Raw genomic sequence first — 72,089 nt, forward strand, 5'->3', positions numbered from 1 at the left:
CACCCAGACACAGGTTATATAGCATTGTCATTCCCAAGACATATAAACCTCAGTAGAACTGAAGTATCTAGGAAAATTACAGTGGTCTGATGAGCTCTGGATCCTTTATTAAGCCTAAATACCCACCCAGCCAACCAAAACCCAAAAGTCATGCAAAAAACAAAAACAAAACATGCAAAAAAATACTATGTGGTGTATTAGGTTCAGAGGAAAATGGTCATTCATATGCAGTCTTCAGGGATTAACATAAAAATCCTACCAGGACCAGCAAGTCATGCTGCGGCCTTTCTCACAGAATGATGTAGAAACAGGTTCATCTAAAATATGCTTCTTTTAATATTTATCATGGATAACCAGAGAACAATTGGTCAATGACTATTTCCTAAATATTTCTCACATCGGGGACCTTTAAAAAAGTCTCACCCCTGTTGTTTCTGCAAACTATTGTGTGTCTTGTCACTTGTACGTCAATCCTGCTGGGAAAACTTTCTTATAAATGTCATGTAGAGCTCAGCATTTTTCTCCTTATAACCGTGGAGTGGTAAGTACTGTAGTTCCTGGTAATTTTCTTACACACATGCAAAGATTCCGTGTCTTAAAATAGCAGCACAATGTAGTGCAGATTCCTTTTTTTCTCCTTCTGAGCACAGTGATTTGTGCTTAGATCCTCAGCTACGATACTGCTGGACAAGATTTGTGTTTCTAAAGCTTATCCACTCCAAACTTTATTTCTAGCCTCTAAAAGGCAAAATATAGGAAATGCCTTTCATCATAGGGAATGCCCACAGGGGGCATTCTTTGGCTGTTTTTCACAAAAATCAACAATCCTCAATTATCACCTTTTCAGTGAGTAGCAATTCCAAGTAAATATTTAAAACATAATTTTGATATACAAAAAGTCAGAAAATAATATCTTGAATAAAATATTAGGTGATTAGATATTTGAGAAGAATGAGAGAATATGACAACTAGTGTATATGAGATTCTAAAATGTGAAGGAAAACAGCAGGAGTATCTAAAGTCTGGTGGCATAGTGTGATATTAACACTAGGTATTTATTATGTAAAGGAGGGAATGCATAGAGCTTAAAGTATTAAACTTACTTTTCACTAAAATGTTTCCTTAAATTTCTAAATTAGCAGTGAAATTGTATTTATTCTTCCTTTTTTTTTTTTGACAGCCTGTAGGAACTTTATTTTCCTTCCACCTGTTTTCCCTTTGCTCAAGACCACTCAGTGGTGGCTCCAACCCACTCTGTGGCCTGCGCTGTGGGAACTGCTGACCAATCCTCAGCGGCTGAGCTGAACACTCCAGTCTTCAGTAGGGAACTGCTGGGTGGGCACCGAGGGCACCTGCACACCCTCAGACCAGTCAGCCACCTCTGGCTGAGCAGCAGTGAACTCAGGAGCTGGTGCAGTCCATTCGCCCTGAAATTCCTCCTTGGTCACGGCCTTCTCAGCAGCAGCCTGTTCTTCCTTCTCAATCTCCTCTGGGTCTCTGTTGAAGTAAAGGTCAGGCATAACCTCCCATGGGTGCTCACAGGAGACAGTGCCACATATGCGGAGTACTTCCTGGGCCAGCATCCACCACATCAGGCCCACTGACTGAGCTACCTTATTGTTGCACTGGATGACGATGTCCACGTAGCGCAGAGGTGAGTTTGTGTTACACAGGGCAATGGTGAGCAGATTCACGTAAGACGCCTCTGTGAGGGGCTGATGGTCAGTCCTGGGATCGGTCACCACTAGAAGCCTGGATCTGGATTTATACCACATAGTATTTTTTTGCATGTTTTGTTTTTGTTTTTTGCATGACTTTTGGGTTTTGGTTGGTTGGTTGGGTATTTAGGCTTAATAAAGGATCCAGAGCTCATCAGACCACTGTAATTTTCCTAGATACTTCAGTTCTACTGAGGTTTAGATGTCTTGGGAATGGCAATGCTATATAACCTGTATCTGGGTGAGTTCAGGATCGGTCCCTGAAGGCTGCCTGGATCTGGTTAGTGAAGATCCCTTGGGTGAAACGGCCAGCGATCGGAGTGGCTCCAGTGGCAGCAGCAAATTTCAACACTGCTCGCTGCCCGGGGTTCCTGGAGATGACGCTGACATCAGCAGGGTTCTCAACGGCAACAATAGCCCGAGCTGCAAGCAACAGCTTCTCCCAGGTCCTCTTCCGATTGATGATGTAGATGCCATCGCTTTTCCTTTTGTAGATGTACTGCTCCATCTGAAAGTTGAGGTTGGTGCCACATAAGTGGGTGCCTGCATTCTTATTTAGATTCTCTAGGATCACGAATTACAGGCTCAAAGACCTTTAATTATGACTAGAATCCACTTATGAGTGAGTACATACCATATTCCTCTTTTTGGGTCTGGGTTACCTCACTCAGTAAAGCGTTTTCTATTTCCATCCATTTGCATGCAAAATTCAAGATGTCATTGTTTTTTACCGCTGAGTAAAACTCTAATGTGTATATGTTCCACACCTTTTTTAACCATTCTTTTATTGAGGGGCACCTAGGTTGTTTCCAGGTTCTGGTTATTACAAATAGTGCTGCTATGAACACAGGACTTAACTCCCTAGGTCCAAATGAGAAGCAGAAGGAGGGAAAACATGAACAAGGAAGTCAGGATCAGAGGGAACCTTCATCCGCCGATGGATGGAGATTGAGACAGAGACCCACATTGGAGCACTGGACTGAGCCCCCAAGGTCCAAATGAGGAGCAGAAGGAGGGAGAACATGAACAAGAAAGTCAGGACCGCGAGGGGTGCGTTCAGGCCACAAGGGAACTGATCTAATGAGAGCTCACCAAGGCCAGCTGGACAGGGACTGAACGAGCATGTGATCAAACCGGATTCTCTGAATGTGGCTGACATGGGGTTGTCTAAGAAGCCATTGATAATGGCACTGGGACTTGTTTCATCTGCATGTACTGCCTTTTTGGGATCCTAGTCTGTTTGGATGCTCACCTTCCTAGACCTGGAGGGAGGGGGGAGGAACTTGAACTTCCCACAGGACAGGAAACCCTGACTGCTCTTAGGACTGGAGAGGGAGGAGTAGAGGGAGCGGGGGAGTGGGAGGGTATTGGGAGGAGGGGAGAAAGTGGAAATTTTTATAAATTAATAAAAAAAAACAGGAAAAAAAATAAGTGGGTGCCTTCAGCGAGGAGTTTGAGTACATCCTCCTCCTTCATCTGCAGGACATCAAGGGCTCTGGACATTGTGTAAGTTTCCCTTTTAAGTTACGTCGGGAACCAAGAACAACGCCATATGGACCTGTTCCGGGGCAGCGTGGAAAGCTATTCTTCCTTATTTTGTGCAAATAAAATAAACACATTGTTTCAGAAAGATATATGCACTCCTATATACAGTATTTATCTATAGTCTCTTGTTTTTCTGAAAAAAATTTATTTCCTTGTGCACACTTAGATAATAATTAATATTATAACAGTTTTATTCTGCTATGGTTCAATGTAATTATATTCCAACAAATTTATTATGAACTTTTATATTTTTAGTTCATGTTCATTTTCAGTGTCAAACACATGGACTAGTGAATTTGCTAACGTATTTGTTCAAGTGAGTATGTGGAGCTTCTCTGTGTTCAATTGCCTATTGCTTTCAAATGTTATTTAATATCCCATCATACTTTCTCTCTGGTAAATTAAATATCTGTTATTTTTGCTACTAATTGTAATTATTGCTCTATGAATATCCTGTAGTTTACGGTGCCTTCAAATAATGGCCAAGATGGATAGCTGCTGTCTTCACATTTATTTACAGAGAAAATTAGGGTCTTTGTTTTATTTCAACTGTTGTAGTTAATACATGTGTTAATGTGGTTAATGTGGTTAAGACTCTGGTCCTGAACTGGCCAACCCTGTAATTGTCAGATGGATGACTACCTTAACTGTCATCATAGAACTTTTATCCAGTAAATGATGGAAACAGATGTAGAAACCCACAGCTAAGCACTGGGCCTGTGGTGTGGGAAGTCCTTTTGTGTATGCGTTATTTTTATTTTTAATAAATAAAAAATCTGCTTTGGCCTATGAAAGCAGAATAGAGCTAGGTGGGAAAGCTAAACTGAATGCTGGAAGAAATTAGGATTAGGCAGAGTCAAAGAGATGCCTTGTAGCTACCAGAGTAGAAAAACGCAAGCCACGAGCCAGAACTTTGCTGGTAGTCTCTTATTAAAATAAAAAATAATAGGAATGGATTAATTTAAGCTGTAAGAGCTAGCTAGTAATACGCTTAAGGTATTTGGCAAAACAGTATTCCAAATAATATAGTTTCCGAGTGACTATTTCGGGTATGGGCAGCTGGATACAAATGAGCAGCCTCTATAACACTCCTCAAGTCCAGCTGAAGCAAGGGAGGAGCAATAATATGAACAAAGTGATCAGGACCGTGATGGAAAAACCCACAGACATGAGATAGTGGGAGTTCATTGACTGGACGACAGCTGGGACCTAATTAGGTCCTCTGAATCCTGGTGACGGTATGGCTTGGGAAGTTTGTGGGCCCACTGGCAGTGGCCTGAAGATTCATCCCTAGTGTATGAACTTGCTTTTTGGAGCCCATTCCCTGTCGAGGGATACCTTACTCAGCCTAGATACAGGGGGAAGGGACTAGTTTTTCTTTAAGTTGATGTGACAGACTTTGCTGACTCCCATGGGAAGATTACACTCTCTGAGAAGTGGATTGGGGGTGGAATGTTATAAGGCATGGGGAGTGGGAGGATGGGAGGGAAGGAGAACTGGGACTGGTATGGAAGATAAAATATTATTTAAAAAAACTCTCTGGTACTCTTTTTTATATGTACAGTGAAGATACTTAATATTTACATGTTACAGGATTATTTCTGGTGAGAGAAGAAATGCAATAAAAAGGAAATCTAATCTCTCAGACTGTCAGATTCTTTCTTTTTCAATTGCTACTAATCATAAGAGAAAAATTATTTTCATATCATACCTGGCACCAGTTTAGGTGTTTTCTATAGGGTATTCCTCTCTGTCTATCTCTCTGTGTATTTATCCATCCATTTATCAGAGAAAATTGGAGATATATGTATACAAATGCAAGAAGTTTAAATATTCTTGATCAAAATCAGACATCTTAAATATGAAACTTCGCCTTGGAACCCAAATGACTGAATTAGTGTGATAACCACAAGGAATAATATATTGACATGTAGCATTCTTTATTTCTCAGTTTTAGAAAAATGTGCTGAATTGATATAATTATATAGAAGTCTGGCTCTATTTGTTTGTTGTATGAACAAGGATCATATCGTTTATCTTCCTGTTTTATGTATTAACATATAATTGAATGTTTTTTAACTGTTATGAATATATATGTTGTAACAAAGATGAAAATAGTGCAGAAAATACTGTGTCCTTATTCTAGTATTGTTCTGAAAAAGATATATGCTGAGTAGAATTCACCATTACCTTGATTGCAAAAATTGCAATGATAACCATCACTAAAGATGTCTTGACTTAACATTTCCATTGTAGCTTCAGATACTTATGAGTTCTCTAGTTCATGGGAAAATTATAAAGAACTGGCCTAAGCTGCTTATATTATGTTAATGAAGGGTCTTGTCTAAAGACAAGATTTGGATAACTCTCTCTTGAATTTGCTTAGTCTTCACGCCATAAATGATGGGATTGACTGTGGGTGGTACAACCACATAGAGGTTAGCAAGGAGAATGTGCACATGCAGTGGTATACTGTGACCACCAAAACGGTGAGCAAGGAAAGAGAAAAAAGCTGGTGTATAGAACAAGAGAATTACACAGACATGGGAACCACATGTACCCAGAGCCTTGAGTCGGGCATCCTGAGAAGGAATTCTAAAGACAGCACGAAGGATAAGGACATATGAGACAATGATAAGTACCACATCTAGGCATATGGAAAACAGAGCCACAACAATCCCATAGTAAATATTGACCTTGATGCTGTCACAGGCCAACCTGGCAATGCCCATGTGTTCACAGTAGGAGTGTTGAATGATGTTCCTCCCACAGTAGGTGAGCCGATAAACAAGGAAGATCAGGGGGAAGCAGATGAAGAAGCTTCTAGTCACAGATGCAATGCCCATTCTGTTGATGACAGATGAGGTTAGGATGTTGGTGTATCTTAGTGGATAGCAGATAGCCACATAACGGTCAAAGGCCATGGCGAGCAATATACCAGACTCTGTCACAAAGATGAAGTGAAGAAAAAACATCTGGGACACACAGCTAGCAAAAGAAATGCCCCCAGCCTGAAACCAGAAGATTGCTAATACCTTTGGAACAGTTACTGTGGACAGGAAGACATCTGCCAGGGCCAACATTGAAAGGAAAAAGTACATGGGTTCGTGAAGACTACGCTCAGTGGAGATCAGCAATATTAGCAATATATTGCCTGCAACAGCTACTATGTACATTGAACAGATGGGGATGGAGAGCCAAATGTGTGCATCTTCGAGTCCTGGGATCCCAATCATGGTGTACCAGATGTCTCTGAGATTGGTGTAATTTAAAGACATTGAAGATGTCATCCTTTACTCTGCTGTTTAATACTGGAGAGAGTGATGGAAAAAAATCATGAACCACGGTTAGTTTTTTGCTTAATTTATTGAGAAAGTAATTTAGAAATTGCCTGAGAAAGAATTATCAAAAAAGAAAAATAAAAAAATGGAAATGATTTTAAAATCATTCATAGCAGATAATAAAACAGGAACATTTTATGACCAAAGAAATAAACTGAAATTTTATAACATTTGTATTACTGGCAATGGTGAAATCTGCAATATTTGTAGAAAATTTACACATACTTAACATGGATTCTAGAAACTGTTCTCAACACTTTATGAAAATGAAAGTCTCTGAAAGGCTTTTATCTGATTGATGATTTCTAGTGATTCATCATTATTCTCTTTTCTGTAGTTTTGGAAAGTAGTCAGGCACTACTATCTGGTCATTGGGAAGATGAGCTTGAGACTGGTGCCTTAGATCATTTGGCTATTCTGATATAATAAGTCATGTCCTTTTGGATATTAAGACTACTTAGTCAATGACAGCCAACCTCCACATTTTAATAGGAAACATTTCATCAAGGAGTTGCTCTTTCTTTTCTTTAGCAATTTGTGTGGAATGAAAGAAAACCAAGACTGTAGGTACACTCACTGCGTGCAATGCTGCATTAGCATAGCGTTGTGATGTGATTTTACTACTATAGATTTGTTTCTCATGGTTGCAATCTGCATGTCTTTCTGGTAAACACCCGCTAATCCTATTCTAGCAGTTCCCCTTGTTTTCCTCTCTTGCAAATGTCGTACTTGTACCACATGTCCCTCATATCCCGTTTTTAAATCTTTTTTGTGCATTCCCGTATGAGATTTTATTTTTCTTAATGTTATAATATTTCCTTTCTATTTGTATTATTATCACCATCATCTATCAATGTCTTCAGTGTTGTTGTGTTGAATTGGAGTTGAATTAAAACTATCAAAGCCACCGTGAGTAACATGTGAAAGAATTAATGAGGCACAAGCTATCTTATGTCGATAAGTACTGGCAATGTGAGGTTTTAAAGAATAGAAAGTTACCAAGCACAAAACTTGAAGAGCATCATCTTTCAAGCATAGAAAAGTAGAACTGGACAGAATCCCATGATCTTGGGAAATTTCCCTTTTCTTGGCTTGGACCAAAGAAATGAGTTATTTGTGATTTTGCAGAAACAATGGTGAGCAGACACTTAAAGAATTAAAATTATATTATGGTAAGTGAAATCAAAGAAAGTGGTTTTCTGTGTCTATTGAGACAAAATAAAATCCAGAAAGCAAAAGACCATATAGAAGATTTAAAAAACTTCATATTAGATCTAGATCTTTTAATAAAACAAAAGCAAATATCAACTTCAAATAGGTTTGAAAATAATATGGATTCAAAAATATATAAAATCGATTTTAAAAAGAGTTTTAGAGTACAAAATATATATTAATAAATCTTTATCTATTAGTAGTGAAAGATGTAGAATACGTGATACAGAAGTTTGTCTTTTCTGGGTAGTGTCTTCCTTTAGACCCAAGACTGCCTTGGAGTCACTTTCCAAATGCTGAGATTATGGTGTTTGCAAGAGTACACAGTCTGAGAAGGATTTTTAAAAAATATAACTGAGGACCTTTCAACAGATTATATAGGTTCATCTAAATGTCAGCAGTTTTCCTGCTTCAATGATTGCTCCCTTCAGGATGCAGGAACAGTCCAGTGTAGTGATAATAGCTCTCAGAACAGAAAACGACAGCTCTCCTACAGTTAAAGTGCATGCCAGGTGTGCTAGCAAATCACTCTGCAAGATGGTGCAATACACGTGAGATAGCAGACTTGCTTAGAGCACACTTTGTTCCTGTTCACGTGATACAAGTTAGGTACATTATTCTTTGTCTCAATACTTACAATCTGTTCTTTCTATGATCCACAGTTAAGATTCTGAGGTCATACTGTCATGTCTTGTGTTCACCCTAGTAATTTATATTTGACGTATTATATTTTTATTAATCTGTATTCATATGTATCTCAGAGAGAAAAAGACATTTTGATAATAGAGAATGTCTCAGACAACCCTTAATTAAAAGAAGCAGAGATGGCGTGATACTCACAGTGCTTAATTTCGGCTTAATTCCTTACCTCAGTCATTAGCCATGACTTAAATATCACTAATAAACTACAAATTACATCTTATCACTTTTCTCTGTAATAATTAATGCTTACCCTGATCATGAAAATGATTCACAACAGGATTTGGGACTATGTTCATCTTCAACCAGGCAAGAGAAGGCAAAAGTAAATAACTGTTAGGAAACCTGTGGTATTCTCTGCAGTCTATTGTATATGAATTTGTTACTTAAAATGAGTAAAGTTCATTTTTTACTTCTAATTACATCAATTATATGACGTATATTTCTAATTACATCAATTCTAAGCTCTTTATTTCTGTTTTACATATTACATTGCTTTTAAACTCTCATAAAATCTCTACCCTATCTCCAAATATTGCATTACCAGAAGATTTTTTAAATCAAATACAATGTATCATGATAAATTTTTGCAATCACAGCTCTTGTTTTCCTTGACCACTACACCAAGGCTCCTTAGTGTTTTTTTTTTTTCATTTCTGCCATAACAAAGTGAGGCAAACTCCTGTTGGACTTCATTTCTAAGGCGGATTGTAAATTTGAAAGTTGAAAGGAAAAAGGAAATTATAACATTGTCAGGTATCATTCCTCATTTGTAGGGTACCTTCTAGCAATACACCTTGTTTTCCTCTCTTGCAAACGTCATACTTGTACCACATGTCCCTCATATCTCGTTTGTAAATCTCTTTTGTGCATTCTCGTATGTGTTTTTATTTTACTGTTGATTTGAAATTTTTTCTTAATGTTAAAATATTTCCTTGCTATTAGTATTATTATCACCATCATTAATCAATGTGTCTTCAGTATTGTTGTGTTGAATTGGAGTTGAATTAAAACTATTAAAGCCACCGAGAGTAACATGTGAAAGAATTAATGAGGCACAAGTAATCTTATGTCAACAAGTACTGATAATGTGAGGTTTTAAAGAACACACAGTTACCAAACAAGAGACTTGAAGAGCATCATCACTCAAGTATAGGAAAGCAGAACTGGACAGAATCAAAGGATCTTGGGAAATTTCCTTTTTCTTGGCTTGGATTAGAGAAATGAGTTATTTGTGATTTTGCAGGAACAATGGTGAACAGACACTTATAGAATTAAAATTATATTATGGCAAGTGAAATCAAAGAAAGTGGCTTTCTATATCTATTGAGAAAAAACAAAATCCAGAAAGCAAAGGACCATATAGAAGATTTTAAGAAACTTCATAGTAGATCTAGATCTTTTAATAAAACAAAAGCAAATATTAGCTTCAAAGATGTCTGAATATTTTATGGCCTCAAAAAGAGATAAAATCGATTTTAAAAAGTGTTGTAGAGTAAAAATATATATTAATAAATCTTTATCTATTAGTACTGAAAGATCTAGAATATACGATACAGAAGTTTGTCTTTTCTGAGGTAGTATCTTCCTTTAGACTCATTTTTTACTTTTAATTACATCAATTATATGATGTATATTTCTAATTACATCACTTCTAAGCTCTTTATTTCTGTTTTATGTATTACTTTGCTTTTAAACTCTCATAAAATCTCTTCCCTATCTTTAAACATTGCATTGCCATTGGATTTTTTTAATCAAGTACAATGTACCATGAGAAATTTTTGCAATCACAACTCTTACTTTCCTTGCCCACTACACCAAGGCTCCTTATGTGTTTTTCTTTCATTTCTGCCATAACCAAGTGAAGCAAACTCCTGCTTCACTTCATTTCTAAGGTGGACTTAAATAAGAAAGCTGAAAGGAAAAAGAAACCTACAACATTGTCAGGTATCCTTCCTCATTTGTAGGTTACCTTCCAGGGACTGAGTACTAATGAATGGAAGATTGATAGGTAACATTATGCTTGCTTTCTGTATGTTTATCTCCATATTGGAAACGGCACATCATTCATATTCTGAGCTAATTCTCCCTCATCAAAGTTATTCATTTAGAATGATATAAAACACTTTTCAAGGAAACTTGGGTTGGATCAAAGAGTATTGATTCAATCTGTTCAACTACAACTATTGATAGCTCATATTATTTCAATAACTGAAGATAGACTTCATTCCCCAACCTTGGGTCAACTAAAACAACAGGCATGATATGGCAGACCCATAGCCTCTCCCATCTGAATTAGGATGCACTCAGTCTGAAACAAGTAATCAGAAGATATCTTCTGAAGGCAGCAGCCATCAACTCTCAAGTATGGAGAAGAGTTTGTTGTTACCTCCTCTAAGCTGCAGCTCTGGTCTCCCAGATGTTCTGTGTGATAGGTTTTCTCTCCTTAGTCCAGGGGCTGGTCATACAGCTTTTACAATCCCAAGAGATTCAAGACTCAGTGGAGTTGAGGAATACAAGAAAGGATATACAGTCCCGCGAGTACTTTAATTAAAGCAAAATAGTCAAGCAAATGAACAAACTGACTGAAAACTAAAGACACATTGAGTGTATAAATAGAGTGAGAAGAGCATTATTCTGAGACAACATGAACAGACTAACAAAAACTCTATCAAAGGCAGCAACCCACACTATAGCAGCTTTAAATGGAAATACAAAGAAAGACCAGAATTTGTTGCAGCAGCAACTTATAAGATGTTTGAGTTTTGTGAGAATGTGCTTATTTTATTGTGTTATAAATCTACAGTGTACTAATTTTCAGCCTCCTGAAAAAAATTAATTACCCACTGAGGTGGAAATATTATATAATTTATCATCATCTGTCTCCTTTTTTGTGTAAGAACTAATCTGAGAGTTGATTGCCTAAAGGCAAGTGCTGTGCTTTCAATCACACAAATATTCACCATCCAGGAATTTTAATGATTCTTTCTTGTGTTAAATCTGAGTCAACTATTTCTATATACATGCCTAACTAATGTTTTTCCTGTTCATAATTTAGTTTAAGAACAGATATGTAGGAAAAGACCCTGCACTATCCATCTGAATGCCCTTAGCACATCTTAGTTTAAAATATATTCCTATATATCAGCTATTTAAACCCATAAAATAGCCAGTGTTATTATTTTTCTGCAAAGTAGGTAATGTTATTAGAAATTCATGGCTCATATTTCACCTGTTCAAATAGCAAGTAAGCAAATTGAAATCTATGCACATCACTTTGTGGAATAGTATTTGTGCAAGGCAACGTTGGATTCAATTATTATTTAGAGTGATGAATAAAATAGAAATTACTTCTTTAGTTGTAACATGAGGGCCATTATGTAACATGAGAAGGCCTGCTTGTTGGGGGTTTTCTGTCCCACCCGGCCCCCCAGCTATTTAGTCTCAGAGAAAAATCACAACCAGATCTCTTTAAGTTAAAATGCTGATTGACCCATTAGGTCAGGCTTCCCACTGGCTAACTCTCATATCTTGATTAACCCATTTTTCTGATCTATGTTAGCCATGTGGCTCAGTACCTTTTTTAGTGGGGCAGCTCACATCCTGCTGCTTAATTGATCTGGGCAGGAGTGGGAGGAATCAACTTCCTCCTCCCCAGAATTCTCCTGCTCTTCTTGCATCATTTCCACTTTCTGTCTGGTTTCCCTACCTATACCTCCTGCCTGGCCAATCAGCGTTTATTTAAAACATGATTGACAGAATACAGACAATTCTTCCACACCATTTAGTATAGTAATAAAGCCAGTTATCTGACATTTAAAAAGTTCAGTATATTGTTTTCTATATGCAATACCTAATCATATATTATCACATGGATTATGATTGATGAGTTTTGCTAATGATAGATGATGAAGACAACAGGATATCATGCATGAACCAGAATCACAAATAAAAGTATATATTTCAGTATTATTTATCCTTAGGATTGTATAATGCCAATGGATATTTTTCCATATACCAAGATCAAATAGAGATGCCTGAAATATGCTTGAATTCTTTTCTTCATGGAAAATGGAATAGGGTGAGATTATTGGAAAGTTATACTAAGTTTACTTAGGTATAGAGAAATCTTAGAATCTCGATGTTCTCATTTTTTTTAATCTGCAAATTGAAGACCTCCTTTTGTCTGCATTTGAGATACATACAGTAAGGATAAAGTATAAAACACAACAGTGTGTAACCCAGGGTATGACTCAGGTTCTCACAATGATTTTTCCTAAATCTGAAAATCCAAGAAGAATATTTAATAAAAACGTCAGCATGATGGTCTTCTGCAGTAAACAAGATACTAAAAAAAACATGATTAAAAATATCATGGAGAATTTTCTTTATGATAATAGATATGCTACTCTGTAGTAGAACAGTGTAGGTTTGGTTTCTTAGGAAATGGCATATGATATTTACGGTAAAGCAGAGTTCAATGTCTGCAGGAGAGAAATGCCAAGATAAAGGTGAAGGATTTTAGCCATGATATAACAGCTGCATAGATGACATTGTTCTTTAGTAATGTCTTAATGCAATCCCACATAATAAATAAAAATTCAAAGATCCAAGGTTAAAAGAAAGTCAATGACAGTATCTTATATATTATGATTGGTCAAAAACCATAACACTGAAATTCAGTGTTGACTTTGTTTCATGATGCATGGAATAAAAATGTAGTCTGAAGTATTTTTTCTTCATCCAGACATTCATTAAATGAAATATTTAGGTGAAAAGCAAGGACTGAATAGAACAGTCTTTAATATGTTCATAGAAAAGTAGCAGAAAATTATGAACAACATTCTACACTGAGAAATTTGATTTAGCTTGAAAAGAGAGCTTATTTATGTAACCTGACAACTCATACTTCTTGTCTGGATGGACAAGGATAAACTCAATCTTCAGGAATTCTTAATTCTGCAAAGGAATAACATTTCAACATTGTTATTTAACTTCAACTCAAAATTTCCATGACTAATTTTGTCATAAACTTAGGTGTTGATCATTTTGCTTGAAGTTGCTGTTGTGCTCTTAGTGTACCCAGTTATCCTCAGAGCACTGCACAGAGCATGGTGAGTTTACTGTGTGTTGTGCCCAGGAAGGCTCAGAGGACGATTCTAAGTGTCACATGAAGGGATAGACCATACAACGATGACATTAAGAAACATCTCCAACTAAGGAAGGAAACAAACTACAGGATATGGCAATGGTGCTTGAGATACTTTGCCCATGTTATGAGAGTTAATGACAACAGATTCCACAAAGATAGCACTGCTTGAAGAATTACACGGGATAAGATGAAGAGGAAGGCAAAAGGAACACTGGGTAGACATCATAAAGGAAGACTGTGGAACCTTGGGTATGACAATAACACAAGCATCTAGGACTTCCCTGGCTAGGAACAATTGGAGAACTGCAATAAATGGACTACCTATGTATGCTTAAGCATTACTGGGTGGGGAATTGGTGGTGATGATGATAATGGTGATTATGATGATGGTGATGATGATGATGATGATGGTGTAGAGGGCACCCTCTTGATTCTTCTCAGCTCTGATTACAGAATTCTGAGCTCAGTCTTAACCACTGAAATGTTGCCAACTTGTAATTTTTACTTACTCCTTAGATTTCTTATTTTTATTCTGATGTTGACATAAAAACAACTAGGTTTTTGCCAGGCAGTGGTGGTACATTCCTTTAATTCCAGCACTTATGAGGCAGAGGCAGGCAGAACTCTGTGAGTTCAAGGCCAGCCTGATCTACAAGAGTTAGTTCCAGGACATCCAGAATGTTAAACAGAGAAACCCTGTCTTGAAAAAAACCAAAAATAAATAAATAAATAAATAATAACCACAAACCAAAAAAGCCAAACCCCCTTCAAACAAACAAACAAACAAAAACCATAATTGGCCTGTAAGATATTTCATTTATGTCTTTTAACGTTTATTATGTATAATCAGAGAATAACTAATTAAATTACTTCCCATAAGAGCATCATTATTTTCTATAAAGTTTATTGCATCTCCTGTGAATTATAAAATGTTTCAATTTGGCTGAGAAAAAAATAAGTTATTCAGGTCATGTTGAGCTCTTTTTTTTTTCTTCTCATATGGTGACGACTTGGTGTCATGGCCCTCTTGTCATTTGCTCATACACATACCAGAACTAGCATCCTGAGAACTGGGGTAATACACAGATTCCTCTTTTGGAACAGTCCATTTCCTCCATTCTTACATCCTCCATGTTTAGGTATTTTTAAATTCTCTGCAATGATAGTGATGACTATAGAACTTTTATTCTCTCTAGTTTTTATCAATCCCAAGGAATTTCTTAGTAGATGTTAGCTTTATTGACACACTTCAGTAGGCACACAGCATTTGATTTGTAAAGTTAGGGAAATGTTTTGAAAGTATATTTCCTGAATTTTGAAAAATATACATTGTGATTTAATAATTCTATAGCTATGTATATAGTTTCCTCCCCCATTGGTAACAGTTACCTGGTGATAGACATTGGCAAACAGCCATTACCATATCTTTCACTTTTCATTTTTCTGCAAAATGAAAGTCTTTCTTTTTTCCTTCCTTCCTTCCTTCCTTCCTTCCTTCCTTCCTTCCTTCCTTCCTTCCTTCCTTTCTTCCTTCCTTCCTCCTTCCCTTCCTCCCTCCCTCCCTCCCTTCCTTTCTTTCTTTCTTTTTTTCTTTCTTTCTTTTTTTCTTGGTTTACAGCGCCTTCAATAATGGCCAAGTTGGCTGCTTTCTTCACATTTATTCACAGAGAATATTAGGAACGTTGTTCTGTTTCAACTGTTGTAATTAATACATGTGTTAATGTGGTTAAGATCACTCTCTGGTGCTGAACTGGCCAACCCTGTAATTGCCAGATGGATGACTACCTTAACTGTCATCAATGAACTTTTATCCAGTAAATGATGGAAACTGATGCAGAGACCCACAGCTAAGCACTGGCCTGTGGTGTGGAAAGAACTTCTGTGTATGTGTTGCTTTTATTGGTTAATAGGTAAAGAATTTGCTTTGGCCTGTGATAGGGCAGAATAGAGCTAGGTGGGAAAACTAAACTGAATGCTGGAAGAAAGTAGGCAGAGCCAAGATATGCCTTGTAGCTACCAGAGGAGAAAGACATGGTCCACTAGCCAGAACCTTGCTCTTAGGCCAGAAGTCTCTTGTTAAAATAATAAACAAACAAACAAATAAATAAATAAATAAATAAATAAATGAAATGGGTTAATTTAAGATATAAAAGCTAGCTGTTATAAAACGCTTAAGCTATTTGGCAAAACAGTTTTGCAAATAATATAGTTTCTGAGTGATTATTTCGGGTCTGGGCAGCTGGAAACAAATGAGCAGCCTCTACAATACTCCTCAAGTCCAGTTGAAGCAAGGGAGGAGAAATAATATGAGCAAAGGGATCAAGACCATGAAGGAGAAACCCACAGACATGAGATAGTGGGAGTTCATTGACTAGACGACAGCTGGGAAACCAGCACAGGACCTAATTAGATTCTCTGAACGGGGGTGACAGTTGTATGGCTTGGCTGTTTGTGGGGCCACTGGTAGGGGTTGAAGATTTATCCCTAGTGTATGAACTGGCTTTTTGGAGCCCATTCCCTGTTTAGGGCTTCCTTACTCAGCCTAGAGACAGGGGGTTGAAATTTGTTCTTTCCTTAAGTTGATATGACAGACATTTTGACTCCCCAGAGGAGCACTTACCCTCTCTGAGAAATGGATTGGGGATGGAATAGGTAGAAGGTGTGGGGAGTGGGAGGATTGGAGGAAAGGAGAACTGGGATTGGTATGTAAAATGAAGGATTGTTTAAAATATCTATCTGGTAGTCTTTTTATATGTACAGTGAAGATAACATTTACATGCTACAGGATTATTTTCTGTGAGAGAAGAAGTGCAATAAAAAGGAATCAAGTCTCTCAGATTGTCAAATATATACTCTTTAATTGCTAGTAATAAATAATAGACAAAATTATTATTTTAATATCATACCTGGCACTAGTTTAGGAGTTTCCTGTAGGTCATTCCTCTCTTTCCATCTCTCTGTCTATCTCTCTGTCTGTCTATCTATCCATCTATCAATGAAAATTGGAGATATATGTATACAAATGCAAGAAGTTTAAATATTCTTGGCCAAAATCAAACATCTTAAATATGAAACTTGAACTTGAAATCCAAATGACTGAGTTAGTGTGATAACCGCAAGGAATAATGTCTTGACATGTAGCACTCTTTATTTCTCAGTTTTAGAAAATGAATGGATTTGACAAAATTATATAGGATTCTGGCTTGATTTGTTTGGTGTATGAAATAGAGCCATATTGTTCATTTTCCTGTTTTATGTGTTAACAAATATTGAATTTTTTAAACTGTTATGAATATGTATGTTGTAACAAAGATGAAAATAGTGCAGAAAATAATGTGTCCTTCTCCTAGTATTGTTCTGAACAAGATATATGTTGAGTAGAAATCACTCTTACCTAGATTGCAAAAATTGCAATGATAACCATCACTAATGATGTCTTGACTTAACATTTCTATTGTAGCTTCAGATACTCTTGAGTTCTATAGTTCATGGAAAATTATAAAGAACTGGCCTAGGCTGCTTAGATTAAATCAACGAAATGTCTTGCCCAAAGACAAGACTTGGATAACTCTCTCTTGAATTTGCTTAGTCTTCACGCCATAAATGATGGGATTGACTGTGGGTGGTACAACCACATAGAGGTTAGCAAGGAGAATGTGCACATGCAGTGGTATACTATGACCACCAAAACGGTGAGCAAAGAAAGAGAAAAAAGCTGGTGTATAGAACAAGAGAATTACACAGACATGGGAACCACATGTACCCAGAGCCTTGAGTCGGGCATCCCGAGAAGGAATTCTAAACACAGCACAGAGTATAAGAGCATATGAGACAATGATAAGTACCACGTCTAGGCAGGTGGAAAATAGAGCTACTATTACCCCATAGTAAATATTGACCTTGATGCTGTCACAGGCCAACCTGGCAATGCCCATGTGTTCACAGTAGGAGTGTTGAATGATGTTCCTTCCACAGTAGGTGAGCCGATAAACAAGGAAGATCAGGGGGAAGCAGATGAAGAAGCTTCGAGTCACAGATGCAATGCCCATTTTTATGATGATAGATGGTGTTAGAATATTGGTGTATCTTAGTGGGTAACAGATGGCCACATAACGGTCAAAGGCCATAGCCAGCAGTATGGCAGACTCTGCCACAAAGATGAAGTGGAGGAAAAACATCTGAGACACACAACTGGCAAAAGAAATGCCTCCAGCTTGGAACCAAAAGATTGCTAACATTTTCGGTGTTGTGACTGTGGACAGAAAGATATCAGCCAGGGCCAACATGGAGAGGAAAAAGTACATGGGTTCATGTAGGCTCCGTTCAGTGAAGATCAGAAATAATAGCAGTACATTGCCTGCAATGGCCACTATATACATTGAACAGATGGGGATGGAGATCCATATGTGTGCATCTTCTAGTCCTGGGATCCCAATCATGGTATACCAGATGTCTCTGAGACTGGTGTGATTTAAAGTGGTTGAAAATGTTTTCATGTTTATTTTATCCACTAATTGTGGACCTGTCAAAGCACAACAGCAACAACAACAGAAAAAAACAAAAGTAAAACAAAAAGAAAGAATCATGGTGTTTTTTAAATTAAATTAAATGTTAACACTCACCATTGGCTAAGTTTATTTTCTTATGAAAATGTTAATCTCTTGCAATTTATATGTAATGAGATGTACAGATTTCCTTAGCAGGAGAGTAACCAATGCTTTATAAAGCTTTGCTAACTGGAACTCTAACAATGTTAATACAGTGGCAAATTTGGCTTGAAATTGAGACCACACCATAAAATGCTTTCATTTTGCTTCCTTTCCTTCAGACCTGTGAAACTCTGACAGTCTTTGCCTAGCATCATTGATTTCCCCTATTGTCACTTATGATGTTCAAACACAATTCTCTTCTTCAAGTTCTAGAGATGCAGTTTTCAGAAATCTGCTTCCTTTGGGGAGCTCATAGCTATTGAATAAATGTTAGCCATTGCCTACGTACTATTTTAATTCAAAACGTTTAGTAAAGAATTGTCTTTTTCCTTATGTAAGCCATTTATTTAACAAACCAAGGATATAAGAACATGGGAAATCCTTGTTTTGAAGAATGATAAATCAGTTTTGTGTTTTGATGCTGGATCTGTGCTTTTCTTGGCATGAATGCAGTGCGCAAAGCTCCAGCTTAACCCGGCATCTGACATTTTGTCTTCTCTGGACCACATTGTGACCTACAAAGTTCATGCTTAAAGTACTGTGCTATCAAGTTATAATAAAATCACACACAAAACACTCTCACAGTGTTTTAAGTAAATGTACGAGTGCCAACTGGACCACAGTCACAGCTGTGCATGGCTATCTGCAGCTTAGGACCATGTTTTAGGCACACCTATAACCAGCACAGCGCTGCCTGAGCACTTACGTTACACTAATAGAAGTCAGGATATATCCTCCTTCACACACCGCTTACCTTCTCTCTCTCCTCACCTGTCTTGACTCTTGTTCACACATATGTCTCTGTTTCTGTTTATATTTCAGGCTTCTTCTTTTCTTTATTTATTTTATAAACAAATTTCAATGATAATGGAGAAAAGGGCTCATTGAAAATAAATAAATTGTTGAATTGTAAACAAATCAAGGAATCAAAATAAAAATCTTAAATTCATTCTAGTATGGTACTATGTTAAAGAGATGATAAGATATAGATCATAAATATATTGAATTAGAATTATTTTATTACTTTCAGAGAACTCAAAGCATGGACAAATAACCATCTCTCAAAATAGGTCAAGATAGAAAAACTTGGAGACATTCAATGTGTCATTAACATAATAGTATGTTTATAAAAATACAGTAAAGATTCTTGAAAATATTGTCATTAAATCTGTTTATCAGTGACACTTCTGAGTTACAAAGCAAAAGCTTGTCTTTGGGAAGAAGAAAGTCAAATCAAAAGCTCAGATAATAAATACATATAACTGCACACATTTCAAGCCGTCTAGCAAACACATCTAACTAAGCAAAATGAGACATAGGACTGGACACATAGATTGTAACTTTAAGCTTCAGATAGATGGCAGAGTGTATGGCTTTTGATTTAAACCTCAATGCTGAGAATAATTTATTAAACCTTGATGAAATGCAATATATGTATTTATATATTATGATACAATATAAATATTTTATCATTTCAAAGTTATGTTTTCAAAGGGACTATGTTATTCTTTTTGCTCTTTTTCAAGTACGTACTGATGTATTTATATGTCAAAATAAAAAGTTTACACTTTATTTCATCAATTCAGTCTTAGATATAATAATAGTAATGAGCTTATTTTCATCATTATAGTATAACAAATTTTTGTTGAGTAAAGTATTATCCCAACTGAAGGAAAGGAAGATAGAATTTCTGTTATTGCTTCCCATTAGCAATTAGGGGTTGCTCAAGAGATAAAACATAAACAGAACTATGGCATTGCTATCAACACTGCTTTGGTAATTGTGTGTGTACACAAATGCATAAAATAGAGATTTCTTTGCAATAGATTAAAAAAGTGTGATGAATAAAGCTCAGAAGTTATTTTGACACAAGTTGGAAAAATGCAATGATGTCATTAATTAACATAGAAGGAAATCAAGAATTTAAAGGAGTAATTTGTAAAGTAAGTTGTGCTTTTAAAAGAATTGTTAGGTTTCTCTAATTTTGTTGATAAACAAAAGTATCTTTTCATTTTATACACTGTCACCTGCATGAGTATACTGAAACCTTTTAAGGTCATATAAGTTAATCAGCTGCCTATATAAATTGTTTTTTAATGGATATTTATGGTGTTCACATTATTTGCACAGCACATGAATTACACTGTGAAGAATACTAAGAAAGGTTAAGTAGGATCTTGGACTTCAGAGTCTGACTGCACTGTTGTTCCAGCCTTAAAGTCTCATCTGTATATATGAGTGTATCGAAGTGAGGTGGGACAATGGTTATGTTGTCACATTGGCATAGGATTAAATGAGGCTGACTGTTGAGGGAGAAAGAACAGCATCACTCACACAGTTGCTCAATTAGTAACTATTTCTATAACTGATTCATGTATTGTACCAGATAGAGAAATTAGAAACCAACCCATATGCCAGATTTCATCCTGTCATTTTTTATCAGAAGCAAGATCATTTGTGTTTTTGAAGGCTCGGAAATCACCCTAGGACTATTCTTGACGAATTCCTCTATCCTATACAAACAAAGGACATAAAGCAGATTGGAGGAAATACAAACAGGAAACATCCAGTTAAATGACTCTTAAAAAACTTGCAAGCAATATATATGTATATACAAAGAATGCTTATATGTGTATAGTTACTATTTTTCTTATTGAAATTTTATTTTTTCACACAGTATATAATAATTATGGTTTTCCCTCTTGCTACAATCCTCCTCATTTCTCTAGAGCTCTCCCGCCAGTTCAATCCATCCCATTTATGTCTCATTAGAAAACCATTTTTTAGGGAATATAATATAATAAGAAGTAATATAGTGTCTGTCTCTCAAATTGTATTTCTGTTTGTACATAATAGGCAAGTATTTTGTATGCCTACAAAAAGTCAGTGAATCAATCTGGAAGTGTATCAAATGTGTATTGTATACTAGAAAGACAACTGAATGTCTTTGAGTGTCTCTTCCCATTCAACCATGATCTTGAACGAGACATGCCTTATTCTGACCTCTATGCCTATAACAACTGAAGTATAACCAGCTTATATATCATCCTATTTAAAAACATTTGAAATCCGATTTTTGGAACTCTAAGACCAAAAGTACCAAAAACTCAGCTCCTGTCCTTAACATAACCCATCATTGGCTATTTACATAGCAACAACCCCCCCTTCCCCAACTGCCTCTACTTCTGGCCTTCTTGAGGTAGTTATGTTATCTTCCTATTGATGCTATTAAGTTCTCATAGCTCTTCTTGCAGAGCTATTGGAAAACTTTTCCACCATTATACTCTTATTATTGTTAGACATATAACTATCCATTGTGCTGGGTAAAATTTGGTGTTGAGAATAAGACTTGAAATAAAAACCTTAGATCATCACCAGTGTTTATTGAAATTACAAAGAGTTAGTAAATGTCGTGTCTGGAGACATTGCAAGGAGCTAGAGAAGTTGAGTACATCACAGCATAAAGTCACTGTGGTTGGTGGCTGTCAAGGGAACAGTCACTCAAAGAAAAATTCAGTCACTGAAAATCAAATAACATTAGTAAGCTTTCTTTTGAAAGAGAGGATTGACCTGGATTGGTTTTCCTTCCTTGGAAGAAATTCGTAAAAGTGCTAAGGTCCCTGTGCAGTTTGTTGCTCATATATTTGTTAAACTCATGTTAATTTTTGTTCTTATTTGAGTTATTTTTCCTTTTCATTCCTAACTACATCACACCCAAATGCTTTAATTCTGAATTACGTGCTATTTCTTCTTTTCTACTGTGTTCAGAAATTTGCCTAGTGTGGAACTCAATACACAGTGTCACATCAAGCGTGTCAAGAGAATCTAAACAAAGCAGGAAATGAAACTTACCACGAGATACTCCAGCAAATCCAACTCTTTGTTTTGAGAATCATATGTCCTCACCTACCCTACTAATGCTTCATTCGTTACTGTGTTCCTTCATTTCTGGTTTGAATAACATGAGACAAACTTTTGATGCCTGTAATATTTGAAAACACCTCTGAGTCAGAATCTTAAACCATAGCATGGATTTTTCTTCATTTGTAGGAAACCTAACTTTTAATTGACTACATTGTAGTGAAAAAAATACCCTGTTATTTTCTGGCTTATTCCTACTTTAGGAAAAATAAAAACTCATGATCCACATTCTGGAGAAATTTTCCATAGTGGTAATTGCCTATCAAGAGATATAATTTATTTGTCAATGAGCTCTTGTAAGACTTGTAAAACTGAAACAATAATTCCCTGTTGTTTCAGGTGTTCAGTTACAGAAAACCTGCTTCCATCCTCAACTTTAAAATAGCTAAAGCCATGGTTTGAACAAGTGCCTTACCTGGGACAAGAATAGCTGGGAAGTTGTCATCATCCCTTTCCGAGGAATCAGGACTATCTTATAATCTCACACTTCACACTAGAGGACGCGGTCTGCAGAGAGCACTATGAATTCTCTGATTTCTAATAACAGCTGTTGTTGCCTCCTCTGCTACAGCTGCAGACTCCATGGTGGTCAGCAAGGTGGGTTGTGCCCCACTAGTTACGTCCTGCTGCTCATACAGAGACTGGTGTAAGTTCCTCAATCCTGAGAGACATAGGACTCCATAGAATTGAGGGATCCCAGAAGATGTCTGTGATCTTCTGAGGCCCAGGTCCTTAGGTAAGAAAACCCAAACCAAAGCAAAGCAACACATAACCTAAAGATCCATTATATTAAATAATCAAACTCAGAAAGATCATCTCTCTGAGACAGTTCTGAGAGTTTAATGAAACCCATTATAACGCACAACATACACTATAACTGTTTTGGCAGAAATAATTTAAAAAATGAATGCTGTAAGAATGTGGTTGTCAGGTACTTGAGCCTAAATTTTACTCCATCCATGTACTTCTTAGGGATTTATAAATAATTCATTGAAATTTTGTTCTAAATTTTTAAAATTGTTTTTAACTTTTTACATATGTGTATGTGTATCTGTGTGAGTATATACAACATATCTGTAAGATTCCAGTGAGCCCCCAAAAGAATGTTGGATGCCTTAGGACTTGAGCTAAAAATGATTGTGAGAAATTGGATGCAAGTGCTTGGAATTGGACTTGAGGTCCCAAGAAGAACAGGGATTCCTCTTTGCCACTGGTCAGTTTTACCAGCCATTGCCTTAGGACTTGATTTCTTTTGAATGTTAGCTCAGAATCTATGGAAAAGAAGTGAAGCACAATTTAGTACTGTTTGTTTTCTTTGTGTCTTAAAACTAGCTTCTTTTTTAACTTTATTTTATTTATTTGATGTCTCTTTTACATCATATATCTTGATCCCATTCATTTCTCTGTCCCTTTGTACCTATCATCCTTTCCCTGCCCCCTTCCCCCCAAAAAAGGATAAACAACATTTAAGAGTGAGAAAAGGGAAAAAATCAAAAGTCTTGTCATGGAAGCTGCAATAAGATACAGTGAGTAAACCAGTCAACCCCTTTGTCTCTATATCTTTTTCTTTACTTCCAGGTGTTCATTATAGAGTCCTTGGTCTGGGTTGAGGCCTCTGGTTTCCATACCATTGCTGCTGGGACCTCACTGATACTCTTCTTGGATATCCTGTTGTTGCCCTGTGTTGTGGAGATCCTCAAGCTTTGTGACTGTGGGTCAGGCCCCTTCACATGTCCTAGTGAATCATGGATGGGGTGAATATTAGGCAGGTCAAGTCATAACCCTGGTTCAGGGCATGGGCAACTGCAGGGTTGGTCTGCCTGTCAGTTCTCCCCTGTCCTCATCATCAGGGTGATCTCTCCAGCATCGCCCTGGCTAATTCAGCCTTGCAGCAATGAGTGAGAGGTGGGGCCAGTTCTCCTGCTTTCACACCCTCAGAATCAACTCTTCCCCACCTACACCACCAGGGCCAGCTTCATTGTGTTACCCAGGTGAGGCACAGGGGCTACTCTCCTGAGTGCTTCAACAGGTGAGGGGCAGGAGCAACCCTCCTTCTCTTATGACCCCAGGGCCAGCTCCTTCACCTGTCTCATGTGTTTATTTGTTGGGGCTTTGGGGAGGACATCTCTTCTCTGCCCAATCCACCACATGCTAGAGTAATAGGGACAGATCTCATTTGCTCATAACATCTGGCCTGGGTGACCCTCACCTTTGAACATGTATGAGGTGCAGGGCCCATTTCCTGAGTGTGGCAGCTGGTAAGGGAGAGGATCAAGTCTCTCCCTGTTGCAGGTGGCAAGGGGTAAGGGAGGGCATCCTCTGACCCTCCCCACATTGTCATTTGACAAATGAATAGTGGGGACAACTCACCTACTCTTACAACTTTGGGGATGGCTCCCTCACCTGTGCCAACAGGTTTGGCTCCATTGTGTTGCCCAGGCAGTGGGCGGGGTCTGTTCTCCAGAGCGTTGTAGCTGTCGGGATCAGGGAAAGCTCTCCAGTTCTGATGAGCACAGGGCCAATTCTCCCATCTGCCTCAGGTGTTGATGACAGGAGTGGGGGTGGGGAGGCAGGAGGTCAACTCTCTCCCATCTATGTCACCACAAGACAGATGAATGATGTGGACAATTCTCCCATGTTCATAACTTTGGGGCAGACTTATCCATATCCCCACTAACAGGGTTGGCTCTATTATGCTGTCCTGGCAAGGTACAGGCCTGCTATCCCGAGTGTTACAGCTAGCAAGGGTCAGGGACAGCTCTCCTATCTGCCCAGGCATTGATAGGCAGGGAGAGGAAGGAGGAGAGTGTCACTTTTCCCTGCCCATGCCTCCTCAAGACAGATGAGTAATGGAGACAGCTCACCCTTATTCACTACTTCAGGACTGGCTCATGCACAGCTCCACCAACAGGGCTGCCTCTTCTGTGCTGCCCTGGCTAGGAGCAGGGCCTGCTCTCCCAAGTGCTGCAGCTGGTGGCAGTCAGGGATAGCTCTCCTACCCTTTTGACCACAGGGCCAGCTCTCTCGCCTACCTCAGCATTATGGCGAGCAGGAAATCTCTAGTCCATGCTGCAATATGAGAGGTGGGGCTAGGTCTCCGGCACTCACTATTTGGGGCTGGCTCATCCACACTTTCACCAACTGGGTTGGTTTTATTAGGTTAGGTTCAGGGCCTGCTTTCCAGAATGTTACAGTTGGTAGGGTCAGGGACAGCTCTCCTATTTCTATGACCACAGGGACAGCTCTCCCACCTGCTTCTGGAGTGGATGGGCAGGGGGCAGCCTCTCTTCTCCACCCTTTGTTGCCTAAGATAGATGGGTAACAGAGATAGTTCTCCCACGCTCACAATCTCAGGACTGGCTCTCCCGTACCTGTGCCAGTGGGGTTGGCTGCCCTGGTGAAGTATAGGGCCTACTCTTCTAAGTGTTGTAGCTGAAGGGGGTCATGGTTAGCTCCCTTGCTCTTGTGACTACAAAGCTAGCACTCTCACCTGCCTCAGGCATTATGGGGAGGCAACTCTTCCCTGCCCATGCCACCATAGGACAGATGTAAAATGGGAAGAGCTCTCCCATGCTCATGACTTCAGGCTGACTTATCCACACCTCTACTCAAACGGTGCAGGACCTTTCTTATGAACACAGGCCAGCTCTCCCACCTGCCCCAAGTTCCTGTCCTCAAGGTTGGCTAACCTGTGCTCTCAAACAGAACCTTCTTGGCTGTGCTGCCTAGACAAAGTATAGGGATTACTTTCCTGTGTGTTGTGCTGGTCAAGGGATCAGCTTCCTCACCATATCAGCCCACTCCCTTCCTCTCTTCTCTTCAGACATGCCTCTGTCCACAGAACTTGAAACATTCTATTCTCTCTCTCTCTCTCTCTCTCTCTCTCTCTCTCTCTCTGCCTTTCTTTCTGTCTCTGTCTCTCTTTCTCTCTCTCTTTCTCCTATACCATATTATCCCATACCTTTGCTCACTCTAATAGTACCCATCTGGCTGCTGTCATAAGGTACAAGGCAGCTTGTGTTTTCTCTTTGGAGCCCAAGGCAGACATTCCCAGACCCACATGTGGGTTTCCTTGTCTACTCGGGTCACCATGACCCTGGTCTGTGCCATGATTCCTTGGTGTACGATGTCCTTCTGATTGTGTGTTACTTTCATTGGTTAATTAATAAAGAAACTTCCTTGGCCTAGTTGATAGGGTGGAACTTAGGTAGGTGGAGAAGACAGAACTGAATGCTGGGAGCTAAAAAGCAGAGTCAGAGAGAAGCCATGAATCCTCTGCCTGAGATGGATGCTGGTTAGAATTTCTGGTAAGCCTCTGCCACATAGCGATACACAGATTAACGGAGATGGGTTAAATTAATATGTAAGAGTTATCCAATAAGAAGTTAGAGGTAATGACTAAACAGTGTTTTAATTAATACAGTTTCTGAATGGTTATTTCGGGTATAAGCTAGCCGGACAGCCAGGACAAACAAGTGACCCTCTCCCTTGCAACAATTAGTGCCAACATGATGGATTAAATCCAATTAAAAACATTTAAGAGCTTAATTTTAAACACAAAAATACAGCTTAACACAGATTTTTGCTGTTTGCTTGCTCCTTTGAGAGAGATTTTTCTTATTCAGCCATAGCAGGAAAAAAGCTGCACAGATTTAAGGTTTTAAAACGCTGCTTCCTGGGCCATTTTGCCAGTGCGAATTCCAGCTATGAAGCATTTCAATGGCATTTGTAGGGTGTTTGTGTGTCCTCTGGGGTCAAGAGGAAAGTAGCTGAGACCATGTCCGTAGCTCGGCTCTTCCTGCTTTGGGCAGACAGCAGGATCAGGTCTACTAGGCTTGGGCAGGCGAGAGAGCGTGGTGGATTCCCGCCACCAGACAGAGAGATGTTTTTAGGCTGCGCAGTGCTCTGCTTGGCTGTAATTCAAATAAAAAGGGTTTATGTGCTGCACGCTCATTCTTGGGATTGGACTGCTGACTGCAGCTCCTTACTGGCTGTCCCAGAGCTACCACTGATGGTGCTTTCACCGTTTTAAAATTGGAGAGAGGCAGAGAGAGCCAAGTGCCCAATTGCCTGGCGCCTCCTGGTTGGTGCATTTAGCTGAGTTCTGCCCATCCTGGCCATATGGCGTGATGTTGAGGCAAAACCAGTTTCTTGTGTATGTTAGTCAAATATTTTTCTACAGAACAGTTTCACCTACAGAGACTGTTAATACTGTCATATATAAGATGAGACATATATGTAGAAAAATTACTTTAAAATCAATTCTCATATCTATAGCACTTACCAGTTATAACACACTTTCATATACCATTATTTAAGTCCATATATATCCTTTTTAGTATTATTTTTCTATTGGTTAATTGCTGACATCAGAGCTCAAACATGAGCAAAATAATTCATCAGTACAAATGATTCTTCCCTAACTTTAAAGTAAATGTGGAACTGTGTGCCAAATAACATTGTTTGGACAAGGTGACACAGTTGACAGTAAAAAAAAATTGAGAATAACAAATATGATTGGAAATTGTCCTTTAATACAATAATAGAACCACACTAAAGTATTAATGTGTCAGGTGTGTCATTTCATGTTTATGAAATACTATTAAATTGTATAGGGTTAAATAGATTAGTATTATCAATAGGTTTTCCTTATGCTAAAAGGACAAGACTCAATAGTCACTGAAACAGGCAACTGAAATACAAGCAGAGATTAAAAGTAAGGATGATGATTTGACAGGGAAGAGATAATGATGCCTGAATATGTGCAAGCTTATCCACAGATTCTTACAGTTGGTGATAATACGGAGCAGTGGCTGAGATTTTTAATTAAAATTGCCAGTCTTTTAAAGAACATGAAAGCTGTAAGCAACTAAGATAGATTGACTTCTTTTAAGAATAGATCCATCTTATATAATTGCAACATAATACAAAGGAAAATGAACCAAGATTTTTTCACTAGACCCTATTTGCTCCTAAAATGTAAATTTATATTTTGTAAACTGGCTATTTGCCTGATGCCACAAATTATTTGATATTAAAATCAACTTCACATTTTCAGAAAACATATTCAGTGCAATAACTTCATTAATACATGTTTTCCAAATGCAAGTTTCAGATTTCTACAAAATTATGGCAGCAGATGTTTTGAAAATGAACAAATAAATGTTTAGTTTTTATACCTTGAATACATTGAAACAGTGTACAAAAATTGGTAGTATCTTCTTGTGGGAGGAGTTTTGTTTGTGCTCATGAACTGACAAGTACTTTCAACACAAAGTCCATACAACTGGCTTGGTTTCCACACTGCACAAGTGAAGCTTTTGCTTTGATCTTCTGCCTCCTTTCCTTGTAAATGTGAAGGTTAAGGAAGAAGATTCTCTGGACAGTGGTGAGTATCAGTGATGGATTAGCTAGTTCATTTTTAACAGCCACATCAGCATCAATTAAAAGAATTTGTTGTTTTCTTTATTTTTGACAGATGATTGTCTCATAATTCTTTTAAAGTTTATTAGGTAAGAAGATAAATGAAACCCCTTTATTTTTGTGCAAATATAAAGTATTCCATCCATTCACTACTCTTTGTTCAAGTGTATGTTTTAATTTAAAATTTTTAATTGAAAATAGATTCCTATACAACCCCACTACAATCTGCCTTCCTCTTTCCTCCAAATCCACTCCCCATCTCTATCCCTTCAGAAAAGAGCAGGCCTCCCAGATACTACAGCCAAACACAACAAAATAAGATATGACAAGACAAGGTAAAAGCCCTCAAATTGAGGCTGCACAAGCCAACCTAACAGGAAGAACAGAGACCTAGCTGTATGCAAAAGAGTCAGAGATATGTCTGCTCCCATGGTTCAGAATCCCACAATACCACCAAGCTAACGACAATAACATATATGCAGAAGTCCTTGTGCTACAGACCCATCCAGGCCCCATGCTTGCCACTTCAGTAGCTCTATGCCCCTGTGAGCCTTTTTTAGTTGATTTGGTGGGCCATGTTCTCCTTGTGTCCTCCACTCCCTCTGATTTCTACAATCTTTCTACCCCCTCTTAAATGATGATCATGGATTTCTGAGAGAAGGTACTCAATGGACATACTCAGTTTAGATTGTCTCTCTTTCCGTATAATGCCTGTTTCCCACTACTGCCAGAGAAAGTCTTTCTGATGATTACTGCACAAGGCACTTATCTATATCAACTTTTTTTCCACAGTTTTTTTGATTTTCCCCTAGGACTTTGGGCTATCCAGTCTCTGGTATCTGACAATCTAGGCAGTATTAGACCTGGGTTCCATCTGGTGGCGTAGGTCTCAAATTAAGCCAGACTTTGGCTACTCTTCACAAGTTCTGCACCTCTATTGCCCCAACACATCTGGCAGACAGAACAGATTGTCAGTAGAAGGTTTTGTGACTGAGTTGTACTTATTATAACCTTTTATATTCATAGTTTATTGTTATTAGGAAGTAAAGAATACAACTTTGAAAAAAGAATAAAAACCTAGAACCATAAGAGATGTACATCTATATACCAATATTTTGGAGTTAGTTGCATAGATAGATAGATAGATAGATAGACAGATAGATAGATAGATATGAATTGGTGGAAAAGACAGGTAATATTTTAATGGGAAGAATAAAAAGAGAAAAACAACACTTATAATGAGACCATTAGCTCAGTTTAAATGGATATAAATCTACAAAAAATATCACAATGTTGTGAAAGAATAGGTACTGATGAATATAGGGATTGTAACCTCTATTTTCTCAGAAAGAAAATGAAAAGTTACATTGAAAGATTATTCAAAGTAAGATTAGACACCAAAATATCACTTGTGAGAAATTCATCAACTATAATGTAAAGCTTGTGGCATGTTAGCAATAGACAAGAGTTTCTTCACTGATTATGTGACAGATTGGAAAGACTCTGAGATACTGAGAAAAGTTAGAAAGGCCTCAGTTCCAAGTAATTTATTACGTGTCATCTCATGTGTGCCATGCTGAAGACACGCTCCCATGGGAATATTTTGATAGCCTCCCTCTGGAACCTTCTGTCTGTTTCTTCATGTATTGTAGTAAATAACTCTCTTGCCAAGTAGCTCTCCCTAGTAGAGGTTTTGAGCATGTCCTTAAGAATTCATATATACTCTACCCATCCCTAGGTGGGTAAGCCGGAAAGAGAAGAGAAAGATGCATTGTTAATCAGAGAGCTCGGTTTTATGGCATGATGATCCCACGGTGTGTTTATTGGTACAGTAGAAATGAAGCCTTTTCTTCAGGATTTTCCTAACTGAAGTTTTGTTCCATTTTAGAATGAAACTTGGAATCCTTAGTGAAAGAGAGGAAATAGAGCTTTGCAATGGTGTAAACAGAGACAACTAATAGAAGAACTGAGAAAAACATCGCAGTAGTTAATGGTTCAATTGATGAGATGTCATAAAAGAGAAATGGCAGATTAAGTTCTTGATTGGGAACTTGAAAGAAATCTAGAGGAAGGAGATGTTACAAAAGGTTTTGAGGAAGGCTGGAAGTGAGTAATAACAATTGGAAAGTTGTAACAACTTCTGAATCTTCAAGTAGAAACTGAAGAATAATGTTTTGGCTAGTATGGGAAATTCATCATAAAGAAACATGGAAACCAGGGCACATCAACCAGGAAGTCAGACGCTGAGTAAGTCTACAGCTCTAAAATGTTACCTTTCAGATGACAACCACCTACTCCTTATTTTAGTTTTCTGGAACTTTCTCTTCAGTTTTAATGCCCCCTACCAGCTTATAATTCCCCCAAAACATTTTACACACTAGAACTTAAAAAAGGTTTTGTGTTACTGGTGAATTTATGTCTCTGCTGGGTACAATAGGAATGTACACATTTTCAATTTATGTATTTATTTAAGCAGTATTCATTATGCCACTTGTATGCATAAACAAAACATAGCTGTCTTCAAAAACTATGAGGAATTTAGAATCTCAACATTAATGACACTAAAAGTCTATCAGGGAAGAAAAATTTTTCTAGGTAACATTGAGAAGAAGACATTAAATCAATTGTGCTAGTGGTAGCTTTAGGGGCAACACTTGACATTTGGTGGGAATTTAATGGCCAGAGCAATTCTCATGATCCAAAATATCTATAAATATTCTACTAATATTCTATGCAGTAGAAGGCTGCATGGAAACTAAGCATTAATGAATTGATTTAATTACTGTCAGTGGAGCTAAAACACAGTTTATGAGCACATAATCAATGGCCGTCAAAACATCTACTGTAAGAATGAGTAAGCTGTGTCTAGTAGATTAAAGCATCCAAGACTCCAAGATAACTAAACTAATCAGATCAGTTGAAATGAATGAAACAGATGAAACAGACTAGGATATAGATTAAGAATTTGGTGAGTTTTACACAAAACATTGCAAGGGTGTAGATGGTGATCTTAGCGTCTAGTGACTGAGATCTGGTCAGGGCTAAGCATAGAAAAGAAAGGGAAATATAGATAGTGAATTCCAACATGTTTAGGAAGAAAATTAAAACAAACAGAGAGACTAACAGTACACGTTTGGATAGGAGCCTGGAGGTATGGAGTTATATGCATTTGTATTGATGGAAAATAGCAGTGTTGTGTGGTTTGTAAGAAAGTACCTTGTTTTAGTGTGGTGAGACTCGGTGACATGAATGGCTGAGCATGATTGATTTGTCATGGGATTGGATGTTCTTGTACAGTATGCACTATGCCTTTAAAAATACTTATTTCAATTAATCTGGCATTTTAAGTAAACTAATGAGAATGTTGCATTAAGATAATCTTGTTCTTAGTGTCTTAGGTCCTCAGAGAGCCTTATTCTTTGGGGCTATATGTTCCTTGTAGCTGTATCATAAGAACAGACAGGCTTTATAAACCTCATTACCCATAAAAATGGTAAGGGTGCCATCAGATGCAGGTCAATGTAGCAGAGGTCAACATACAGTAGATACATATCATTATTCCTGATGAACCTCTCTTCAAAGACATAGTTTCACTTTTAAAAAATAACATCTGTGATGTTTTTATATTTACATATATGAAAAACATTCAGAATTCTGATCTTGCTAAGGGAAAATGCAATTTCTTGTCCTAGTCTTTGTGTATTTGTTTTTGCATCTGTCTATCTCTGTCTCTCTGCCTCTGCCACTCAGTGCCCCTCTCTCTCTGTCTCTCTCTGTGATGCAAGAATGTAATGAGTCTCTATGTGTGTACATGTGTGCCTACTTTTGGAGACAGTTGATGTTTAGTTTCTTATTTACTCTCACCTCTTTATTCCCACTGAACCTAGAAAACTATTAGTCACTAAACTGATTGGTCAATGAGATTTGCCAGGGGTCTATCTTCATCTTAGCACTTGGCATTCCCACACTCTGTATATCCCGCTTTCTTTTCAAGGTTGATGGGATACACACACACACACACACACACACACACACACACACACACGTATATATACATATATCTCATATATATCTCCCATATATCCCATATCTATACATATATATACAGTATATATATACACACACTCTCACAGAAAACACTTCACTGGCCAAGCCATCTCCCAGTTATCCACGTCTCTTTCCTATGATCTTTACCCTGAGAAAGAATACCTTATTTCTTTCTATTTCAATTATTCTTGGGTCAATGAAATATATAAGCATTTGAGCTATATAAATATTTACATATATAAAAATATTTAATCATTTTTATTTTTAGTATCATTTTATAAAAAGCACTTATGTAAATTCACTTCTTTTCTATCCTGTTTCTACATCTTTAAAATTAAAGATATAAAATAACCCCTTTTCCTTCAATGGTGCTTATTTGAAATGTTTACCAAATATTTAATAAAGTATTATTATTTGTTCACTAATACATTATTTGTATTTTGGCAAATAGATATTTTCATTTCTTCTAAGAAACTATTTGTTGGTGTCTAATCCTGTTCTATCCCTGGCTGAGGAAGCTAACAGTCACTGTTTTAGTTATTTTATCACTTCTTATTTTGATCAACATCCTCTTCTGAAAGAATAGGCCTATCATTCTAGAAGAAAATATCAAATGTCATAGAAGGTCACTGGAAGAATGAGAGTCAGTAAATGAAATTGGTCAATGACCAATATATTATGATAGTTATTAAATTAACCCTGCATTTTATTTATTCAGAAGAAATATCAGAAAAAGTGTTCATGTTACTATAGACTGGAGTGTTGCCAAGTAGGATGCTGATATGTGGGAAGGTAAAAGAATTATTTTGAGAGCTCTGATAAGTTTAGTGTAAATGAAGTAGACAGAAACATAAATACATAACATCAAATTGTGATTTTGAGACTTCTTTGATATTACTGTTGAGAGACACAATAAATTATGCCCTTAATTTTCATTTATACTTAATCATTGTCATTAGATTGAGTGTGCTAAGTTAAGGGAATCATATTACTTCCTACATGTAATAGCAGTTATCATTTTTCCAAGCTGCAGACAGTTCTTTAAATAGGTTTGGAAACCTGGCTTTCTTCATATAAATATGTCAGAACTAGTGTTGACTCAAAAGAACAATATGAATTATGTCTTATCTTAAAATCTCCCAATTTTGTCTTTACAGTAAAAACCTTTGGAAGCTGACATAGGCTGGATTAGGGATATCATCATGGAGAATACAAACAGTAGCTGGTTCCAACCCACTACCCTTCTTCTTACAGGCATCCCTGGACTAGAAGATGTGCAGATATGGTTCTCTATCCCCCTATGTGTCATGTACCTAATTGCCCTTCTTGGAAACTGCACCATCCTCTTTGTTATCAAAGCCACCTCCATCCTGCATGAGCCTCAGTACATCTTCCTATCTATGCTGGCAGCTACAGACATGTGTCTGTCTGTATCAACTCTGCCTACAGTATTGAACGTCTTCCTCCTGGATCACAGAGAAATTGAGTTCCACTCTTGCTTGACACAGATGTTCTTCATTCATACCTTCTCTTCCATGGAGTCAGTCATCCTACTGGCCATGGCTTTTGACCGTTTCTTTGCTATTCGTAATCCATTACACTATACTGTGGTTTTAACAACCCCTCGGATTATCAGAATGGGACTTGCAGCTGTTGTTAGGGGTGTGATGTTAATGATACCCTTGCCCATTCTGCTCAAAAGGTTGCCATTTTGTAAGGGTGTCATCCTATCCCATTGCTACTGCTACCATCCTGATATCATGAAGCTGGCCTGCGGTCCTGTCAGGGTCAATATCATCTATGGATTGTCTCTAGTCAATCTGTTCCTTTGCAGCTGATTCTGTATTAATTGTCATCTCTTATGTCTTGATTTTAAAAACAGTGTTGGGTATTGCCTCGGGTGACGGTCAACTAAAGGCGCTCAACACCTGTGTCTCCCACATCTTCACCGTCTTTATATTTTATGTGCCACTCATTGTCCTGGCCTTAATTCACAGGTTTGGTACCTTTACATCCCCACTGCTCCATGTCACCATGGCCAATCTCTTCCTCTTCTTGACTCCTGTTCTGAATCCCTTGGTATACAGCTTAAAAACCAAGCAGATAAGAAATGCAGTGTGTAAAGTATTCAAAAACAGAAGAAACTTGCTCAAATAGTCACACATGGCCGTAGAGAAAGAGACGCCCCACTTCTCTGCCCTGTCATCTGTCTGCTTCTCAGGAACATGCTTTTATTTCAAGGTATAATATTGTAAGAACTGAGATGTTATTGACTTCCAAGAAGAGGGTGGTAATTTGACTAACATTGAAAAAGAAATATTGATCTACTACTTTGTGAAATGAGAGTAAATGTTGAGATTCAGTATGGGATATGTACACATTTTGTTTAGTTACTTCTTTCAAAGAAACACATGGATATACAAAATTTGAAGGAGTATGAAAACTAAGTAAATGCTATTCATTGTTTGAAAACAAAAGCAAGCTTAGCTAATGTAATGGGAGAAGTGTCAGTTTTTGATTTTTAATGTATTTTTTAAACTTAATATAAAACATTGCAAATAAAATTGTTCTTCTAAATTTGAGTTATCATTGTAAAGAATGAAAGACAGCAGCACATTCGGAGATGTGGGAGTAGGACAGAATATTATACTTGGAGGAAGTAGAGTATAATAATAGAAGTTATTCTGGGGAAGCATGACAAGGGTCAGTAAAAGAGTGGACCCCGAATGTACATCAGCTTTGCTTTGTATGCTGAATCTACTAAGATTGCTATTCCAAGCCATTGTAGTACTTTGCTCCAGATGGACAATGCTCTCATTCTGATAGCACTCTTGCAACATAGTTATTCTGATGATATTTTAAGAAATAACTCCATGTACATAACTTGAAATTATCCAGTGGCTATTGTTAGAGTTTTGTATTTAACATCTCATATAGATGGTTTTTTTTGTAAATATTCTTCTCCTTTTTATTTTCTCTCACACACCATGCTCATGATCAGAGAATATAAGGAAAACCCAACCAAACTAGTTTCTCCAATACTTAGAGCATCATTTAATGAGGCATTAAAATTCTGATATCTGATATATGTTTCCCAATAAAAAGTGGGTACTTTTCCAGTGAACATTAGTTGAGTGTCCTTTGATTTAATTAAATTCTGATATTATCTACTGAGAGAGCATCAGGCACAAATAGTTAAGAGCTAAATCTTATATGACTATTCCTATTTAGGGGCCACTGGGCAAACAATGAAATTCTAATCATTGGAATTTTGATTGAACTCTTGGCAGTTACAGAAGTCTAACTACCATTAGTTCAATCTTAAATAGCAATTAGGTACTTTATTAAGGAAAAAACTTATACTACCAGTCGTAAATAGAAGCAGGCAAAAAAAATGTCTTGAATTCTAGTACTGTTCTGAGAACCTAAGATTATTTGGCAAGATTAGAGTAGAAATCACATACACAGTAGTTTAAACTTGTCCAAACAAACAGGCATTGTGTTACTAATTTGGAAATAAAGATTTGGCACAATCAGGTTTGTTTAAAAACACTTTTAAGAACACTGTAAATGTCAGTTTAAACTCCAAGTAAGGTTAGATATTTGGAATTCAACTCCATATTACATAAAAAGAAGCATCTAGAATGCTTAAATTAGTGGAGTTGATGTTGAGATGTAGAAAAGTGAAAGCATTTAAGATAAATTCAGGAGATATGAGTGAATGAAATCAATGAAGAAGAAATTTAAGAGATATGAAGAGATCACTCTGGAAACATAAAAATAGAGTCACTGTATACAGAGGGAATTTGGGGATTTGAGAGGAAGATGCATTTGAAGAAGTTCATGAATTTCACTTTGGTTTTCATGGATTTGAAGACTATAGTTACAAATAATATATTCATGGGTGAACACCCATCTGAAGATCAGAAGCAAGCCTCTCAAAATGATTATACAGGTGTTCTGTAACTATGAAGTATATCAAAGATACAAAACTGGTTAGCAATGGTGTGATCTACAGAAAAGCAGAACATTTTTTTTTTCTTCTAAAGGATGTAAGTGAGAGTGTGTTTTGGGAAATAGAAACAAAATATTTTTCTAATTGACTGCTATGACCTACACACTCCAGAGGAGGGGAATTCAAAAAGGTCTAGGAAATGCATGTGAACCTTTGTTGTCATGGAGATAGTACAAGAAAAAAGGGAGATATTTTAGCAAATACACGAGGAAAGAGAACAAAGCAGATAGCAAAATAATAGGATCGAATATTTAATGGTTTTGATTTTTAAAGTTCTTTAATTATAACTCATTTTGCAACTATAAAAATAAAGTGATCTTATCCATGGATAGATGCTAACATAAAATATCCATCAAAGAAACATTCTTTTTTTACTGGTTAGTTTATGAAGTCTATAAAATCACACCCTACAAAATATAGGAGAAAATATATTTTTGAGTATTTAAATACAACATACTTATTCATAAAAGCTATATCTCACTTTTGTATCTATATACACATTTTGGATGTAAAAATACAACAAAATAAACAGCATGTTATCTGTGAAATTGAGAACTGTACATTCCTTCACTGAAACTATCTACATTAACTTTTCAAATTGGTCATCTTATCTGAATCTTCCAAGACTTTCTTAGTGCAGAACGTATCTGCTTGGTCTTCAGGCTATATACAATTGGGTTAAGCATCGGGGGCATAAAGAGGTAGATATTTCCCAGGACTGCATGTGCTATTGGAGAACTCTTGTGACTGATTCGATGCATTACTGTTATTGCCAGCAAAGGGCCATAGTAAATAAAGACAATAAATATATGAGACAAACACGTGTTGAGTGCCTTCATCTGACCTTCTCTGGAAGCAATCCCCATGACTGCATGGAATATCAGAGCATAAGAAATGGCTATGAGCAGAAAGTCTACCCCAAAGGAAAATATAACCAGAACAAGTCCATAGAAAATATTGATTTTGACTTGGCCACAAGCTAGTTTCATGACATTTGGGTGGATACAATAGGAATAAGACAACATCTGCCCCTTGCAAAATGGGAGCCTCTTGAGCAGAATAGGTAAGGGAGTCATAAGTGCTACACCCCTCAGAAAGGCTGCCAGTCCCATCTTGGTGACTCGTGAGTTGGTAAGTATTGTGGTGTATTGCAAGGGGTGACTGATGGCCACAAAGCGGTCAAAAGCCATAGCCAACAGGATTCCTGAGCCCATGGAGGAGGATGTATGGATGAAAAACAACTGAGCAAGGCAACTATCAAATGCAATTTCATAGAGGTCAAAGATAAAGACTTTTAACACTGAGAAAAGTGTGGAAACAGACAAGACAATGTCAGCTCCGGCCAACATAGACAAAAAATGGTACTGGGGCTCCTGCAGACTCCGTTCTGTCCTCACTAAGTAAATTACAGTACAGTTTCCTGCCATTGTGGTTACATACATCAGGCTTAGAAGTGGTCCTAGCCACAGACGGGCACCCACCAGCCCTCTGAGACCAGTTAGAATGAAGAGAGAAGGTTGAAATGTGGTATTGAATTCAGACATGGGATACTGTGAGAATCACTGTGCAAAGAGTTTCTTCGACATGGAAACCTAGAAAAAAAGCAAAAGTTAGACATCAAATTCAGGAATTTGAATTAGGAAGTTGGTATAACTTAACAGTTATACCAAGAAACAAATGTTCTCCTGAAGACTACCTTGAAGATAGACAATCCTTTTTATTACTAATCTCCATGTAGAAACGAGCCAGTTAAGACGGCAATGAAAATGAATAGTACATTTGCTGTTCAGCCCATTCCCAAACCAGCTAGAGCCAAGACCTTAGGATGAGAACGATGAGACAGCAAACACAAGTAGAAGCACTTTTTAAAAGAATTGCTTCAAAGTCTGAACAGGTAACAAACTAGCATGGGCTGGAGTAATGGCTCAGTGGGCAAGAGCAGTTGCTGTGCTCACATAAGGACCTCATCACAAATACCCAGATCCATGCAAAAAGCAAAGCACAGTGACAGGCTTCAGTAACCTCAGCATGTTGGCAGAGAGAAGGCAGGTAAGTGGGACTTACTGGCTACAGGGCATCTTCAGGTTCTGAGAGAGACCTTGTCTCAAAGGAATTTGGTGGAGAGTATGAAGCAGGATAGATAATACCATCCTCAATATTCTCTATGTGTATACTTGTGTATAGTGCATGAACATGTATGTTCATGGCTACACATACAATAGAAAAAAAAACAGAAAAAGTTACCCTGGATAGCAGAGTACCCAGTACTTCTATTCTCTGTCTCTATCTCTTTGTCTCTGTCTCTGTCTCTGTCTCTCTCTCTCTCTCACACACACACACATACACACAATCATACACACAGGTGTGTGTGTGTGTGTGAACACATATTTGTGTTTTGAGATACAATCATTTTTCCAATTTATTCAACCAATGCTGAAATGTAACTCTGTTGACTATTTCATTTTTGACCTATTGTTTGACTCTTCTCTTTAATGAATTAATCAAGTTCTTTTTACACAGCTTAAGTTATTTACATTCTAAAATATAGACAAAAATTACTTCATCATAGACCTGAATTCACATTCCAAAAGCATGTTGTGAGTATTCATTAAATTTTATATAAATATATTTAAATGCATCAGAATATATACACCTATAATAATTAATACAGTAATTTAATTATTTTAGGGTACATATGTACTATTTTTGTTTATTTTGAATTTTTATTTGGTTATGTTTTTGTTTTTTTGCTTTTTTGAAACATGTTTCTCTGTGCAACAGACACAGCTGTCCTGGAACTAGTTCTTGTAGACCAGGCTGGCTTTGAATTCACAGAGATCTGTTTGCCTCTGCCTTCTGAGTGCTGGGCTTAAAGGCATGTACCACCACCGCCCAGAAATTTTGATTTTTATATAAAAATATATGTCGTTTAATTGATCTTGACCTTCTACTCTTTTAATTAAATAATAAATGAACAGAACTTAAGAAAGAAAGAAACAGCACTGAATCAACTAAGCAGTGCACTTATAGGCTCACAGAGACTGAAGCAGCAAGCACTGAGCTTGTATGGGTCCACACCAGGTATATGCCATGGTTGTAAGCTTGGTGTTTTGTGGAACTCCTAACAGTGGGAGTAGGAGTGCCTCTGACTCTTTTGTATGCTCCTGGGGCTCTTCTTCCTGCTGGGTTGCCTTGGCCAGTATCAGTGTGAGGGCTGTTGCCTTGTCTTTATTGTATTTTGCTTTGTCATGCTTGGTTGTTCTTGGAGACCTGTTCTTTTTTAAAGAGAGACAGAGGGGAGTGAATCTAGAAGAGAGAAGAGACAGGGACAGGGGTATAGTTAGGGGATGGGGAGATAGAGAGTTAGGGGTTGGAACTGGAAGAGTAGGAGGGGAAACTGAGGTTAGAAGGTATTGTCTGAGAACAAAAGCTATTATCAATTAAAAAAGACATCTGGGAAGAAGGAGAAAAGGTGAAGAAATTTAGGAATAATCCAGGAAATTTTAATAAGAAAAAATAATTTTATGATGTTATTTTAAAAGCTGCCCAGTTTTAACTAGGTAACAGTTTTACTTCTCAAAAGTATTGACCTGGATAAATAAAATCTATAACTTCAAATAAAAATATTAAATATATTTTAAAATAATAGTATAGAAGATAAAATTTCAAGAAAACCATCTATATGAAAATTTTTGTCTCCGTTTTAATCTCTTCTTTAACTACAGATAAATGTTGATTTTCCCTTCACATTTTCAGTAGATGAAAATCAATTAAACATACACTAAAATGTCAAAAAAAAGTGTCCATTCATTCAAAGAGTAAATTTTACTCTTTTCTACAACAAAGGAGAAGTAGGTAAGAGATAAAAGCAACTGTCCAATACCCATGGCAAAATTTCCATTAACATATAAGCTTTTTGTTTCACAGAACCACAGAGTTCCCAAGTTCAGTCAGGAATACACAAAACTGTGGAGAACAAGAAGAGAAAATGGAGTCAGAGTTGAAGTACTTAAAATTCTGTCCCTTAAAGATGACTCCAACTGGAGTGGCTTTCATTTCTTCCTTCCTGTGTGTCCTCTTCTGTCTACTTACCTAGACCCATTTAGAATGGAAAGAGGGAGGCTTATGTCTCTTCTTCAGGGATATTAAAGGAACTATGTAGGAGAGATGTCATAAAAACGGCAGTCTAAAACCAACTTCCCTAAAGGTCACTTTCTAATTGACTGCTGTCCTTTAAAATCCATTGATTCATTAATTCAGTAGTTAATTACATATTTCATGAACAAACCCTTCAGAGGCACTTTTCTATGGTTTTTGGTTTTAGGGTACACCTATAAAATATTTTTTGTTTGCAATGTAAGTCATATTAATTTTAAAACTTGCCATTACATATAACTGTATAATCATATGAACAATTTTTTTAGAAAAATTACAATTATTTATGTGGGAGGCAGAAGAAGGTACACTTGACAGAGCATGGGTGGAAGTTAGAAGACAACTTTTTGGAACTGTTTTCTCCCACTCATTAGATCCCAGGATCAAACAGCTTGTGAGACAGGCTTCTGTAGTTACTGAGCTAACTTGACAGTCCATTATTTGTTAAATTCCACATCTCTATGAATACCAAAATTTTATGGTAAATAGTATTTGCATATTCCACTGTGTTGGGTATTTTAATAGCTTTCTCATGTTCCCACAAATCTTTTCACATCATATCAACATTTTTAAAGGTGAACCAAACAACCTATTCTCAACCATATCATAAAAGATTTCAAAATCTTTGAAGAAAAAATTAAACTTAAGAAAAATTTAAACACTATATTACCATTTACATGTGATTATTGTCTTAAAGTATACTAAGAGCTGAGGGTGTGAGTACAAGTGTGTAATTGATAATGAAAACAGGAGTCATAAGAGTTATAAGGCACATACACAGAGAATAGAAATCCAAACAACCAAAGGCCAAAAGGCTGATCTCCGGTGTATGTGGGAGAGAATATCTGAAAGGTATCTCAACTGAGCGGGAGAGAGAGGCTCAGAGGAGGAGAGAGTGCTGAAATGGTAATGGCGATGAAAGACACTCTTTTCAAAGACAATATTATAACAAACTTTTCAGTTACCAAAGATTTTAAAGTAAAGTCAGTGATGTGACCTCATTTTCATTTTTACAAATCCATTCTTCGTGGTCTTTAGAAAATCACCCAGAAGGGAGAAAATAGATGAAAAGACATACATTTTAAGCTTATTTTAATCTCCCAAGGAAGAACCAGGAATAGAGTATTTTTTCTTACATGACTACAAGTGAAAGATCTCAACCTGTATTTTGATTAGTTTCAGTGTGACTTTTTTAAATCCTTGGTACAGCATCAAATTCTCATAATGTGTCTAAAAATTTTGTCCAGTAATGTGTAAGTCATTTCCTGTAAGAGCATATAAATTTTGCTCAGAATAGATTAAGACCAATATAGCAATGCTATGCCTTAATGTAAAAGAGCTCTTCAGTGTAAAGGGAAAAATTCTTACCATTATAGTTATATTACATTTTCTTATTGCCTATTCTCCATCCATATCCTAGCTAGAATTCCAAGCACTCCAATATTTAGGTTTACCTCAGTGATTATGGCTGAAGTTGTTGAGTGAGTCTGGTACTGCAGTTCTGTCTGAACGGACAATGCAGCATTTATTGCTTTGTCTGATGTTCCCAAAGGTATTATATGGCAACCTTTCTTTTCCTAGCTTTCTCTTTCTTTCTCTTTCCACTTACCATTTCATTCATTAATGAAATATGCTTATGATCTCACACACACACACACACACACACACACACACAGCTACTTTTTCTGTCGGTTTTCAGAATAAATGGTGATATATGATAAGAGTCAGTTAAGAGTGTTCAACAGGATCATCAAATAAAAAAACTAATTATTTTCTGATACTACTGAATTAATATAAGGCAAACATTTATATCAAAAGACTGTAATTTTATTAGTAATGATAGTAAAAAAAAACAGTCAAGGTTAAAATAGATATTGTTTCCAGAGATGAGTAATAAAAATAATTTTTAATCATTAATTGGGGATCAAAACAGACTATCAATTATTTGCTAGATATTATAATGTATCTGTAGTTCATGAGAAAGGCAAGGAATCTGGGGAGAAAACTATAAGCTTAGAAAAATCCTCAAGTATGTGATTTTTCTAATGTGGCTTTTCAGTTGAAATTGAGATAGTGGCATAAGTCTACTCAGGTAGATCATTGGAGCAGTTCAATTGGTTAATGTACAAACAGAGATATGTAGCTTCCTTTCTGAAGAGTGATATCAAGACAACTGGATGCAGAAAGGCAAGATATCTTAGGTGATGAAGATACTTCCTTCAGAGTCTGAAGGTGCGGTTTCTACTACTGAGACCCAAATGCTGAAAGGAAAAAAACAAGTTCTGCATGTTATTCTCTGACCTCCACATACACAGAATAAATAAATAATCAAATAAACTTAATAATTTTCAAAATACAACAGAATGGTCAAACCTTATCTTTGCACCAAATCTTGCTGATAAAACACAATATTCTTGCAGAAAAAAAAGAATGTTAATTTAACACCAAGAGATAACTCCCAAGTCGTAATTGTGGATATTAAAAATAACAAAACTTTTATTTTATTTTATAAAATATTATAAATATTTGGAGTAGTTTTGTTTTTGATAAAGATAGTTAATAAAATGAAGATAATCATGCACTAAAAAATTTCTTGAAATTATATAAATTATATCAATAATGAAAACATGAGTGGGACATTTTCAATAAAAATAACAACTGGCAAAATTTCTTTAGCTATTATTATTTTATTTTAATGAATTTTCTTCCTTTTTATTAATTACATTAGTTCCATGACAATTTTATACTTTCCAATAGAATGAAGCCCCAAATATCGAATAAAATTCTTTTTCCTATTTTCTTTTTCAAATTTCTTATCAAGAACTACATCTAAAAACACCAATCACCTCACATTTTGAACTATATTAGAACTGTTCTATATGTAGAACTATATGTAGAAGTGCTCATTTGTCTTGTTTTGCAGGGCTACTGGTGATCTATCCAGTGGTATGGGAAGTCCTTCTATATATGTGTTGCTTTTATTGGTTAATGAATAAGGAAGCTGTCTTGGACCTGGCAGGGCAGAATAGAGGTAGATGGGAAAACTAAATTGAATGCTGGGAGGAAGAAGTTGGAGTTAGGAGACACTATGAAGCTGCCAGAGAGGAAAGATGTGAATTGCCATCTGGAAACTTGCTGGTAGACCACAAGTCTCGTGGCAAAATCTAAAATAATAGAAATGGGTTACCAAAGATATAAAAGCCAGCTAACAAGATGCTTAAGTGATTGGCCAAAGAGTGATTTAAATAATATAGTGTCTTTGTGATTATTTTCAGGAGTCTGTGCAGCCAGGAAGTGAACAAGTGGCCTTCCAACAACAATCCAGTGCCTTGGGCATCCTCAGTAAGATCTATACCCACAAGGGATTCCTAGCCTATTATTAATGGTTAAGAAGTTTGGAACCCAAATCCTCATACTGGATCACTTTGTCCAGCCTTAATACATGGGAGGTGTTTAGTCTTACTGCAACTTTATATGCCATGCTTTCTTTATATCCATGGGAGGCTTGTCCTTTTCCAAACAGAAATGAAAGAGGAGTGGATTGGTAGTGGTGGGGCACAGAGGTGAGGTGGAGGAGGGACTGAGAAGAGAGGAAGGAGAGAAAATTGTAGTTGGGATGTAAAATAAATTAGTTAAAAATATGAAGTATGAAGTTTCTCAACCTTGCTTATTATTATAGAGTAGACTAATTCCAAGAGTTTCTTTGAAAAGAGTCAATATGGATTCAATATATTTAAATGAACTTTTGTGACATTAATACACATCGCTAGTATTGAAGAGATTTTCATTTTTATTATTGATTTTTATTGAGCTTTACATTTTTCTCTGCTTCCCTCCCTGCCTCTCCCCTCCCTTCTTCAACCCTCCCCCAAGGTTTCCACGCTCCCAATTTACTCAGGAGATTTTGTCTTTTTCTACTTCCCATGTAGATTAGATCTATGTAAGTCTCTCTTAGTGTCCTCATTGTTGTCTAAGTTCTCTGGGATTGTGGTTTGTAGGCTGGTTTTCTTTGGTTTATATTTAAAAACCACCTATTAATGAGTATGTGTGATAATTGTCTTTCTGTATCTGGGTTACCTCACTCAAAATTATATTTTCTAGCTTCATCCATTTTTCTGCAAAATTCAAGATGCCATTATTTTTTTTTCTGCTGTGTAATATGCCTTTGTATAAATGTACCACATTTTCTTTATCCATTCTTCGGTCGAGGGGCAAGGGGTATTTAGGCTCTTTCCAGGTTCTGGCTATGACAAACAATGCTCCTATGAACATAGTTGAGCAGATGTCCTTGTGGTATGATTGAGCATCCTTTGGATACATACACAAAAGTTGTACTACTGGGTCTTGAGGAAGGTTGTTTCTTAATTTTTGAGAAATCCCCGCACTGACATCCAAAGGGGCTGTACTAGCTTGCATTCCCACCAGCAGTGTAGAAGTGTTCCCTTTTCCCCACAACCTCTCCAGCATAAGTTGTCATCACTGTTATAAAGTCAACCACACTGAACCTTATAGAAGAGAAAGTAAGAAGTACACTTGAACACACTGGCACAGGAGATCACTTCCTAATATAACCTCAGCAGACACTTACAGACACTGAGAGAAACAATTAATAAATGGGACCTCCTGAAGCTAAAAAGCTTCTGTAAAGCAAAGGACACAATCAACAAGACAAAACAACAGCATACAGAATGGGAAAAGATCTTCACTAACCCCACCTCAGACAGAGGTCTGATCTCCAAAATATACAAAGAACTCAAGAAATTGGTCACTAAAAGAACATATAATCCAATAAAAAAAAATGGAGTACAGACCTAAACAGAGAATTCTCAATAGAGAATTCTAAAATGCTGAAAGACTCTTAAGGAAATATTCAACATCCTTAGTAATCAGAGAAATGCAAATCAAAACAACTCTGAGATTCCATCTTACACCTGTAAGAAATGGCCAAGATCAAAGAGGTTTTTTTTTTTTTAATGTTTAAGAATATGTACTTACATAGGATCCAGGTTTGTTTCTCAGCACCCATGCTGTGCCTCACAACCATCTGTGTCTTCAATTTCAGGGAATTGGATGCCCTCTTCTGGCTACTGTGGAATCCAGAAACTCATATAGTGTACATATGTAAATGCAGGCAAAATAAATGCTTATCATAAAATGAAAACAAGTGCTTCTTTTAAAAATTAAGTTACTAACACAAATACATAATGATATTTTAAAAATACTCATTAATTTTTAATTATCGTAGATGTATAATGATGATAATAAAATTCAAAGGATAGTTAAGAAATAGGGTTCTTAAAAGCATTTTAATAAATGCTATCATATGATTGCTAAGTCAGATACAAAGTAAGTATTCCCTCAACATAAATATCCTCTAAGACTTTCTTTCCCATGCATGGTCTCTGTCAAGAAACATTTGTGGGTTTTTTGTTTTGTTTTTTGTTTTTTTTTTTGCCAACACGTCAAAAAAAAATCCTTTATTCCTTTATACAGCCTCATGCTTTCTTGCCAGCTGTCTTTGAAGCAGGGGCTTTCTGGGCTGGGGTCTTCTGACCCTTCTGACCTTTATCAGTAGGTACTGCCTTCTGGCCTGCAGCCTTCTTGGCGGGTCCTGTCGCCATTTTGGGTGGAACTTTACCATTAGCAGCAGCCGCAGCTGCAATGGCAGCCTTTGCAACAGGCGCCTTTTTGGGAGAGGCTTTCAGGATAGCTGCTCTCTGAAGTTTCTTGACTTCAGTCTTGATGATTCTGTTCCTCATTTTCTTTGCCTTCATGACTTTGAAACGATCAAAATCTGTCATCTTGGCTTTCTTTTCCCTGGCACCAATCTTCGTGGCCCATCCTGTGGCTTCCCGTTTCGTATTGATACCCGTCTTCTCCCAAGCTTTCCGCACACACTTGTGTCGGGCACCGTGTGGGAACTTGAGGATGAAGTCAGGGAGCTGCATGCATTTGAAAGGCATGGCCTGTCTCCTCACCCAAGTGCAAGGTCCATCCATCAGAGCCCGGTTCTGATCAATAACATCTACAATCACGACCAGCTTTCCAGCATGAGGTCCAAAGGAGACGTAGGCCACCCGGTCAACCTCCATGAAACGCCTGAACACCATGTCGGCGGTGTTTCAGCGAGAAGCTCAAGAAACATTTTAAGTGATGTTAATTTTTCAAAAATATCAAAATATAAGATTTCCTAAAACACAATGAATTTAACGACCAATAAATACATCAAACAAATTATATGCTATATATTTTGAAAAAAATCTAGTACTATGTTGTTATGAAAGTCAATGAAATGATTCTGCTATATTCATAGATTGGTGCCTAGGCTAACTGTTGTCAGAAAGGCTTCACCCAGCAACTGGTGGTGGAAACAGATGTGAAGACCCCCAGCAAACACTAGGCAGAGCTCAGGGAGCCTTGTGGAAGAGGCAGATTTATAGAAACCAGTGGGGTCAAGGACATCACAAGAAAACCCACAGAATCAACTCATCTGAGTTCATAGGGTCTCACAGAGATATGACAACCAGGGAGCCTGCATGGGATTGACCCAGGCAATCTGCATATGTTACAGTTGTGCAACTTGACCTTCTTGTGAGATTCCCAAAAGTGGAAGCAGGGCTGTCTCTGACTCTGCTGCCTGCTTTTGGAACCTTTTCTTCCTATTGGACTGCTTTGTCCTTCCTTAATAGGAGAGAAGGTGCCTAGTCTTACAGCAACTTGATATACCATGGTTAGCTTATGGCCACAGGAGTCCTGTTCTTTTCTGAAGAGAAAGGGGGAGGAGGAGTAGATGAGGAGGGAGGATTGACTAAAGGAGGGATAAGGAGGAGAGGAAACTGTAGATGGGGTGTAAGAACAAAACACTAAGTTTAAAAAGTCACTGAGTCTCTCAGCTAAATTCTATTTTATTTTCATAAGAAATACATGGGACCTGATCTACAAGCTATAGAGAAACCCTGTTTCAAAAAAAAGAAGAAAGAAAGAAAGAAAGAAAGAAAGGAAGGAAGGAAGGAAGGAAGGAAGGAAGGAAGAAAGGAAGGAAGGAAGGAAGGAAGGCCGGGGTGGTTAAGAATGATACCAGAAATCTTAGCATTGCAGAAGAAGAGGTAGGCAGGACAACACAGTAAGACCATATCAGATAAAGCAGGGAGTAGGAGGGGTGGGGAATAACCAGGGACAGTTTCTGCCCTCTGCCTACAAGCAAGCAAGATAAATATTTAGAAAGGCAAAAGATACCTTGCTTCCTATCTTTGCCATGGGGAAGAAAGTCTAACTACTGAAGACCCCTGTAGATCCTCCTCAGCCTTGAGATGATACCAGGGAAGTTCATATTAACAAACATTCCTAACTTGTTTGTTCCATCTCCCCAGCAAGTTGTTCACAATGGAGACGTGTGCCCAGTGTTGATCCTTTTCTCACACCGGTCACCAGTGCATTCAGTATAAGACTTCAAAGCAGGGAAACAAATAATTGGAAGTATGCCTTGTAAACTGTTTGCATTTAAGGTAGGAGGAAAGGCAGCAGGGATGTTGAAAACAGAGGAGCATGAACCTTTCATTCAGTTCTAGTCAACTGTGCTACTAGATATGCTAGTATGCACATATACTAGTATGTGCTGAGATACTTTCCTTGTGGGCAGACTATATATATGTATAGCATTACTATACTTCTTTTAGAAAGTAGGGTTTCTTTTTTGTTTAAAATAAATGACCAAGAAAGGCATTCCTAAACCCAATAAGTGTGTCATTCCTGGAAATGATGTTCGATCCCTATGACCCACTTAGATACAAACAGCTCTTTTTGTGAGCTCCTTATGTACTCAAATTTTAAATTTAAAATATGGCTCAAATTTTACTAAAATGAATTATTTAGATTGTTAAACAAAGGTATACTGCTGTTGGGAAATTTGAGAAATGTAATGACACTTTTAGAGGAAATGTTCCAAACATTAGGAAGTAGGGTTCATTTATAAAGTTTATGTGATGTATTTTAGAGCTCTTATTGCAAACCCATCCTGATCTAAGCTTTTCTAATATATGGATTTAACAAGAAAATAAAACAAAGGTGCAATAGTGAGTTATTATACCTTGCCAACTAAATAGTAGGTATTAGACATCTTTAGAATATATTAAATTGCATTTCACATTTGGTTAAAATCAAGAATATAGTGAGTAATTTTAAAGTGTCTTCAAACTTATATGATATGTTATTGAGGAAAGCATGTGGCCCTGTCTGTGCCTGAGTGTTTCCTCAGTTGAGAGTTACTAATGGTATCCTCTATGTAAGGATTGTGAGAGGAAAATATTTGTACAATAAATTTTATTTTTAAGATTTGTTTTATTTTTATTTATTATGTGTGTTTCTACATGTATGCCTAAGTCTGCACATGCATACACATACACATTTTTCTGTGATTATATGTTACTTGTGTGTAGGTGCCTGTGGAAGTCAGAAGAAGCATTCACTCTACTTAAGATTGAGTAACAAGTGGTTATGAGCTACTGAATGTTGGTTTTTATAAATGGACATTTTCTGTCCTGACTGCCTGGTCCCAAATAATCACTCAGAGGCTTATATTAATTGTAAATGCTTGACTAATAGCTCAGGTTTATTACCAACTAGCTCTTAAATTTTAAGTTAACCCACATTTCTTATTTCCACTCTGCCACTTGACAGTACTTTTATTAGCAAGGAACATCCTTCTCCTGCTCCCTCTGCATCTGGCTGGTGACTCCTGACTTTGCCCTTCTCCTTCCTTAGTTTGGTCACCTCTCCTAACTTTCTGCCTGGATACTGGCCAATCAGCATTTTATTAAACCAATTCAAATGACAAATCTTTACAGTATACAAGAGTATATAAATCTTTACAGTATACAACCTGTATTCCACAACAGGTTCTGGTCTTAACCAGGGTCTACTGGAAGAGTGGCAAACAATTTTAAGCCCCAAACATTTCTTCAGGCTCTTGTGCAGCCTTTCTAACACTATCTGATAAATAATAAAAATTCAATGAAGAGTAATAATTCTAAGTCAAAATATATTAAGACAAAGACCATGTTAGAATTTAATAATAAATATAAAATAGTAACTCTGTAGGCTAGTTGTGTGGTGAAATACTGAAGCTATGAGATTAATAACAGTAATTTTCCAGGTAAAACAGTGCTTTACTTTCATAGTTATGTTGTTTTTCCATGAAATATCTATTTAAAAGCAGTTGTAAAGTTAGCTTTATACATGTTGTAATTCTTTATTTCAAATACCCTTTTCCTGTTCAACACTGTAATTGCATATCAGAGTCAGGTATCATATTCAGTATTCATAATGTTGCCACCTATAATTGAATTGTCCTAGGCCAGAACCAAATACCATTATTTCATTCATTTCTAATCACATAATACAGACATTTATTCACAAATCTAATTTGTTGATGTAGTGATTATGATTCCTTGTTTGTTACCTGTTCCTCACATTTGCTTCTTCTCTTTTGTTCTAAGCCCAACAATTGCAAGAATTAACCTCATGTCAATTCTTCAGGTCAGATATATCAGGAAAACAGTGTCCTCATAGTAAATGAGATGAGATATGAATAAATCTGTCCTATTGTAAAATACTGTTAAATCAATAATTCATTTCCTTACACTGTCCTATTACTCCTTTTGTAAGTTAAATAACAGTGATGTGTCAGGCATTCACAATAACATTGTGAATCCAAATATAAGGATGGCTAACGATTCATTGCTTCTAGGCCTCTTCTTTCTGAATCACCTCCCACATCCACTTCCACTTTGTCTTATTATTATCTTTTTATTATTTAGTCTGACAATAGTTTCTAAATCACAAGGAAAAGTGAATACAAGAAGTTGCTTTGTATCTTTTGTTTGTCACAATTCATATGGAAAGGAACATGTCTGTCACTGAAAAATTCTAGTATAAAATGTGAATTCATATTCTAGTTTAAAATCTTTGCGATGATAGCCCAGGAAAAGAGTTGATAGAATGTTGACTGTAGAGATACCACATACATTCTACAAACAAGCAAGAAATCCCCAAAGAAAAACTGTCTCATGTCTTCAAACCCTCGGTGACTACGGATAGCTTATTGCAGTTCTCTTTGCTTTTGTTTGGGAAGTTGGAGCCATGAAGCTTCTGCATCAAGTCGAAAAGCATCATGATTGAACCATAAGATGGTAAAGCTGTTCTAGATAGAACTTTCTATAATCTGTGACTCTTCTGCTTCTCACATGATCCCTTTCTCAAAAAGAAGGCCACACCCAGTGCTTGTCAGAACACCTCCTCTAGTCAGTAAATATTTGGCAGAGCAGAACCAGGTAAATGTTTTTGGAACTGGGAACAATATCAACCCTTCAATATCTTATTCATGGAATTCTCTATCTTCTAAGAATCTCTTGACCCCAATTCTCACTGTCTCCCCATGACACCTTCCACTTTATATACCAAGTCAAACCAAACTCAGGTGCCACTGACACTTCATTGTAGGTTTTGTCCTAATTGTCATGCTTGAGTGGAAGATGCTTGACAATTGTGTCTTCTTTGTCTGACACACACTGCATGTGTCAAACAGATGCTAAAAGTATTGTGATCAATGACTTCAGTTATTCTTTAGAAACTCATTTAAATTTTTCTCTTCATTTTTATTAACTCTTTTAATTTTCACATTATAATTAATAATTTACCCTTCCCATTCCTCCTTCTGAACTTTCCCATCTAGTTCTCCTTACTCTTTTTCAAATTCATAGTCTCTTTTTTCACTAATCATTGTTACATGTATATATGCATATGTGTACACATATATATTCCTAAATATGACCTTCTCAGTCTGGTAATTATGTGGTGGTTTCTCTATGTAATCAGACTTTCATGGTTTATATACCACACAGAGTTTGATCCGTCAACTTCTCAGTCATGGTAGTATTATTTCAGTCAGTCCACAAACCAGGAGCTTTCAACTCAGACACTTACTGATTTGCCCTACTGATTTAATTCCAAATGACCACCATTCATCAACAAGCAATCATATTTGTGCTCTTTTAAAAGCTTTCTGTTCCTCCTCTCCTCCTTACTTTCCTGATTATGGAAATGAGTCCTTTTAGTGTTAAAATTCATGGTGCTTATAATACGGTTTGGCACATAATAGAGCCTGAGTAATATTTTGAAGATCTCTGCAGTCTCTCATATTTAGAAAACTCTCATTCACCAGCAACAACACGTTGCACCCCAAATCGCTTACTGAGGGCAGCTTGGATCTGCCTGGATTTGAGACTATATACCAGAGGGTTTAGCAGTGGGGTCATGAGGAGGTAGGCATTGCTCATGGTGGTATAGAGAAGTGGAGAAGTTTCCTGCGTGTATCGATGCAGCACTGCTAGGCTGATGAGAGGCAAGTAGAACACCAGCACTGTGCAGAGGTGACAGGCACAGGTTTGCAAGGATTTCCAGTTTCGATCTAATTTCATCACAGTGCCTAAGATCTTCACGTATGAGACTACAATAAAGACTGCATCCACTGCAAATGTACAAAGTACACAGACCAATCCGTAGACGCTACTGATCGTGACATCTCCACAAGCCAAGTTCAGCATATCTGGGTAGTAGCAGTAGGAGTGTGAGAGGATGTTGGCTCCACAGAAAGGAAATGTCCTGAGAAAAAAAGGCAGTGGGGCCAACAGCGTGGCTCCACGTATGAGGGCAGCACCACTAAGGCAGACAACAGTTTGGTGAGTCAGGATTCTTGTATAGTTTAGTGGAGCACAGATAGCCACTAAGCGGTCAAAAGCCATGGCCACCAGAACACCTGATTCGACAGAGGAGAGAGTGTGGATAAAGAACATTTGAGTCAGACAGGCATCCAAACCGACATCATGGATATCAAACCAGAAGATTGCCAAGACACTAGGCATTGTTGACAATGAAAGGCCTAGATCAGTAAGGGCTAGCATAGCCAAAAAATAAAACTGGGGTTCATGAAGGCTCTGCTCTGCTCTAACTAGAAGGAGTAATAGAATATTGCCCCCAAGTGCTACCAGGTAAAGGAGACAAAAAGGGATGGAGATCCACATATGTGCAGCCTCTAGACCAGGAATCCCAATGAAGGAAAAGGTGGGCCAATCCGATGTATTACTCGGACCTGACATGGCGAGATGTAGATGGGATTGCAATTCAGGACACTCACAGATCTACAAAAGAGAAATTGAATCAGAGAACTTTAAAACGCAGTAAAAAGTAAAATAGAAATTTTTTACGTGGAATAGCAAAATTGAAGCACGTGGATTTCAAACTTTGTCATCCAGTTATAGGCAGAGACTGCAGAACAATTAGAATTCTTAGAAAGTACTGAAATGATATAAAATTGTACAGTCTTTATGGAAAATGATTTGACAGTCTCTTTTAAAGTAAAACACAGATTTACGATTTTCTGATTATTTACCCAGTGATTGCATTACTTTGAATTTTTTAATAGAATTAAAAAACATGTTAATAAAAGACATATATAGAATTATTACTATGCACTATTTATGATAGCCAAATATAGAAAATATACATTCATTGTTAAATGAAAAATAAGCTACAAAAGATCCAAATAATTTAAATTTTCAAAGGAAGAAATCACTAAAAGACAAAACAGAAGGAATTATTCACTATGCAAACAAAGAGGGAAAAAATATGAATGCTGCCTGATCTAATATACATGAAGAAATAAAGCAACAAATTCAAGGACAGCTGATTAGAGAGACTGGGAGTAACAGGTTGTAAGGAATGTGGCTGGCTATGCACATTAACCACTGGTGAGCCGTTAGGAAAAGTGTGTGCTTTCTTCCATAATCCTGTCCTTTAACTGATTCTTAAAGGAAATGCCTGTATGTTTGTGAAACTACTAGAGTCTGAGTTCAGAACTTTCTAATGTCAAGAACAAAGCTCAGGCTTCTGTGTCTTACACTCTCAACTATTAGACCCTTGTAGATCGCCCTCACCATACTGACTGAACTAACAGAGCTCGGAGATCTCACCGACACATTTGTTTAAATATATTTTCAACATTTTCTGTTCCGAGTCCTAAATCCCTGATGTATACTTCCACTCTTGCCACACTCGAAGATCTCTTTGCATATACATTGTACAATACATAGTTTATTTTTTAGTTATTTTACCCTTATAAATCTGCATAGACTTTTTGTATTTTTTCAGAAAAATGAGTGAGCTGGTCATCCATGAAACGCCTGATTATTTGCTTTGTGGTTATGAGGATAAGAAGTGAGGAAGAATTGTAATGAATTTGAATTATTATTTGCAATGCATGAGAGGTTTGTCTTTAGTTACCTTTTTATGCTGATTTTCATGTTTGAATGAGACTATTGTAATTTGATTCATGTATTCTTGAAATCAGAAATAGCAGAATAAATTACTTTTGTCGAGATTAATACTGATAAATTCATTGTTTATAAAATCTAAATTTATATTCTTTTCCAAGTTTGTTAGTTTACCCATTCCCTCAAGCCCAATGCTGTAGGTGGACCATCTTTTCTTTGTATCTTTCATACTCATTGAGTGAAATACTGTTTAAATATTATTAATTTATTAAAAAAACCCCACAATTTTATCTCCTCCAAAGAACATCGTCTCACCATCTGGCAGGATTAGCAGCCCTCAGTTCTATACTCACATCAGAGCTGGATTCTCATTAGGTTCCTCCCCACTTACTCATACTAAATTATCTGTTTCTACAACTGTTTGGGTGTTTTTGACACATTTTCTGAAATATATGTGTGATTACTATCAATGATATTTTTTATAAATGTATATAAATTTGACCTAATTCAAATGATTGAACTTAGTAAGCTTATTTCAGCAATATTTTTTTCTGTTAGCTAAAGTTGCAATGATAGTGCTATATTTTAATGTTGTTATGTGGATTAATTCTATGAAATGAGAGTGAAAAAGAAATTGGTGCACTTTCTAAAGGTTAATCAATTAGCAATCCTTTCTGTTCTGCCATAGAATTCAGTTTAACACAAACTTTCTAGGTAAATTTCAGATATTGTAAATAAAATTCTATGTAATTTTTGTAAATCAGAAAAAAACTGTGTATATCCTAAGCATAAGATATGATTAAAACTATATATGTATACATATACATGAACTCATTAAGATGATCCATAAGATACAACTGTGAATTGTGTATGAGTTAGATTCTATATATAGACATGTGGATATATATGTAAATATATGTATCCATACACATGCATATATAACATATAAAATATATAAATAATCTTTATGCATCATTCATATTTTTGAGAGTATTGTACAAAAATTAGCTTAATTTTATCCTGTTCCTGGTCACTAATTTTAGCTTAAAAATAATGGGTGAAAGAAAATGGCAATATAAATAAACAAATACTGAAGAAATACTCAGAGACACATTTGGAAATAAAAAAGAAAAAAGTAAGAATAAAATTTTCAGTTAAAAATACATTAATTAAAACACTGTGTTAATTGATTTATCTAGCTCCATATTCCAGTGGTAAAGTTGCAACACATTTACTTGATCATAGTAATGTGGTTTCTATAGACACATAGACTAAGTATATACGATTGATAGTTTGTGTGTATAAACCTAAGGGATAAAGATATGTAGATACTAAATAAAATATTATTTATAGAGCTATACAGCTTTTCCTCCTCAAAGACAAATTATAATATTACACAGGTTCTCACTCATCCTTTGAGTGAGAAGTCACCTGTTATAGACAAATTATCAACTTTATGAAAATGTTTAAACAAAGGCATGTATGCAAGGTTGAAATTGACTATCAAGTCACGGAAGAGCTCCCTACCCAGATAAATCCCAGCTTCTTAAACTGGTAGTTTTAATCTGGCTTGGCATAGTCCTGGTTACAATTTGAATATTTGAATATCTTTAAATTTGTGAATAAAATAACAGGTATCATTAGAAAGCATGAGTGAAATATTTGTATGAAAGAAAGTGCTTTCTTGGGTTAACTGCTGAGTGAGGAGGCTTCTCCCTAAGCATGTGGCATTATCTACTGTACCACATGAATTGGAATAATGATCTATATAAATCTCATGCATGCTTGAAGAACTGACTCTCAGAAAAGATGTCAAACAAAACAAAATAAAGCAAAGCCAAAAACCACAGTGCCCATTCAGCTTTCTAAAAAACAGTGTGAACTCAGAGCACTGACTCTTCAGGTATTGGCAAAGACAATAAATAGTACATAGAAAATGCAACTAATCAATAATATAATTCTAATTATTTACTCAAACATCAAATTCTCTAGTATAATTTTCAAACCAAACATTTTATAACTCAACAATACAATCCCTTTAGTTTTGATCATTTTTGTCATGGAAAACAAATTACTGGTGGTTTTTTTTTTAATTTAGTCACTGAATTAAATAAGAAGTGGTTGTTTCATACAGCACTGTTTGAGTGACTTTCTAGAGCTCAGTAGCAGATATCACTTCTTCCCTGAATATTCACTCACTGTGTGGTAGTAGCCAGCCTTCTCTTGTTCAGAAGCATCTGTTACAGGGTTCTCCTCCTTGAGTCAGGAAGTTCTTCACTCAAAGTTGAGAGGAAGAATCTTACCTCAAGGGTTTATTACTGATTTATAGACTCAGGGTCTCCCAGGTGCCTGACAAGCTCTACTGAGACTTTAAAAGTTCAGGGAATTTCTAACTATACCTAGGCAAAAACCCATTAAATTTATCTTTGTTCCAGGGGATTTGAGGAGAAGACTGCTTTTCTTACAGACCTTCTTAGTAAGCTATTGTACTGGAGAGAGGGATAAGTATCATTTTAGTAGAAAATGAAGATCTGGCCAATTTCTTCCTTTATTGTATGATAGGCAAGTTGAAGTGAAAATGTGTAAAGGTTCTATGTATTCATAGATGAGGTCAAGTATCTAGGATTGTGAGCTTTTAAATAGATAAAGAGATTGCTTAGGAGAAGTTTTACTAAAAATATGTGAGTATATGACATTCAGTGTCAAAAATGCATGACTATTTCAAGTGATTTTGAAGCACACTTATCTGTTTCTCCTCTCTGAGAGTAACAAAGAAAAATGTCTTGAATTTAATATATTTAATATTAAGTATACCACTTTAAATCACCTAGCTGAATTACAAGATTTATTTTTTCTATTTGAATTTTAGAATTTCTCCTTATAAAAAGCCTTAGATAATTTATCTGTTATCTTACAGTTTATGGACATTCACAAAACATTTTTAAAAAGCCTAAAACCATTACTTTTGAGTTTTCTGTAAATGTGAAAAATACCTACACTTACTCTGTCCTCAGCTTTTTCCTTCACTATCCCACATGGTAATATCACAGAAGCATCTTGCATATCCCTCCAGTGATCTTTCTCAACATCAAGTCATTTTTGTTCATTATCTGTGTCTTATAAATTCAGAATTTACGTCACTCAAACATCATTACATTTTCCATTTAAGGTTCTCCTCCCCCACCCCATGCCCTCAAGACAGGGTTTTTCTGTGAAACAGTCCTGGCTATCCTAGAACTCACTTTGTGGACCAGACTGACCTCAAATTCACAGATATCCACCAACCTCTGCCTCCTGAGTGCTGGGGTTAATCGCATGCACAACCATGGTCCAGCTCCTCTTAAGTGTTTAAGTAAAATTCCTACTAATGTAAAGAACACACTAATTGGTTATTCAAAAGTATAAATGATACATGAATATGAATTTATGTATTTATATGTGTATGAACATAAACATATATGCATGTAACAGAAATTGGTGGAAAAGAGGCCATGAATTTGAAATGGAGTAAGTAGGGGTATATGGATGGGACTGGAAGAAAGGAAGGCAAAGAGGAAACAATTTAATTATAATCTCAAAAAAATTAACAACAACAACAACAATAATAATAATGGTTGATTGTACCCTGAGCCTAACCTCTGACTATTCATTACCTACTGTTCGTTGGCAGGGTCTTATGGATATCAGTGAGGCTTTAGCTGCACTTTTTCTACTGAGAGAATAATATAAAGTGAGGATAACGCCTTCAGTTTTGTGTCTAGTGGGGCTCCCACCAAGCTCTAATAAATATCTATAATGGAAAAGTTTCACAGATGGCCCTCACTAAAAACAAACAGGTCCCAAAACAACCCAAAAGTTATAAATCTGGGAAGGAGTCTAGAATAGGGAGTATAGTGTGGGATGGGTTTTGGGGTGATGGGAATAGAAGGAAGATAAATGAAGGTGAAGGAGAGAATACCAGAACAAGCTGTATAATATAAAATTAGCAACAAACTAAATTAATAAACATAAAAGGAATGATTGTTTTTTCAACTGATGCTTCTATTGATTTATGAGATTGTTGCTATTTATAAATATGCAAAAATACTAAATAATAATATCATAGACTCAAATTAGTATATACAATTATATAGATTAATGTAAACTATAACATGTTCTATTCTTATAGCACAATGAAAAATATTTTGAAAGTTTTCTTATACAAGTCAGAAGGTCATATTTATCTTTTTTTACTCACATGAATAAAACTTATTTAGTTGTGGAATGTTTTATAAGAAGCTGATTTAATTCTGAATTATGTTTCCTGTGCCTACTTAACTTGGGCAGCAACTGCACAAACTGCAGCCACTGTGTTGCTAAGCCATAGAACACATTATGTCCCAAATGGGCACACAAATGAAACAAAAACTGTTTGATAGCATTCGGGACGTTTCATTGCTTGCATAGCTGAGGTATTCGCTCTTTAAGAAAATCACTGGCTATCTCAATGTTGGATTCAGTAAATATTTGATTTGTAGAATATAAAATACTTGGAAAAGAACTTACTTGTTGACTAGGCTCTCCTTGGAGAAAAGACAAAGCTGAGGAAAATTCCCACAAGACTGATAGCAAATAACTGAAAATGAAATCCTCCCTTGTGGAGAGCTGTTCCTACCTGAGTCCCACAGATCACACACGGCACAAGATAGCTTTGAATGTGGTTCAACACAAAACCACAAATTTCCATAAAAATGTCTTGAGGGAATTTTTCAATCATATTGTGACTAGTGTGAGCTCCATAGGTGCTTACATCGTCTTGCAATGTCAAAGGGCTGAATGGACAAACTTGGCTGATCTTCTAATGACAGGACTTAATATGAATCCATGATGGCCATCTTCCCTTGTTTCTGTTCTCTTCCTTATGACATTCTATTACAGATTCACTGATTTTAATCATTGGCATAGAGAGATACACATTTCTACAGGTTCACTGAGGGAAACCCTCTTAGTTCAATTGAATATGAAAAGATTGCTTTTTATTTTATTTTTATTTTTTCAGTGCAAGTTTTTTATTTATTCTTTGAGAGTTTCATAAGTTTATACAACATATTTTGATCATAACACCCCACACTTCTCTGTCAACTCCCCCAGGCACCTCCACTCTTCCCTGCCAAATCCTCCCAGACACTCCCACATCTCCCTCCCAACTTCTTGGCATCTGCTTTGAACCCACTGAGTCCAGTTAATGTTATGAGCATGTGACAGGGGCAGGGTCACTGCTTTTATTACTCTGTCTTGTCATAACATTCGCTAATGGTTGTTGTTGATCTCTGACTGCAGTTAATGGATAAACTAAACTATACCACAGGCATTTGTGTGTATAGTGGACTTGGTACCGTCATGATCTCATTCATTCTTTTGGGGGCCATGGGTGTGACGTGTATCATAGTCCCTGGAGTTAATGGAAAGTACTGCATGGGGAGAGATTCCGTGTCACATAGAACCCCTAATAAGATGGACGTAATGAGCATGGAGCTAAAAGTGGATATTGAGAAAAGGACAAATTGATGAAAGTAACAGAATACAGCCACACAGTTAAATTGAGAACACTCCTACCTCAACAATAACATGCAATCTGTAGGGACCTATATGTCTTTAACCAGAGTATATAGAATATTTAATGAAGTGGGACAGAAACCCGAGGTGAGAGAAAAATAAGTATAACCTGCAAGGGGTCTTGCGTGTCAGGTAACACTTTTCAGAATATAATTGTTTTTGTTTTCTGTAAGAAGGTTTCTAAATCACAAGAAAACATTGTCATAGGGATTTCCAGAGATAGAGTTGTGTTTTACACACAACTGTCAAGTTCATGCTGTGACAGTAACAAATAATAAATAAAAAAAGAACCAAGTCATAGTTCAGACTTGGAGGAGACTACATTATAAAAGAAAAAAAATCAGCATGCAGTCTTATTAAGTAAAAATTTTTGCATGATAAGTTAACTAAGATGTTTGAAATTTTACAGTGAAGTTTTTCTAAAATGATAAAAAACAAACTCTCGTTTCTCTAGAAGGCATACTGATGGAACAACTTTATACTCAAAACCATAATGAAACAGTTAGTGACTTTATTGCTTATTGATGGCTTTCTCTCTGAGGAAATTTCTCTGAGCAAATGAAGAATGGATAGAAATAGTTTGGTTCCACAGTTAATATATAAACAATTCATGAGATCTATAGCTTATCATTTCTGTTTCTGGGACTAGAAGGTATATTTCAAACTATATTTAGATGTTCACTGTTTGTTCCAATTGGGAAATGACCTTGCAAATTTAAGTTTTTTCCTGAATCCTGTAAGGCTTTTAATACATCAGTTATTTGCTGTGTCTCAAGGGAAAATGTGAACACCCATACACATAATTGCTTAAGACACATTTATATCAGTGTCTTGTTGTTGAACTTGACCACAGTGATGTAAGAAGGACAATAGCCTTACTTAATTTTTGGAAGTGATCAATCCATATGTTTGCATAAGAACATCTGATAGAAGGAGAACTACTGTGTGCAGATGGAAACAAGTTCAGATATGCTACTGCATGTAGTAGGCTAGGTACAATGATAATGTGATGTGCAAGTCCCCTCTGTGTGCTGTGATTACCATTAATGAATGAAGAAACTGCTTTAAACCTATAGCAAGGCAGAACTTAGATAAGCAGGGAATGCTAGGCTGAATGCTGGGAGAAAGAAGGGCAAAGTCAGAGGGACACCATAGAGCCACCACGAGAGATAGATGTGCTGAAATTTTGCTGGTAGGCCATGACCTCGTGGTGATATACAGTTTAATAGAAATAGGTTAAATTATTATGTAAGAGTTAGCCATTAAGAAGCTAGAGCTGTATTTAGGTATGATCCTAGTATTCCTATCCTCTCCAAAACTTTTATCATAAAGGGGTGTTGAATTTTGTCAAATGCTATTTCCACATCTAATGAAATGATCATATGTTTTTTTCTTTCAGTTTATTTATATGATGGATTACATTGATAGATTTTCGTATGTTTAAACAACCCTGCATCTCAGGGATGAAACCTACTTGATCGTAATGGATAATTTTTTTAATGTGTTCTTGGATTCTGTTTGCCAGAATTTTATCGAGGATTTTTGCATCGATGTTCATGAGTGAGATTGGTCTGTAATTCTCTTTCTTGGTTGGGTCTTTGTGTGATTTTGGAATCAGGGTGACTGTAGCTTCATAAAAAGAGTTTGGCAATGACTCTTCTGATTCTATTAAGTGAAAAACATTAAGGAGCATAGGTATCAGCTCTTCTTGGAAGTTCAGATAAAATTCAGCATTAAAACCATCAGATCCTGGGCTTTTTTTTTTTTTTTTGGGTTGGGAGCCTTCTTATGACAGCTTCCATTTCCTCATGACTTATAGGACTATTTAAATTGTTCGCATGGTCTTGATTTAATTTTGGCAAATGGTACTTATCTAAAAACAAGTCCATTTCATTTACATTTTCCAACTTTGTGGAATATAAACTTTTGTAGTAAGACCTAATGATTTTCTGAATTTCCTCCGTGTCTGTTGTTATGCCCCCCTAATATATAGCAAGCCAACAGCTAATATCAAATTACATGGAGAAAAACTCAAAGCCTTTCCACTAAAATCAGGAAGAAGACAAGGCTGTCCACTCTTACCATATCTCTTCAACATATATTTGAAGTTCTAGCAATAGCAATAAGACAACATAAGGAGATCAAGGGGATTCAAATCGGAAAGGAAGAAGTTAAGCTTTCGTTATTTGCAGATGATATGATATGAAGATATGATAACACCTCTAAACCTCTACCAAACTCTAAACCTCGAAACCTCTACCAAAGAACTCCTACAGCTGATAAAGGAAAATAGCCGGAGTCAACAACCACTGGTCATTAATATCACTTAATATCAATGGACTCAATTCACCTATAAAAAGGCACAGACTTAGAGATTGGATACAAAAACTGGATCCAACATTCTGCTGTTTACAAGAAACACACCTCAACCACAAAGACAGACACCTACTCAGAGTAAAGGGTTGGGAAAAGGTTTTCCAAGCAAACGGACCTAAGAAACAAGCGGGTGTGGCCATTCTAATATCCAACAAAATTGACTTCAAACTAAAATCAATCAGAAGAGATGGAGATGGACATTTGATACTCATAACAGAAACAATTCATCAAGAGGAAGTCTCAATACTGAATATCTATGGACCTAATATAAAGGCACCCACTTATGTAAAAGAAACACTTCTAGAACTCAAGGCAGTCATCAAACCACACACACTAATAGTAGGAGACTTCAACACACCTCTCTCACCAATGGACAGGTCAATAAGACAGAAACCTAACAGAGAAATAAGAGATTTATTGGAGGTATTGAATCAAATGGACTTAACAGACATCTATAAAACATTCCACTCAAATAGGAAAGAATATACCTTCTTCTCTGCAGCTCATGGAACTTTCTTGAAAATTGACCACATACTCGGTAACAAAGCAAGCTTCCACAAATACAAAAAAATATTAGTAACCACCTGTGTCTTGTCAGATCACCATGGATTAAAGTTAGAATTCAACAACAGTGCTACCCCCAGGAAGCCAACAAACTCATGGAAGCTGAACAGTCAACTACTGAATCACCCCTGGGTCAAGCAAGAAATAAATAAAGAAATTAAAGTCTTCCTTGAATTTGATGAAAATAAAGACACAACATACTCAAACCTATGGGACACTATGAAAGCAGTGCTAAGAGGAAAGTTCATAGAACTAAGTGCCCAATTAATGAAAATGGAGAAAGCACACATTGGAGACTTAACAGCACACATGAAAGCTCTAGAAAAAAAAGAAGCAGATTCACCCAGGAGGAGTAGAAGACTGGAAATAATCAGACTGAGGGCTGAAATCAACAAAATAGAAACACAGAAAACAATCCAAAGAATCAATGAAACAAAGTTGGTTCTTGGAGAAAATCAACAAGATCGACAAACCCTTATCCAAACAAATCAAACGGCAGAGAGAGAACATGCAAATTAATAAGATCAGAAATGAAAAGGGGGACATAACCACAGACACAGAGGAAGTTCAGAGAATCATTAGATCTTACTACAAAAGCCTGTATGCCACAAAATTGGAAAATGTAAAAGAAATGGATATTTTTTATATAAGTACCATATACCAAAGTTGAACCAGGAACAGGTGAACAATCTAAATAGACTTGTTAGTCGTGAAAAATTAGAAGCTGTTATCAAAAATCTCCCTACCAAAAAAAGCCCAGGACCAAATGGTTTCAATGCAGAATTCTATCAGAACTTCCAGGAAGAGCTAATACCTATACTCCTTAATGTATTCCACAATATAGAAAAAGAAGAGTCATTGCCAAACTCTTTTTATGAAGCTACAGTTACTCTGATACCAAAACCACACAAAGACACAACCAAGAAAGAGAATTACAGGCCAATCCCACTCATGAACATTGACGTGAAAATTCCCAATAAAATACTGGCAAACTGGATCCAAGAACACATTAGAAAAATTATCCATTATGATCAAATCGACTTCATCCCAGAGATGCAGGGCTGTTTCAACATATGCAAATCTATCAATGTAATCCGTCATACAAATAAACTGAAAGATAAAACCATATGATCATTTCATTGGATTTTGAAAAAGCATTTAGCAAAATTCAACACCCCCTTATGATAAAGGTGTTTGAGCTATTGGGGATACAAGGATCATACCTAAATATAATAAAAGCAATTTACAGCAAGTCGACAGCTAACATCAAACTGAATGGAGAGAAACTCAAAGCCATTCCACTAAAATCAGGAACATGACAAGGCTGTCCACTCTCTTCATACCTCTTCAATATAGTGCTTGAAGTTCTAGCAATACCAATAAGACAACATAAGGGGATCGAGGGGATTCGAATTGGAAAGGATGAAGTTAAACTTTTGTTATTTGCAGATGATATGATAGTGTACATAAGCGACCCCAAAAACTGTACCAGAGAATTCCTACAGCTGATAAACACCTTTAGTAATGTGGCAGGATACAAGATCAACTCCAAAAAATCACTTGCCCTCCTATACACAAAGGATAAAGAAACAGAGAGGGAAATCAGAGAAACATCACCTTTCACGATAGCCACAAATAACATAAAATATCGTGGGGCAACTTAACCAAGGAAGTGAAAGATTTATTTGACAAGAACTTTAAGTCTTTGAAGAAAGAAATTGAAGAGGATACCAGAAAATGGAAAGATCTCCCTTGCTCTTGGATTGGGAGGATCAACATAATAAAAATGACAATTCTACCAAGAACAATCTATAGATTCAATGCAATCCCCATCAAAATCCTACCAAACTTCTTCACAGTCCTTGAGAAAACAATAATCAACTTTATATGGAAAAACAAAAAACCCAGGATAGCCAAAACAATCTTATACAATAAAGGAACTTCTGGAGGCATTACCATCCCTGACTTCAAACTCTATTACAGAGCTACAGTAATGAAAACAACTTGGTAGTGGCATAACAACAGAGAAGTCGACCAATGGAATTGAATAGAAGACCCAGATATTATCCCACAAACCTATGAACACCTGATTATTGACAAAGGAGCTAAAACTATACAATGGAAGAAAGAATGCATCTTCAACAAATGGTGTTGGCATAATTGGATGTCAACTGTAGAAGAATAAAAATAGATACATACCTATCACCATGCACAAAACTCAAGTCCAAGTGGATTAAAGACCTCAATATCAATCTGAACACACTGAACCTGATAGAAGAGAAAGTGGGAAGTAGTCTACAACATGTGGGCACAGGAGATCACTTCTACGTATAACCCCAGTAGCACAGACAATAAGGGCAACATTGAATAAATGGGACCTCCTGAAACTGAGAAGCTTCTGTAAAGCAAAGGACACTGTCAGTAAGACAAAAATGCTACCTATTGATTGGGAGAAGATCTTCACCAACCCTGCATCAGACAAAGGTCTGATCTCCAAAATATATAAAGAACTCAAGAAACTAGACTTTAAAATGCTAATTAACCCATTTAAAAAATGGGGCTCTGAACTGAACAAAGAATTCTCAACTAAAGAAGTTCAAATGGCCAAAAGACACTTAAGGTCATGCTCAACCTCCCTAGTGATCAGGGAAATGCAAATCAAAACAACTTTGAGATACCATCTTACACCTGTCAGAATGGCTAAAATCAAAAACACCAATAATAGCCTTTGCTGGAGAGGATGTGGAATAAGGGGAACACTCATCCATTGTTGGTGGGAATACAAACTTGTGCAGCCACTTTGTAAATCAGTGTGGCGGTTTCTCAGGAAATTCGGGATCACCCTACCCCAGGATCCAGCAATACCACTCTTGGGAATATACCCAAGAGATACCCTATCATACTACAAAAACATTTGTTCAACTATGTTCATAGCAGCATTATTTGTAATAACCAGAACCTGGAAGCAATCTAGATGCCCCTCAATGGAAGAATGGATAAAGAAAGTGTGGAATATATACGCATTAGAGTACTACTCAGTGGTAAGAAACAATGACATCTTGAATTTTGCATGCAAATAGATGGAAATAGAAAACACTATCCTGAGTGAGGTAACCCAGACCCAAAAAGATGAATATGGTATGTACTCACTCATTAGTGGATTCTAGACATTAATAAAGGACATTGTGCTTATAATTCTTGATCATAGAGAAGCTAAATAGGAAGGTGAATCCAAACAAAAGCATGTAGTTATCCTCCTGGATATTGGATATTGGTGTAAGCCACCATGTGGTTGTTGGTATTTGAACTCATAATCTCTGAAAGAGCAGTCAGTGCTTTTAACCTCTTAGCCATCTCTTCAGCCCAAAATTAATGTTTTTAAAAAAATTTATTTATTTTTATTCCTGTATCTATTAGTTTATTTGCTTATTTAATATACCAATTCCAGTTATCCCTCTCTCCTCTTCTCCTTCTGCCCCCACCCCACCCTCTATCCACTCATCCCTAGGAACTCAACTAAATTTGTCCCATCATCTTCTTGTGGCAGAGCCAAGGTCCTTCCCCCATGCTGAGCAAGGTATCTGTCCACAGCAAATGGGCTCCACAAAGTCAGTTCATGTACTAGGGTTAGATCCTGGTCCTACTGCTAAATACTGCCCAAGTCCCACTATTATCACCTGCCTTCATGGGACCTAGTCTGGTCTTATGCAGGTTCCCCAATTATCAGTTCTGAATCAGTGAGCTCCCACTAGTTCAGGTCAGCTGATTCTGTGGGTTTTCCCATCATGGTCTTGACCCCTTTGTTCATATTATTTTTTTTCTCCCTCTCTTTGGTTGTACCTTGGGAGCTCAGCCCAGTGGTTAGCCATGAGTCTCTGGATCTGCTCTTCAAATTTTCAGGCAAATGGATGGAACTAGAAAAACTATCTTGAGTGAAGTAATCCAGATTCAAAAAGGCAAATATAGTATGTATTCACTCATAAGTGAAAATCAGACATAAAGCAAAGGATAACCAGCCTACCGACCACAACCTCAGAGAAACTAGGTATCAAAGAGAACCCTAAGAAAGACACACATAGATCCTCCTGGGAAGTGGAAATAGACAATATCTCCTGAGTAAACTGGGAGTGTGGGGGGGGAGAAGGAGGGTGATAACAGGGTGAACAGGAGAGAAGAAGAGGCAGGAGGAAAAAAAGAGGGACCAGAAACGTCAAGTTGGGGTAAGGAAAGAGGGAGAGAACAAACAAAGAGGTGTCTTGATTGAAGGAGCTATTATGGGGCTAACAGGAAATATGGCATTAGGAAAATTCTCAGGAATTCACAAGGATGCTTCCAGATAAGAATCTAAGCAATAGATTGGCTTCCCCTATGACTAGACTGAGGACAAGCCTCATCCATAGAAGCCTCATCCAGAAAATAATGCTTCTTAAGATTGCCCAGTCCATATCACTTCAGAGAGATTCTCCACTTCCAGGAATATGATATTGTCATATTAGTTGTTTCAAAGTTTGCATTTTCTTTAGTCTGGGTTCACATAAAGTTACAGGAAGTTACAGAAACTATCCTTAGAGACACTTAAAATACTATGTAAAAAAGATCCGCTGGCATTGCCGTTTGTAAAAAGTATATGGTCTAAAGAAGGGAGACAGAGGCAAAAGGAGTGAATTGCTTCTGAATCTTCTAGGAGAACAAAATACTGTTTTGACTGAAACTGTTCAAATGAAACAAAGTACAATGAAGATTTCAATGGAAAATTTTCAATTAAATAAATTTTCCAGAGCTTTTATGTGTTATAGAAAATTTGAATTGTACTGTAATATACAATTCATTGGTAAACTGACTTCTAACAGAATTGAGCTAATATAACCTTGGTAACAACAATCACTTAATGATGCAAAAAAAGACCCACTTGGTGCCTGGGCCATTCTTGTAGTAGCGTCTCTGGGGAGTAAGAAAGCAAATGTTGACTCTCCCATTAAGTAAAAGGGGGTCTAGGGAGATTTTAAGTCTCAGGGGAGAGCTGAACACATAATAAGGCATCTGAAATCAGATCATGAGTGTTAGTGATCTTCAACACAGAAGGGAAAGCTGTCCTTTCAGAACCCTGGGGAGCATGTCACTTTCAGATGCCAGGTGAGAGGAAAACTGAGTGTGCTCTGAAAATGAAATGTAGATCAACGAGACTATGGATAAAGTAATGAGTGCAGAACTATCCAATTAAGTAGGAGAAATAATCGGGACCTGGAGAAGGGGTCTTTAGGAAAACCATCCATAGTTGATTATATCAAATATCTGAGATGTTTAAGTAATGATAGCACAACAAATAGAATGAGGCAGCTATTCCTGAAATGGAGAAGTGGAGGTCTGTCCACATGGTAATGCTGACCACGGGCCTCAGCTCCTTACTAAATGTAAGACTGCTTTTATACCAGCAAGCACAGATGCAGAAAGTCTTCTCAAAACGAAATCTAAGCAAAAGAAAATATCAGTTAGAATTTAGATGCAAGAGAGGCTTAATTATAAGGGCCACTTGCAAGTATGAGACTTGGCTGGGTATATTCTTATCAAACTTGGGAGGCTATTTCTAGCCTCTGTTCCCTGATACAGCGCCATTCTCCATTAAAAGAGCAGTGGCCACCTATTTTCTGAGGCTATTGTTGGATTTCGTCTCTGACCATTTACTTTCCAGAGAGCTTCTAAAATAAAATTTAATCACATCAATCACTTCTGAATGTCATCTAAACTGATGCAGGTTGATATTTTGATCTGTGAAGTGTATAAATGAATAGAGAAATCAGTCAGCAGGCCCATGAAATATTTCATAACTAATATCAGAAAAAAGAAATTTAGAATTTGAGTCTTGTTTCTATGGTTTTCCTTAATGCTCTTTCTACATCAGAACCTGGACGCAAAAGGGACTTTAAACGAGTCGTAGGAAAACTAAGAGGGTAAAATGGAAGTGTATGCTCTCATTCACAGAATAAAGACTTCTCAAAATAATAACAAAAGTATCAGCAGGGACAATGATGGCTGGTGGACAGGAGAATCAGATGTCTAGAGTTTATTGTTCACTGTATCAATGCTTATGGACAGGAACACCAGATGTACATTGTGTGTTTAACTTTAGAAACATGGAAAGAGATGTAAGATGGGAAGAGAGAAGATATATGTTTTAAAAACTTGAGAAGAATTAAATATGTCCAGAACTTTTTTCTAAATTAAATACATTGTTGTTAACGAAGATAGTGACAGTGATAGTGATTTACTTTACATTGGTACTTAATTACCAATTTAATGAAACCAAGTTTAACTTTTGCCATTAGCACAAAATATATTTTAGAATTAAGCATGTGGCTGAAAAACATATGTATTATTGTCCTGAATAAAGAGTAAATGATCAATACTGAACAGCATCTGTAAAGCAGTCACAGTATAATTTGCTTTGGCACACTGGTGATAATTGAACTTATTATCACATTCAATAGTCCCTGTGAAAAATATGTACATTGATAACTGCAAAACTAAAAATTTCACTATGAAATTAGGCTATATGTTATATGAATGAGTACATAGAATCTTCAATTATAAGTACATTTTGAATTATATAGAAATATTTGTGTCTTATTTTTCATGATAAGTGATTTTAGAAACCATGTTTATATTAAGGAATGATATGACACTTGTCACAGCACTTCTTAAAATTGGTGATGGGAAGATGACAATAAGAAAGTCCAAGTCTATCATAAACTATTTTGTAAATCCATTAAAAAACCAAGTAAAAAAGAATTGGTCTAAAAGCAAGAATACATCCTAAAAGAGAGGCAAGCTCATGAGGGAAAAGAAAGGATAACTATATTAACATGAATAAAAATATTTAAACTTTTGTCTTTTTAGTTTTTGCACTTAAATCAGCAAAAAACTTATAAACAGGTTAAAAAAACAATGGTAACTATCAGATTTGGTGCTTGGTTCCCTGCTTAGTTGGTAAAATTTTGCCTGTTATACCTAAAATACTGATTTAAATCCCAATTCCATAAAAGTTCTATAATTCTATGAACAACTAATCAGCTGATCTATCATTTGTTAATTATCACCAGGACTGTAGAAACCACACAGAATAGTGCACTACTTTCATTAGAGTGTGCATTTTGATTATGGAGTGGGAATTTAGTGATTGATAAGTTCTGAGTTCTTCATTTTAAAATGTCATTGTAGCAGTGTTATGACTTGACTTTTAGTTAACTAAAAGCATTTTTATTTTTTTCCTTCAGTAATTTATCACACCTGGAGAAGTTGTTCAACAAAAGAATTAGTCTTCAACTTGAGCAATAGGAAATGTCATAAAATCTTTTATTACACAAAACAATAAGGGAAATTCATGACTTCATGAGGATGGGTTCAAGGGAATGCATACTCAATGGACAAAACTTATAGAGACAGGGTTCAGCATCTGTTCTAAGACAAGAGATCCTACAGGAGAGGTATGCTTCCTGTCAACAGCACCAACTCTGTCGTCTTCACCTTCTTGGTTACTGGCATCCCAGGACTGGAGGCTCTGTACATCTGGATATCCATACCATTCTGCGCCATGTTTCTCATTACCATGGTGGGCAACATGATCATCATAATTGTTATCTGGCGGGAGCAGACTCTCCATGTTCCTATGTATCTTTTCTTGGCCATGTTAGCTGCCTCTGATCTGGGTCTCTCTCTCTTTACCTTCCCCAGTATGTTGAGGATCTTCTTGCTTGCTGCTAGAGAGATGACACCCTCTGTTTGTTTCACCCAAATGTTCTTTATTCACACTTTCCAAGACCTTGAATCAGCTGTCATTCTGGCCATGGCCTTTGACAGGTATGTGGCCATTTCACACCCACTTCACTATCACTCCATTCTCACAAGCACTGTGATTGCCAGAATAGGATTGGCTATCGTTGTCCGAACCCTAACTGTTCAGCTGCCTCTCCCCATCCTCTTGAGGAGGCTGCACTTTTGTTGCTCCAATGTACTTTCTCATTCCTACTGCTTGCATCCTGACATCATAAAGCTCTCCTGCTCCAATACTAGGGTCAACAGTATCTTTGGGCTGTTTGTAGTGCTCTCCACCATGGGACTTGACTTTCTCCTCATCCTCCTCTCCTATGTGTTGATTCTGAGAACAGTGCTGAGGATGGCTTCCCACAGCGGCCGCCTCAAGGCTCTCAACACCTGCATCTCTCACCTATGTGCTGTGGTTCTCTTCTTCACACCCATGATCTGTCTGTCCATGCTCCACCGTTTTGGCCCGAGGCTTCCCTCACATGTCTATGTGACTCTGGCCAATATGCACTTCCTAATTCCTCCTGTGATGAACCCTATTGTCTATGTGGTAAAAACCAAGCAGATCCGAGACAAAATTAAGAAGTTCTTCATTATAAAAACAACAAAAAAAGCTCACGTCACATCTATAACATAAATTATGAAAATTTATGTAATGTTAAACATGCCTACATACACCAGGTCTTTACATTTTATGGCTGTTAATGTGGAATTTCTGTGGGATTCTTAACAGTGGGAATAGGTATTTCTCTGACTTTTCGGCCTTCTTTTGGGACTCTTTTCCTCCTATTGGATTGCCTTATCTTATTGTATTTTGTCATTTTCTCTTTGACTGTCATCTTTTGGAGGCCTGCTCTTTTCTGAAGGGCAAACAGAAGGGGACTGAACCTTGGGGAGAAAGGAAGTAATGGGAAGCTTGAAGGAGTAGGTGGAAACCGGTGCCTGCAATATTTCCTGTTAAATTGTTGCTTTTTACTGAACTTTATACAGATATAAAAACCAATAAATACAAAGTCATGCTGTATTTCATTCAAATTCCACAGAAGTTTAAACCTTTTCTTCCATATCCTATTGTTTCTAACCACTTATTTGAACACATCATCCAGATGTTTAAAGATAACATGTAAATACCTTTATTATCTCATAGTTCCTTATGAAATAATGTGAATTTAATGTTCTCAGAACTTTTCCAATAGTTTTTAAACTTTATTAATTGTGTGTATGTGTGTATGTGCATGCTCTAATGCGTAGGTGCTCATGAAGGTCAGAAAAGGATGTCAGATCCGGGGTTCCTTAGAGCTAGAGTTACAGATGGTTTTTAATTACTTGATATAGGTACTGGGAACTGAACTTGGGTCTTCTACAAGAGCAATCCTTAACTTCTGAGCCATCCCTCTACATCATGTTCTAGTAAATTTGCTTCACAAACAAGATATTGATTGTTCACTCTTCTCTTCTAGAGGGTAAACCCTTA

General features: G+C 36.8%; 5 protein-coding genes and 3 pseudogenes across 5 annotated transcripts; 2 read left to right on the plus strand and 6 right to left on the minus strand.

Moving 5' to 3' along the window:
• Positions 1-1,207: 1,207 nt before the first annotated feature.
• LOC125397235 (small ribosomal subunit protein uS2-like) lies at positions 1,208-3,221 on the minus strand (annotated as a pseudogene).
• A 2,369-nt stretch (positions 3,222-5,590) lies between these two features.
• On the minus strand, positions 5,591-6,553 carry LOC125397253 (olfactory receptor 52Z1P-like). Its single transcript, XM_048429536.3, has one exon. The coding sequence runs from the start codon at positions 6,551-6,553 to the stop codon at positions 5,591-5,593; it is 963 nt and encodes a 320-aa protein (XP_048285493.3).
• A 6,075-nt stretch (positions 6,554-12,628) lies between these two features.
• On the minus strand, positions 12,629-18,163 carry LOC148121561 (olfactory receptor 52Z1P-like). The gene is made up of 2 exons (XM_087908715.1): positions 17,223-18,163; positions 12,629-12,797 (listed from the first exon to the last, which is right to left on the minus strand). The coding sequence occupies exons 1-2, from the start codon at positions 18,161-18,163 to the stop codon at positions 12,629-12,631; spliced, it is 1,110 nt and encodes a 369-aa protein (XP_087764841.1).
• Positions 18,164-33,969: 15,806 nt separating this feature from the next.
• LOC125397366 (olfactory receptor 51A4-like) lies at positions 33,970-34,924 on the plus strand (annotated as a pseudogene).
• A 2,460-nt stretch (positions 34,925-37,384) lies between these two features.
• Positions 37,385-38,326, minus strand: LOC125397202 (olfactory receptor 51E1-like). The gene has a single exon (XM_048429452.1). It carries the CDS (start codon positions 38,324-38,326, stop codon positions 37,385-37,387), a length of 942 nt encoding a protein of 313 aa, XP_048285409.1.
• Positions 38,327-46,418: 8,092 nt separating this feature from the next.
• Positions 46,419-47,049, minus strand: LOC125397246 (large ribosomal subunit protein eL14 pseudogene; annotated as a pseudogene).
• Positions 47,050-52,144: 5,095 nt separating this feature from the next.
• On the minus strand, positions 52,145-53,089 carry LOC125397209 (olfactory receptor 51G2-like). The gene has a single exon (XM_048429458.3). It carries the CDS (start codon positions 53,087-53,089, stop codon positions 52,145-52,147), a length of 945 nt encoding a protein of 314 aa, XP_048285415.2.
• Positions 53,090-70,280: 17,191 nt separating this feature from the next.
• On the plus strand, positions 70,281-71,252 carry LOC125397380 (olfactory receptor 51G2-like). The gene has a single exon (XM_048429767.3). The coding sequence runs from the start codon at positions 70,281-70,283 to the stop codon at positions 71,250-71,252; it is 972 nt and encodes a 323-aa protein (XP_048285724.3).
• The last annotated feature ends 837 nt before the right edge of the window (positions 71,253-72,089 follow it).

Source organism: Myodes glareolus, chromosome 7, assembly GCF_982192425.1.
Source record: "Myodes glareolus chromosome 7, mMyoGla1.1, whole genome shotgun sequence".
NCBI classification, from domain to species: domain Eukaryota; kingdom Metazoa; phylum Chordata; class Mammalia; order Rodentia; family Cricetidae; genus Myodes; species Myodes glareolus.

Excerpts from the sequence above, each read along its gene's own strand:
- LOC125397253 (XM_048429536.3), bottom strand. The coding sequence starts at position 6,553 with ATGACATCTTCAATGTCTTTAAATTACACCAATCTCAGAGACATCTGG.
- LOC148121561 (XM_087908715.1), bottom strand. The coding sequence starts at position 18,163 with ATGAAAACATTTTCAACCACTTTAAATCACACCAGTCTCAGAGACATC. Across the intron at positions 12,798-17,222 it reads GAGAGAGTTATCCAAGTCTT|ATTTAGGAAAAATCATTGTG; the intron begins GTCTTTGGGCAA and ends TTGGATTTTCAG.
- LOC125397202 (XM_048429452.1), bottom strand. The coding sequence starts at position 38,326 with ATGTCTGAATTCAATACCACATTTCAACCTTCTCTCTTCATTCTAACT.
- LOC125397209 (XM_048429458.3), bottom strand. The coding sequence starts at position 53,089 with ATGTCAGGTCCGAGTAATACATCGGATTGGCCCACCTTTTCCTTCATT.
- LOC125397380 (XM_048429767.3), top strand. The coding sequence starts at position 70,281 with ATGCTTCCTGTCAACAGCACCAACTCTGTCGTCTTCACCTTCTTGGTT.